This window comes from Theropithecus gelada, chromosome 17 (genome assembly GCF_003255815.1).
Source record: "Theropithecus gelada isolate Dixy chromosome 17, Tgel_1.0, whole genome shotgun sequence".
NCBI classification, from domain to species: domain Eukaryota; kingdom Metazoa; phylum Chordata; class Mammalia; order Primates; family Cercopithecidae; genus Theropithecus; species Theropithecus gelada.
The window spans coordinates 1,961,794-2,033,882 of NC_037685.1; the positions used below are offsets into that span (position 1 = coordinate 1,961,794).

The 72,089-nt window shown below is 36.7% G+C and overlaps 1 pseudogene across 1 annotated transcript; it reads right to left on the reverse strand.

Annotated features, from left to right (window-relative positions):
- Window positions 1-20,151: 20,151 nt before the first annotated feature.
- Window positions 20,152-20,808, reverse strand: LOC112610931 (annotated as a pseudogene). The gene has a single exon (XR_003116508.1). The product of XR_003116508.1 is annotated as a 39S ribosomal protein L27, mitochondrial pseudogene (transcript).
- Window positions 20,809-72,089: the final 51,281 nt, after the last annotated feature.

Below are 72,089 nucleotides of genomic sequence, written 5' to 3' on the forward strand. Positions count from 1 at the left end.
GGAAGTGTGGCTGGGGCTGCGTGTTTCACAGAGCTGGCAGGAACCAGGAACAGGCAGAAGCCTTGCCCCATTCTGAGTTGGTAGGATGGGAGCCTCACACTACCTGGGTACACCTGAACTCTCGGGGGCCTGGGAAGGTCCCCCTACCCCTGCAGGCTCAGAAATACCTGCTCCCATGCCTGGACTCTCCCCATTCCCAGCACCAGTCAGCAGGCTTAAAAGTGTCTGTTGCTTCTGCTGGCCTTTCCCTGCTACCAGCACCTGCTCCAATCTTGGGACAAAGTTGAGGCCAAGCCTGGGCACTGTCACAACCTGGCCAGGGGTGCACACCCTCAAGGCAGTCCTGATACAGCAGTCCCCTGCGGTGTTGGCCCCTTTTTGACATTGGGTGCTGATGAGCATGGGAGGGAGGCTGACAGGGGTGCTGAGGGCAGCTCAGCACTGGCCTGCAAGAGCCCCTTGGCAAGTGCCCCTTGGCATGAACAGCCTTCATGCTATGAATGGTGGTAGGATGCAGACAGGCTCCTGCAGGGAAAGGTGAGGGTTACTGGTGATGTCCCACCTTCAAACCGAGGTAGGCCTGAAGCCTGGGGTCCAGGCTGCCAGCCCCATGGACTGGAGTGGGGATTTATGGTGCTATTTTTGGGGCCTGCCCATGGCCATCCATATACCAATCAGCATGCACTTCCTCCCTTCTGAAGCCCATAAAATCCTCAGACTCAGCCAGACTCCAGACAACCAGATGACCAGCTGCAGAGAGGAACTACTCACTCCAGGGTCTCCTCTCTGCTGAGAGCTAACACTCACTGGCATACCCTGGCTGCAGAAAGGAGCTACACACCCACTGCAGATCTTCTCTGAGCTGTTCTGTCACTCAATAAAACTCCTCTTGGCCTTGGTCACCCTCCATTTGTCTGTGTTCCTCCTTCCTGAGCATGGGACAAGAAATTGGAACCCACTGAATGGCAGAGCTGAAAGAGCTGTAACACAAACAGAGCTGAAGCACACCCTTTGCTTGCCACAATGTAGGTAACAAGGAGAGAAGAGTTGTAGCCCTTCAAGGAGCCTAGACCTAGGAGCTCCCTGAGCCAGGGCTGTGACATCCTCTTTGGAGCTCTGCAGTTCCTGGCATCTTCCAGCTTCCAAGCATCACCACATTCCCCAGTGCCATCTGTGGAAGCTGCTTGCAGGACACCTGGTCCAGCCACAGCCTCGCAGGGAGCCAGTGCCGGGTGCTGGTGACTGGAGCTGCCCGACCCACCACACCCAGTGTGTTTGGCTGTGCATAGTGGCCAGACCCCATGCTCACTTGCTCACATATCCCTCACCACTCTGCTCACCCTTGGCAGGCATGGGATCCAGACTGGTAGCTCAAGCTGAGCACAGCCTGCCAGGCCAAGTGGGCCCAGCAGGCCTGGGCAAAACTCAGGCAAAGGCAACACTGGAGACAGGTTTCTGGCTGGTGAAGTGACACCCCAAGGATCCTGTAACACCTCTACAGTATTATGTTATCTCTGAGATGTCCATTGTTACTAAACATATTAGACCCTAAAATAATCCATTTTTATTTGTTATATCATGAAGAAAATTATTGGGACTTTCATTGCTGTGGTGTTGGTGGTTGTTTCTATTATCCAAATTTACTTTATTTTGTATCTTAAATAAAAAAAGAAACAAAATTAAATGGAAACAGAGAATTCTCACTGAAAAGCCACATTACTTTTTTGTTGTTTTTGTTTTGTTTTGAGACAGAGTTTCACTCTGTTGACCAGACTAGAGTGTAGAGGCAAGATGATTACTCACTGCAGCTTTGAACTCCTGGGTTCAAGAGATCTTCCCACTCCAGTCTCTTGAGTAGATTGGACTACAGGAAACTGCCACCATGCCTGGCTAATTAAGTTAGTTAGTTATTTAGTTAGTATTTGTAGAGACAGGATGTCACCATCTTGCCCAGGCTGATCTTAAACTCCTGGGCTCAGGCTCAAGAGATCTTCCTAACTTAACCTTCCAAAGTGGTGGGATAAAATTTTAAAATGCTAACGATTAAGAGACTTTATATTGTTAAAATTTGGAATAAAAGGGTAACAACAGACTGCCAGCAATTAATAAAATAATTGCCAACAATGCGGTTACTAGAGAATAGCTTACATTTTTATTCAGAATGCTAGATTATTCTAAAGATATCAAAGTTAACTTTATTGTGTAGCACTGAGACTGTCAACCTTGTTTAGAAAGATTTCATTTTATGAAAATATTTTATGCTAACTTGTCTTATAAAGGACATGTTTTAGATCAATCTGGTATTATAAAAACTGAATGTGAAAATAAACACTGCATTAATTAGTTTCTACTATGAATTATGTTGCTCAATTTTAACATACAAAACTAAATTTTTTATCTCAGGTTCTTATTTTGCTTACATATTGCTATACACTGTCACCTTCAAAAATAATTCTTTTTAGGAAATATTGAGCATCTCTAGATTTCATGTTAATGTGTCTACAGTTCTAACATTGAAACAATGGTTTCTACTTCTGTGTCATTGAGTATAGATAAATTGTGTGCATTAGAATCACCAAAAATGAGCTTTTTTTCTTGTTTGTTTTTGTTTCTAATAAAATACTGACAATGCTATGAATAGCATATAACATTTTGTGTTAAATTATGTGTTACAAGGGACAATGGAGATAGCAATTCTCAAGGCTAGTAGCTGGAAGAACTTTGCAGAAGAGGAAGGATTTGAAAATAGATTAAAGGATGAGAGAAGAGTAATAAGTAAACATTTATTGATCACTGAATATGAGGCAGATACATGGTTCTCCTAATTTCTTTGGATGCTCATAACAAAACAGTGGAGTTGATTGTTACCATGTTTTATTTTATGTGTTAAAACTGAGGCACAATAAAATGAATTAACTTTGTTAGGGGGACCCCGTTAGTAGAGAAGTTAGCCAGTGTTCAAACCGATGCTGTTTGTATCTAACACTCATATTTTAACCCTAATAGATCTAAAAATTTATAAACTTTTGGGGAAATAAGAGAGACAAGAAGTAATTCCAGACAGAAATGACACAATTAACAAACTATCACGCATTAACGATGTATGGTTGGTAAACATATTAACTATCATGAATTTGCTCTGAAAATCACTGGAGGGAAGCACAAATCTCAGTTTTTGAGGGAACCACCTTCCATCCTCTCAGCCTCACCCTTTATGTTAGCCACTGAAGGCAATATAAACTCAAAGATACACAATGTCAGACTAACTGTTGTAACAGAACAAAGTGGAAGTGTTGTGAGAATTTTCTAGAAGACATTAACAAATTTGTGAAGTGAGGAAAGGAAAGGAAAGACTGTAGAAAAGAAGAAAAAAATTTAAAACATGGGAAAAAGGAATAAAGATGAGGAGGATAAAATACAGTGTTGGAGAAAACGGTTAAGAACGTTAGAGAGAAAAATAAGATGAGAGAAGTGAAAAGAAGGAGAAAGACAATGGGGAATGAAAAATGCTTATAGGATTTATTTCTGTGGAATTTCTTTTGTAGGTATTGTAGGTGCGATTTAAGTCATAAATGTGCTAGCTCCATTTGTGAGGTTGCAGTTACAATCTTGCAGATTTAGGGAGAAGAGTTTTATAATGTAAAATTTTGAGGGATAAACTAATCTAAACTTTCTTCTTTAAAAAACTTTCACTTTTTTTTGAAAAATTTTTTTTTTTTTTTTTTTTTTTTTTTTTTTTTTTTTAGTATTGTTACTTCTTTTTTTTTTTTTTTTGAGACAGAGTCTCACTCTGCCACTCAGGCTGGACTGCAGTGGTGCAATCTCAGCTCACTGCCACCTCTGCCTCCCAAATTCAAGTGATTCTCCTGCCTCAGCCTCCTGAGTCTGCCTCCCAAATTCAAGTGATTCTCCTGCCTCAGCCTCCTGAGTAGCTGGGATTACAGGCATGTACTACTACAACCAACTAATTTTTGTATTTTTAGTAGAGACTGAGTTTCACCATGTTGGCCAGGCTGGTCTCGAACTCCTGACCTCAGGTGATCCACATGCCTTTTTAATGTAATCTCCATGTCTGTGCTGAGAATGTCTCTAAAAAGATATAGAATAAAAGGGATGTATTGCACGATCTGATCAGCAGCCTACAATGCAATGGGGCTCTCTCTTTGTTCCCAGGCAGATCAGCAGGTCGAGAAATAATAGACACACACAAAATAGTGAAAGCTGGGTCCAGGGGGGTCACCGCCTTCTTGTCCCACAGTGCCAACAAGGCACTGGATATACCACCATTTATTATTAAATTTAGTGAGGGCGAGGGTAGGTTAGTGAGGGATTTAGGATCATTTGATTATGAGGTGAGATGGTCACATGGGGATGAAGTAATTCTTTAACATAACATCTGTATACAAAAGTACAGCATACAGAGGTAAAAATTTACAATATAGTGTGTGCATCAGTGATTTCTAACAGAGCCTTAAAACAGAAACACAGTTTTTCCATAACCTATGATTAGCAAGATATTAATCAGCAGTAAGAGTTGCAGCAAAAGCTGGTTACAAACAATCAATAGAAACAGGACGTGAAGCTAGACAACTGGTTAGACCAGAAATTCTCAGAAGGGAGTATGTCTTAACCCTAAAGAGGCCTAGAAGAGCCGTGGCAAGATGAGGGCATTTATAGCCCTATCTTATCCATATGGACAGGTGTCCCCCTTCCATCCATTTATAGGCTCTCCACAAGGGACGCATTCCATTCCCAGAGCTATGAACATCTGCTTTTCTAGGACAGGAATCTTGGTGATGTGAAACCTCCCTGACTGCACGTCCATTCATAAGCTCTCTGCAGGGGGGAAGCACATCACGTGCTGTTGGCTCATTCTGGCAGTCCAACCTGGCATTGTCTTTACACAATCCTGCATGCAATTTTGCATTTGCAATAATCAGGAGCATTTCATCTTTTATTCCGTAGCAATAGTTTCAGGGGGTCTCCCTACAGGGATGAATAAGGAACAGTTGCTTCTGGAAGAGAGAGCTGGGAGACTAAGGAACGATGATGAAAGGAAAAGTGACTTTTCACAAAATAATTTACAAAACTTCTTTCATTATTTACCATTTGAAAATCATAAATAGGTAAATTTGTGGAATAGTATTTAGTTATCATTATTTTGGATAGAAATAGATAATAGCTGTCATGTTTTAGTAGCACTTGTTTTTTGAATGAACTTGTCTACTTTCTTAGCTTCTGGGTCTTTTAAACCATATTCCTGTTGCTAGGTTTAAGTGACTTGATATGTCACTGACAACAAATAATTTGATCTACTCTCCATGTCAGAACAGCAAGGAACATCTTAGAATTCAAGGTTAAATGGAAGCAGATTATATGATAGAGTGTCATTGTCATCTTCCCCATGCCCTTTCTGCAAGCAGTTCTTTAGATCATTAAAAAGAGTACAAAATTTTATGAACAATTTCAAGGAGTGATTCCACAGCCATCTGGGTTTCACAGCCTTGAATCGATTTACTGCTAATTATTGCTAACATATATTTATAAATTCTGAAACTCTTGGATCCTATTTTGCTCCTTCTACATAGAAGCTCATTAATCATCCCTATGAAAATTACCCATCCATATGTGACATTATTTATTTTTAAAAATACTTATTTGGTTTTGCCAAGAACCCTGAAAAATTACCCATGCCAAATCACTCTCTACTCACGCAACTAAAATGTTTCTTTGGCTGACTGTCCTTTAGTCCCAGACTCCACATTTTGTGGAATCTTCTCACATGCCATAAAGCAGAGAAAGATTCCTACGTAATCCCAGCAGGAAGTGAGGCAGGTTCTTTCCAGAGCCATTTCCCATGTCAAAGCACCTTCCCAATAAAGACTGAACTAGTGTTTCAGTTTTAGAATAAACATTTATTTTACAATGCTTAGTACTCCAGTCCCTGTTTTAATAAATGGAGCAGATAGAATATATCTGTATGATATGAGCATCTACAAATCTGCTGCTCAGGTAATGATGCTGAACATGAATTTAAATGACATTCCACATTCAATAGCAGCACTAAAGAATATAAATAATGAATTTTAAAATTTGTTATAATTTTCTAATTTGTTTTCATTGTTATAAAGTTAAAATAGTTAAAAAATACTGAGTTCATATTCGTTATCATTATATGCTTATGAAAACTTCATATAAATATAAACTCTTTGGGAATGAATCAAATATTTTAGCAGCTTTCTAGAATCCTTACATATACTGAGTTATCCTAAACCTTGTTAGTAAGACTTAAGGTCAGGCTCATTCATGTACAAAGAGTCAAATTTTCAATCAAACAATTTCAATTCTGTCAGTGATCTTTGATTGAAAAATAGTCTGAAAATCCTATCATAAAATTAGACTCTGACAAAAAGCTAATTAACAAGTAACATGTTTAATTGAATATAGAGAGAATATTTTAGTAGTCTAACCAGCGTTCTTGTAATTCTCTTCCTCCTATTTCTTAACAAATTATTATGAAATTATCAAATTTGAATGCTTTTAACCTAAATTCTTTATGTGATAGCTATAGTATATTATATTACATATAGTAAAGTCTTCCCCAAAACATTTACTAATATACTTTCCATGATGTGTCAATAGATCTTTTTAGGCTAGTGTACTCTTTTGCACTACATATTTAGGCAGCAACTTGAAGCAACATATCACATTAAATAGTAAAACCTCAAGGTATATACACTGATGCAAAGCATAATAAATAATCCTGACCACTTTCCTTAGTTCTACAGGTTCTTCTCCTGTATAAAAGACTGCTGGCATTTATACAGATCAGTCAAATACAAATTAAGTTCATGTTTAGCAGTCAAATTCATTTTTAAAAATCATGCAAAAAGTTAAAGAAATAGAGTTCAAGGGTGACAGATATACATGGCTATACATAGTTGAGCATATTATGTTTCTATATTAGAAGTAAGACCAAGTGGATATTACAACCCTCTGGTTTAAATGTATTAACTGAATAGTTTGTATTCTATTTTATTAATTTTTCATATGAAATTATAGCCAATAAAATTTTATTAATATAAGCAATTTACATTTGTGTTTGTGTGTGCGTGTGTACACAGAGACTTCCTTTATACCTATTATTTTCATAATAAAAAAATAGTAATTTTTAAACAAAATACTCAGAACTACTTTGAATTGGTTATCTTTATTCAAGTTACAGAAAGTGCTAGAAATGTATTATAGTATGGTTTCCCAAATTCCTATAGAGTAGAAACACTAGAACACAGAAGATGTTATTGTGGGCTTTTCCAGTGTAACAAAGTATTTGTAAATTAGGTAATTTCTAACATATAATTTTCAACTACCATTTAACATTTAAAACTAAACCAATAAAGGTACAGAAAAAAACTTTTTATACTTTCCTTGGTAAAACTTGATGTTTGATGTTTTGTGAATATATGCAAATATTTAAACTATAAATATCAATAATAATTTTTATTTTAGTCAAAAAGCAGCCAAAAAGGAAGCACATGTTATCCCTCTGAATAATATAAACACTTACATATATGTATAAGAAGTAACATCTATGTAAGAATTAGGATCTGACAAATTAGATGTATTTATTTATTAATTTTGAGACAGAGTCTCTCTCTGTTGCCCAGGCTAGAGTGCAATGGAACAATCTTGGCTCACTGCAATCTCTGCCTCCCGGGTTCAAGTGCTTCTCAAGGCTCAGCTTCCCGAGTAGCTGGGATTACAGACATACACCACCACACACGGCTAATTTTTGCATTTTTAGCAGAGATAGGGTTTCACCATCATGGCCCGGCTGGTCTCAAACTCCTAGGCTCATGTGATCCACCCACCTCAGCATCCTAAAGTGCTAGGATTACAGGCATGAGCCACCGTGCCTGGCCTAACTATGTGTATTTAAATGGCAGAAAAGCTTATTGAAAGGTTATTAAATTTCAATTTATTATTTATATTTCATGTTTTTCATAACATTCATTAACTAGGTATAGTACATTAATTTCCTGAAGTTAAAGCAATAGAATTTTATAAAGCATAAGCTGCATTAAGGTAACATGAATATTTAATCATTATAATTTTATAATAGTAAACCATATTCTAATTGAAATTGCTCCTGTGTAGTGAGACTGGCTAAATTCAAAGTTCTTTTCTTTCCTGTGCATCTCAAAACAGATTGGCATAATCAGTGTGGTAAGCAGTAGAGCACCCTAATGAGTGTAGTCCTATCAAAATGACTCTACTTATTTGAAATTACTAGAATCAGCAGCTACTCTCTAGAGGAAACAAATAGAAACCACAGAGAACTCAACTGCTATTATTTGTGCATACTAGAATCAAATAAATAGGTAATATAATCATTTATTTTATGTAACTACAGGTGTTTGATCATATGTTATGATCTTTGAAGAGATTCTAGTTTATTAGAAATCTAAGTAAAAGATCTCTATGCTTCTGCCAAAAATTTTGGTTTAGCATCTGCCATAGTAATTTCCAAATTTGGAACAGGTAGTGTAACCTTGAAATTATTGGAGCTACTTTACTTTTAGCCATTTCATTAGGAAATATGAGAGGTGAACACAGTGTGCTACCTTCACCATCATTTAATGCACCATTGTATATTTTGACTACTCTCCTGATTGCTATAAATAAGTATTTATATACTGTATTGTATACAATTTATAAAACCTAATCCTAACTCTACATTTACACTTTTGATAGCATGTGACTTTATAATATGTAAAATCATTTTAGTGGAAGAGAAACTATTTGGTGATGTGTAGATAAAAGGAATGTGAACATAAATGTTTTAATTTTTAATCGCTTATTTTTGCTTATGCAGCTATAATATATTCTTAAAGCAAATAATTGAGTCTTCATGGTATACACATATGTATTTTTTATTTTTTTATTGTGGTGAAATGCACATATTATAAAATTTACTATCTTGTTTCATTTTTAAATGTACAGTTCAGGGATATTAAATACATGAGGGTTGTCTAAAATCACAATAATTTGCAGAATTTACAATCAGAATAGAGCAACTAGGATTTGAGCTTATGTGCTTGCATTTAAATAGAGTGAAATCTATATATCTATATTGAAAGAACAGCATTTAGTTGTGGCAAAGATCTCATTATGACTTTGTTATATATTACAAAAATAGGTGGAAATGTATAAAATAATCAGTTTAAAATTAAATATATATAATATTTGGAAATTTCAATCCATTTGAGAATAAAGTGATCTAACTTATCCTTATAGTAACATATTCAAAAGTGTTGTGATGATTAAACAAGTTTACTAAAATCATAGAGAGCAAATTTGTCCTTCAAATATAAACCTTTTAAAAAATAATGTGGAAGATATTCACAAGACAAGAGAGGCAAATTGGGGTAGAATAAAACAACTGGGGAGGAACAAGGGGAAAATCCCAAACTGAGTCAGTCTTTTTCTGCTTTAGGAGAAGGCAAGAGAAGAAAGCTCATTTTTATCATTTGAGCAGTATTTGGTGGAAAGGCAGACATAAATCATTATTCATTCCTTTGTCATTCAGGGCAAAAGTTAAAAATCTAAATATTTATTTTACCTTTAAAATAAATATCTAAATTGATCTATTTTAGATATTTTAAATGTCTATCTTTATTTAATAGGAATTCCTCAGGATTATTCAGTAGGAATTCTACCAGATTATCCAGTAGAAATCTGGTAGGTTTTCCTCAAAGTTCAAATTCTTATTTTCGGGACAGAGTCAGCTACAGTATTTACAGAAATTAGGAAAGCCTTATATATAAAACCTATACACTTTCTACTGAGTTTTGATCACAACTACATTCTATCAATCTGAATATTTAAGGACCATAACTATTATAGTCAGTATTCAAATCCCAATACCAATAAATGTGAAAAATATTTTATTCATAGTATTGTTAAATATGTATTGCTAAATATTGCTTGAACTATATAATTATACTGGTTAATATAAATGTTTCATTTTAAAGAAAAATTTGATTATATCTTTTTCTCACTTAAAATTTTCCCACCTTGAGAAACTGTTCACGCACTTAAAACTTAACAAACCTTACTAAGACCTTTATGCTTTTACCCTATCCAGGGTTGCATTAGCATTTTCAGGAAGTTTTATGATTTTGCTTGTTTCCGGTTTTTAAACAACCTCCACCTGGTACTTTCCCTTGAGTTATTTCTCTGGATAACTCCTGTGTGTTTTTTAGGTTGTAGATTATCCTCTATATCATTCTTAAAACTTTATTTTACCCTTTAAGTTAGGGTGAAGTACCACTTAAAATTGCTCCCATGACAACCTATAAAAATGCCCATGGTAACATCACAATTTCCTAAGTCATACCAGCTTTGCTAAACCAGAGAAACTTTTAATTAATGTGAGAGCCTTATTGTGTAACACAGCTAATAATTTTTCTATTATTTATTTATTACTCTTTTCAGAAGGTCATAAGTTGGCGTAGCTCTTCAAGTACTACCACAGCCAATATTCCAATTCCTAGATTGTGCTTAGGTAGGTAAATAATATACCTACGAATTCTTTCACTTTATATTGATATATATCTTGCATGCATAATTTAACATTCTCCAAACCCTTTGTTTCCTTTACAACATACATAACATTCCATATTGCTGTATACATAAATGTATGTCAGTCATCTTCTCTATTGGAGGAAATGACATCTCCTTATTTATCATTGCACACCTTCTTCATCAGAGTGCTTCTGAAAGTGACTGATCCAATGCCTTGCACTGGCACTCAGTGAATATTTGCTGAACTGAATCAAATTGAATTGATATGAGTCAGTCGTCAGGTTTCATAATATCACTCTTCCATGCAGTGAAAGTTCGGTTACAGAGTCATAGATTCTTCAAGCTTGTCCTCAAAATGGTATGATGACAAGGAAGATGATATGTTTGTCATGATAATGATATTTTTATGAAAATGCATATTTTTATCTTAGTCTAGTTGCTTTATTATACAGCAGTTTTCTACCAAGAGAATACATAGAGCTTTTAATCTCAGCCTATTTTTTACAGCCTCTACCTTCTGCAGCTTGACAACTTTCACATTATGTAGTCCTTTGTCATAAAACCAAATCTCTAGTTGCCATTACTGTTACTACACAGCTCATAGAAGCATAGTGATAGATCTTCAGAAGGGTCAACTACAGAGCAAGGAGTTCATCAGAAGCTCTGAAACCAAGTTTTCCATCTAAAAGAATGTGCTTCCAAGAAAGGAATGGTCTGTCACAGTTGGTAAACATTATTCTACATACAGAATTTATACTTTACAAATGCTAATCCCAAGGGCAAATATATATTTTTCTATAATTTGACATTGCATCTTTAAGGCTGCCAATGCTATAACAATTTAATATTTTGTATTTATTTGCTATACAAAAAAAGTTTCTTTCAATTTCAATTTCAGTAAATGTGTAAAGAGTATAATACAAGGATTTTGTTTGTTCAAAAAACTCCTGGTACCCCAGCTAATGGTAAATCCAATGTTGTCAAGAGTTTTCTTCAATATTTGTTGGTCAGTGAATTTTATTATTCCTTTTTTATCCTGTTTTGTAAACAAAGATAAGAAAATATTAATTTGAATTAGACATAGTCCTCCTTTTGAAAACAAATGTTTTCTTACTGAGTTCTATTTGGTAGTTTAATGGCTTGTTTCATTTTTTTCTTTGTGATGCAATTGAATTACATTAATATTCTTTATATGTTATTTGCTTCAGTAGCAAATACTTCAGTTACCATTCTGTATGCATATAGCCCTTCAGAAGAATTCCATTACTTAAAAAAAATACAGGCTGGGCAACATGGTAAAACCCCATATCTATCAAAAATACAAAAATTAGCTGGGAAGGGGTCGTGTGCCTATAGGCTCAGCTGATTGGGAAGCTGAAGCGAGAGGACCACTTGAGCCCAGGAGGCTGAGGCTGCAGTGAGCTGTAGTCACACTACGGCACTCCAGCCTGGGCAATGGAGTGAGATCCTCTCTCCCGAAAACAATAAAAATAACAACAGAAATCACACACAAAAAGCTAAAACACCATTTAATTTTGGCATGTATTTGTTTTTTTCTTTTTTTATTGCTTTACCAAATGTACATTATATTTTTTGAAAGGTTGTTTTTGATTATGGATTCTGATTATTAACTGGCTGTATACAGGTGAGCTTGTCATATAGCTGTTATTCTACGACAATTAAGTAGTGTTTATAAGATTAATAAACATTAAGCTGTATTAACATAATTTAGGACAACTATTTTTGAAATTTTATTTTTTTAAATTAATTTGAAAGCTTACAAATAATTTATAAATTATAAATAAACTGAAAAGTGGGCCCAAACTAGTAAACAATAGAATTCAAAACCAGAAATGATTATAGAATTGAATTACTGATGTTTAATATTTGTCTCCTTAAAAGAGTTCCGATATTTATTTATAAAGTATAGAAATTGAAGAAAGTAGTACTGATGTAATAAATGGAATGCCAGATCTGATCCCACTTTTTAATGACTTTTTCTCAAAGATAATATTTGCTGTTAGAGCTTTGTAGCAATATTTGAATGATCAGAAGAAATCTAGCAGATTCACTTGGGTGACCTGTGTTGATTCTTTTACCAGTTGCCAATAGTATGATAATGATGATAATGTCTAAAACTGTGGGTACTTAAAGAAGGTGAATATACTTTCACTATAGGGAAGAGTCTCTGTGAAAGTCTGCCAGACTGGCTTCTGAGAACTAGGTGATTCTATCATAATGTTTACAGCAGGTATTATATAGGAGTTAAATGAGCATAATCTTCAAAAAATTTGATTCCTTCTTTAAATGGTAGTCTGGCAGTGATGAGAGATAAAAAGATAAATTATTTCCAAAGTGATATTAACCTTCAAAAACGGGTTATGTCCTATATGATGTGGCTTTACATCATATTACAGAAATATAATTACAGAAATGTTCCTTAAATAACTCAATCGTAGTACCTAAATTTACCTGAAGTAGATCAGGGGGTAAAATAGGAACATGTAAATATGGAAGGAAAATAATACATATTTTTGGATTAAAGACATAGTATCTGTTTCAGCACAGCTTTCTTTGAATAGAGAAAATCTATGATTAATTCCACAGCTGTGGTAATTTATAGCCATATGTACAGAAAGTTGTCCCTTAGCTCTTCCTAGTTTTGGCTTGTGTCCTACTGCAAAGATTGAAAAGGAATATAATTTCTAATTATGTCTAAATATGACTTATAATTAATAATGATAATTTGGCCATATGTGTTTAATTTCTTTCCCTTTCAAAGCACCATTGAAGTAAAAATGAAGTTAAGGCGTCAGTATACATGGAAAAACTGGACGATAAAACAGGATTTGCCACAAAAGGGTTTAATACTTTAATGCAAAAATCTGATTTGTGGCTATGGAAACTTTCTGATAACAAGCAAAATTCTACATGATGAACAGTGAACCTAATCACTCACTATACTATTTTTTATACTAAGAATGGCAGCAGCCAAGAGATTTGCCTCCAAAGACAGTTGGAATCACAGGGGAAAAATACATTAAGTGTGTCTGGTGGTCACTCTCACCATCTACTAAAAGCCGACAGGTGTTTCCTCTGAAAGCAAACTTTCAATCAAAGTTTTCATGTCTTACTTTTCCATATAAAGTGAATTAAGTGGGAGCTAAATATCACAGTATTTTAAGGAATTATCTCACAAGAAAGTGTCAAAAAAAACAAAACCATTCCATAACAAAATAAACTTGGAGAAAACAAAGCCATTGTGCGTGCAGAAAGTAACTAAAAACAAACCAATGAACAAATATATATTTATGTCATAAGAAATAAAGGCGAACAAAAACAATATAAAATGTAAAAAAAAAGTCTATTAGTTAGAGAATGGAAACACTCTCCTGAGAAACTAACTACATATGATTGTCAAATAAACTGCTATAAATCTTAAAGGATAATTTTAAGGAATCTTCCCAGAGCTGCTGATAAGTCTACTGGCTCTGGCAGAAGAAAATGGTAAAACTACTCTGAAGAGATAGTTCTATGTATAAATACAATGTGAACACAGAGGGGATTCATCACTAGCATTCATTAAAAATGAATCTTAAAAAAAACACAAACTATCCGAATGAGACTATTCAGATTAATAAGATTCTGTTAATCAGATAAATGAGTTTTTTTTATGACAGTGAAAAACAACACAAATTTAAGAAAGGTAGTCAAAAGTAACTTTTAGAAATAAAAATATTTTTATTAAAAAGAAAACCTAGTGGAGAATTAAACAGACTCCATGCAGCAGAGAAAATAATTAATGAAGAAGAACATATAGCAGAGGGAATTGCTTCGTATATTCAGGCGGTACAGAGATTTTACACATGCACACACACTCACACACATACATTTTAAACTTGCTAAGAAATTTTGAAGATGGAACTAAGAAGTTCAGTAATTCTTTGTGTGTAGCTTTAAAATAAAGAAACCAGGCAATAAAAAGAAATAACGTTCAAGAATAATCTAGCGTTCAAGAGCTCTTGAAGGAAAAAAAAAAGTATAAGTATTTAACCAATTCAGGAGATGGAATATCAGATTAATTTGGGAGATTCAGGAATCACAGATAATCCAGAGGGAAACAAATAGTAATGAAGTAATTTAAGAACATTTGAAAGGATTCATATAAAGTAATATCTAAATTTAAAGGGCTTATTTAATGCTGTTTGTATAAGAAAAGGGGGAAGAACCACTGAATGGTACTATTACAGTATTTTAGAATACTAGAAATGCTAACATCTTCCAGGAAGACGGAATAAAAGGTACCTAGGTTAAAATGAGAAATGAAATAATATGTGGATCGTAAAAAGCAGCATTTGAAATCTAAAACAAACAAAAAAAAGAGGCCTATGTGCAGTGGCCTCAAAATTCTGAGATAATTTGAATTTTTAACTTAGCCAACTTATTAATTAGATAAATTTTTAGATAATTAAAGATTCAGATTTATGATTTTCTCTTCTTAGAAAGAAATGAGGAACACTCTTCACCAAATAAATAGGAAGCAAAAATGAAGGAAGACATAGGATTCGGGAAATGGGACAAGCAGGTAAGAGAAATCTCAGAATAATGGATATGAAAGAATCTGGTGAAAAGCAGTAAATATTAAAGAAGGAAAATAAAGAATAATTAAGAATGTTACAAAAATATATCAAAATGACAATGAGGAAATTGTCAGTCTCATGATAAATATAGGAAATTTATCATTTAGCCCTCTGCTGTACAGTATTTATACAGTCATATTAATATAAACACATACTAATGATTCAATTAAAATTAGAATCTAATCACTCAAGGAATTGGAGGAGAAATACATGGCAAAGTTGAAATAAAGATAATCCTCATTTCTTACAACATGGCACCAATAAATAAAATCTAAAACGGCTAAATTAAAAATAAATCAATAGGAGTATTTTACTTAGAAATATGGAGGTGAAGTCTACTAAAGAACAGTAAAAAATTAGAAAGTTTTGGTTTTGGGAGCAAGATTAAGATGAGGTGACTTGCTATGATTCTATCATTCATTACAAAATTGTTAGTAATATTTTAATAATTAAACTGTGTTTATTCATCATATTGATGAGATTGTAGACTTTTTGGATACAAAATTTAATGAATCAAGCTGCCAATTTTTGTTGTTCCTGCAATTGCTCTTGAGGACTTAGTCATAAATCCTTTCCCAAAGCTGATGTCCAGAATGATGTTTCCTAGTTTTTTTTCTTGGATTCTGTATTAGTTCATTTTCATGCTTCCATATCTGAGATTGGGAAGAAAAAGAGATTTAACTGAACTTACAGTTCCACATGGTGGGGGAAGCCTCAGAATCATGACAGGAGGCTAAGGGTACTTCTTACATGGTAGCGGAGAGAGAAAATGAGGAAGATGCAAAAGTGGAAGCCCCTGATGAAACCATCAGATCTTTTGGGACTTATTAACTACCACGATAATGGTATGGGGAAAATTGCCCCCATTATTCAAATTGTCTCCCACTGGGTCCCTTCCACAACATATGGGAATTACGGTTACAATTCAAGATGAGATTTGAGTGGGGACACATAGCCAAACCATGTCATTCTGCCTCTGTCTCCTCCAAATCTCATGTCTTCACAGATCAAAATCAATCATGCTGTCCTAACAGTCCCCCAAAGCCTTAACATAATTCAGTGTTAACCCAAAAGTCCACAGTCCAACGTCTTATCTGAGACAAGGCAAGTCCCTTCTCCTTACGAGCCTGTAAAATCAGAAGCAAGCTCGTTATTTCCTAGATACAATGGGCAGACAGGTATTGGGTAAATAGAGCTGTTCTAAATGGGAGAAATCTGTAGGGCCCATGCAGGCCTGAAATCCAGAGGATTTAAAAACTCCAAAATGATCTACTTTGACTCTAGGTATCACACCCAGGTCACGCTGATCCCATGGTCTTGGGCAGCTCTGCCCTGTGCCTTTGCAGGGTACAGTCTCCCTCCCAGATGCTTTCACAGGCTGGAATTGAGTGTCTGCAGCTTTTCCAGTGCCATGGTGCAAGATGTTGGTGGATTTACCATTCTGGGGACTGGAGGACGGTGGCCCTCTTATTGCAGCTCCACTAGGTGGTGCCCCAATAGGGACTCTCTGGGGGGCTCTGACCCCACGTTTCCCTTCCACACTGCCCTAGCAGAGGTTCTCCATGAGCGCCCCACCCATGAAGTAAACTTCTGTCTGGGCATCCAGGCATTTCTATACAACTTCTGAAATCTAGATGAAGGTTTCCAAACCCCAATTCTTGACTTCTGTGCACTTGCAGGCTCAACACCACATGGTAACTCCCAAGGCTTGGGGCTTGCACCCGCTGAAGCCATGGCCAGAGATCTGTATTGGCCCCTTTCAGCCACAGCTGGAGCAGGTGCAACACAGGACACAAAGTCCCTAGGCTACACACAGAGTGGAGACCCTGGCCCAGCACAGGAAACCGTTTTCTCTTAAGCCTCCAGACCTGTGATGGGATGGGCTGCTATGAAGACCTCTGACATGCCCTGGAGACATTTTCCCCAGGGTCTTGGGGATTAACTTTAGGTTCCTCCTTACTTGTGCAAATTTCTGCAGCAGGCTTGAATTTCTCCTCAGAAAATGGACTTTTATTTTCTATCACACTGTCATGCTGCAAATTTGCCAAACTTTTATGCTATGCTTCCCTTATAAAAGTAAATGTCTTTAGCAGACCCAAAATCACCTCTTGAATATTTTGCTGGTTAGAAATTTCTTCTGCCAGATACCCTAAATCATCTCTCTCAATTTCAAAGTTCCACAACTCTCTAGAGCAGGGGTAAAATGCCTTCAGTCTCTTTGCTAAAACATAACAAGAGTCACCTTTGCTACAGTTCCCAGCAAATTCCTCATCTCCATCTGAGACCAACTCAGCCTCAACCTTATTGTCCATATTTCTATCAGACTTTTGGTCAAAGCCATTCAACAAGTCTCTACGAAGTTTCAAACTTTCACACATTTTCCTGTCTTCTTCTGAGCCCAAGAAACTGTTCCAATCTCTGCCTGTTATCCACTTCCAAAGTCACTTCCACATTTTTGGGTACCCTTTCAGCAACGCCCCACTATACTGGTACTAATTTACTGTATTAGTCTGCTTTCACACTACGGATGAAGACATACCCAAGACTGGGAAGAAAAGAGGTTTAATTGGACTTACAGTTCCACATGGCGGGAGAGGCTTCAGAATCATAGTGGGAGGTAAAAAGTACCTCTTACATGGCAGTGGCAAGAGAAAATGAGGAAGATTCAAAAGCAGAAACCCTGATAAAATCATCAGATCTTCTGTGACTTATTCACTACCATGAGAACCATGGTAGTGGGTTCCTCATGGGGGAAACCACCCCCATGATTCAAATTCTCTCCCACTGGGTCCCTCCCACAACACATGGAAATTATTGGAGTCCAATTCAAGATGAGATCTGGGTGGGGACACAGAACCAAACCATATCAGATTATTATAGTTTGAGACCTTCAATTTAACTCTTTAATTCATCTTGAGTTAATTTTGAATCTGGTGAAAGGTAAGGGCCTTATTTCATTTTCTCTGCATATGGATACCCAGCTGTCTCAGCACCATTTATGGAATAGAAAATCATTTCCCCATTGCTTATTTGTTGACTTTGCTAAAAACCACATGGCTGTAGGTGTGTGATTTTATTTGAGTTCTCTATTCTGTTCTATTGCTCTATAAGTCTATATCTGTACCAGTACCATGCTGTTTTGGTTAGTGTAGCTTTATAGTTTAGTTTGATGTTGGGTAGTGTGATGCCTCAGCTTTGTTCTTTTTGCTTAGGATTGCTTTGGCTATTCAAGCTCTTTTGTGGTTCCATATGAACTCTAGGATATATATATAAAATATACTATATATAATATACATTATATAATAATTATATATAATATATTATATAATATTATATAATAATTATATATAATATATTATATAATATTATATATAATATATATATTACATATATATTTTTATTCCTAGTTCTGTGAAAAATGAGGTCAGTAGTTTGACAGAAACGATGTTGAATCTGTAAATTGCCTTTGACAGTTGGGCCATTTTAATGAGCTTGATTCTTTGAATTCATAACCACTAGATTGTTTTCCCAATTATTTACATCATCTGATTTCTTTCAGTGTTTTCTAATGTTTCTTGTAGAGATCTTTTATCTCCTTGTTAGATCTATTTCTCAATATTTTATTTTTTTAATGGCTATTTTAAATGAGAATAAGTTCTCGATAGGGCTCTCAGCCTGAATGTTATTGGTATATAAAAACGCTATTGATTTTTGTACATGGATATTGTACCTTGAAATTTTACTGAAGTTATTTATCAGCTCCAGGAGCCTTTTGGCAGAGTCTTTAAGGTTTCCATACCTGTTCTAGGTATAGAATCATATCATCCAGGAAGAAAAATATTTTGACTTATTTTCTTATTTGGATACCTTTTATGGCTGATTGCTATGGCTAGCACTTGCGATACTGTGTTGAACAGGAATGGTGAAAATGGACATTCTTGTTTTGTTCCAGTTCACAAGGGGAATGTTTATGGTTTTTGCCCATTCAGTAGCGGGTTGGCTGTGAGTTTGTTATAGATGGCTCTCATTATTTTAAGGGATGTTACTTTGATGCTTTTTTTTTTTTTTTTTTTTTTTTGAGGGTTTTTATCAGGAAAGAATATTGGATTTTACTCAAAAAATTTTCTATATCTATTGAGATGATCAATGTGTTTTTGTTTTAATTCTTTTTATGTGGTGAATCACATTTCTTAATTTGCATTGTTGAACCAGTCTTGCATCCTAAAAATGAAGCCTACTTTATCATGGTGAATTAACATTTGATTTGCTGTTGTATTCAGTTCGATAGTATTTTGCTGACAATTTTTTTGCATCTGTGTTCATCAGGAATATTAGCCAGTAGTTTACATTTTTCTTTGTGTCTTTACCATGTTTTGGTATTAGGGTGATGCTGGCTTCACAGAATGAGTTAAGTAAGAGTACTTCCTCCTGGATTTTTGGAATAGTTTCAGTAGAATTGGTACCAGCTCTTTTTTGTACATCTGTTAGAATTTGGGCTGGGCACAGTGGTGCACACCTGTAATCCCAGCTCCTTAGGAGGCTGAGGCAGGAGAATCACTTGAATCCAGGAGGTGGAGGTTGCAGTGAGCCAAGATTGTGCCCCTGGATTCCAGCCTGGGCAACAGAGTGAGAGTCCATTTCAAAAAAAAACAATATATATATATATATATATATATATATAGGCTGTGAATTCAACTGGTCCCTGGCTTTCTTTAGTTGGTAAGTACATAATATAATGTTCCATGATTGTGTGATTAATGTTTTCCTTTGGAGGAAAAATAACTGATTTTCTTTGGATTATATCCAAAAAAATTATTTTAAATGCTAAGTACATTTTTTCCAAGCTGCATTATAATATCTTTGGGTTTATGCAATGACAAATAAAACAATGTCTTTTTACTCTTTTTTTTTTTTTCCCATGATTCTGGCTCACTTTATTTTTGGCCCCAGGTCAGGTCTCCCAAAGGGTTTCCCAGCAGTCACTTCAGAGTCTCCTGCAGAGTCACCATCAAGCAGACCTCTTCCTTGGGAGGCCATGTCGTCGCCCCAACCCTTGACTTCTGGTATCACCATCTCCTGTCACCTGGGCTCCAGTCTCTGTCTGATGGCCTCAAACAGGACATCAAAGCATAGCTACCAGTTTGAAGGTGCCCTCCAGCTTGGCAGGAACCACGTGGACAAAATTCTTGAAGAGCACAGCACCCTTGGGCAGCCTGGTGATCAGATCTACAGCCTCTGTGTTTCTGAGATGAGGCACGTACACCTCCTTAGTGTAGCGGACTATCCCCTCTTCCAGGGCATACAGACATTTATTCTTCCCAAGACCCACATGGGCACCTGGGTGCCAGCGGAAATGGTTCTGTGTTCCAATGATGTTCCCAGCATGAACATAGTGACCTTCCATTTTCTTAATGCCTAGGCGTCTGCCTGATGACTTTCCACCAAGGCTTTTGGAGCTACCACCTGTCTTCTTGGATGCATATCTGACAGCAAGAGCTGTAGCAGGAGTGGAGCTCAGCAAGGATGTAACGGCTGTCTGAGTCCTCAGCGCCAGCACCACAGACGCCATGTTTGTGTTCACCTGTCTTTTTACTTTTAACTGATTTCAAATAGTCAAAAGTATCTTTTAAATTTTTAGAAAAAAATGTTCAAAGTTTGTAGCAGGTCTATCATGCACTGGTCACCAACTTGTGTGAGTTTAGTGAAACAGAAAATACTCATACACAAATTACATGAAGTGGATTTATTATTCATGGATAGACAGCAAGGGGAAGGGGAAAAACACCCTAGAATCCAGTGAGAACTGGTCCCCCAAGACTCAAGAAAGCCTCTCAGGAGAGAGGAAATCTTGACTGCACATGCTCCACTTTGCACCACAGCTTAAGAACCCTGAAAGGCAGTCCACACCAAGTTATATACATCATGTGACGGAAGTCATGTCACATGCTGGGCAAAGCTTTGATGGGCATTCTGCTTCCAGGGGAAAGAGGAACAAAGCACAGGCTTTCCTGAACTTTTTCCTCCTAACTCAAGATATTACATTCCCTAAGAGGGTCAAGAACAGTCCTGCACTATTTCTGATAGTTCTTCCTTATCTCAAGATATTGCATTCCCAGGGTACTCTATAGTTATTCCTGGGGGGGGGGGGGGGGAAACGCAAGAAAAAGAGGGAACTGCACCAGTCTAAGGCCACCTGGAAAACTGTCTTGTAATAGTATATTTTGGGGTTTAGGTATACAATTAATTCCTTTTTTTTCTCTTGTTATTAAGATTATTTTAAGGTTTATCTAGTAATGTTAAAGCTAAGATTTAATATTAGCTTTAAGATTAGATTAGATTTGAGGCTAACATTGTGTAATTTCTGTTGTCAAAGGCATACACACTATTTTTCAGGTTTCTAACAAAAATGTATTATCATTTTCAAATCATGTTGAAAAAATATAATGTTTACTACAAGAGCCTTGGAAGAATTCTTTTTTTTAAATAAACTCAATTCTTTTGTCACATGAATAGTCATGTACAAAGCCTATACCATAACAAGCTTTAACATATTCATCCTAGTTAAGGAAACTATGGAAAATTCTGCTCACAGTCCTTTCTGTTAGGGTTAGGAGTGAGACAGCATTATCAGACATTTACTTATGGGAACATAATGACTCTTGAGGCTTAGTAAGATAATGGAGAAAACTACACTTAAGTTTCAAGATCACTGTACTACAGACTAGCTACATGATTTTCTGCAAGCTATTCACAATTTGTGTCCCTACATTCTGTACATGAAATGATGGATAAACTGTACATGAAACTTGGTAAGTAATGCCTGAATATGATTTTCTTATTTTTATAAAGAATATAAATAGAGAGCTCTCTTTCTCATTACTTAATATTATAGGAAAAAAAATTCTACAAATTTTATATAATACCTGCTGTGTACTAAGCAATGAATGTGCTGAGATTTCACATTTGTTAAAAGTTAAATTCCAAGTCTATCCTAAATTTGCTAAAAAACCCTGAATGTGATGTTTTTGTTTGAGAAAGTTGCATTCCCAAACAACAATGCACACATTTATGAGGTTTTCAATAAAGTTTTTTTTATCTGCGTTAGACAAACTAAAGACAAAAAAAAAATAACAAAACAATGTGCATGCACATAAACATACAACTAAATATGTGCAGTTTTAAGAACTGTAATTTATTTTATAATTTATATGTTCTTATAATACAGATTATTATAATGGCTTAGACTACTCAGTTATGCTGATATTGAATGGTTTGTTGTTACCCTTATTTTGAATATTCTCACATAGGAAAATAATAAGTTGGTAATAAATATATTTTAGTCGTCTTCTACCTTTTCTTCCTTGATTCATTCATTATTACATTTATTTTTTTAGAACCCATCACAGTTCCACATGACTGGATAAAGCAGTGAACAACAACAAAACAGTTTTCATGAAGCTAACATTCTAATATGATACTAAGTTCAAGTAATGCTAGTTCCTGTAATGGATAAATCCAAAATGGGTTAAACAAAATAAAAGTTTATTTCTTGTTTATGTCACTATGCAATGAACTTAACACCTAGATAGCCGATGAAGAAAGAGAACATGAAAAACCACAGCAGTCTCTTATCTGCTTCAGGTTGAAAGGGAAAAATCACTTTTTCTTACATCCATCAATGAGAATAAGTTTCAGAGCACCACTTAGGACTACCGGGAAATGTCACTTCAAACTTCACAACTGTTTGCACGGAAAATTATACCCTGTAGGGAGAAATACAGACTCATATCATCAGCTAACTGTTACTACAACCGTCCCCCAAGGCAAGGAAGAAATACCTCTTTCACTTTCCCTCTCACAGAACATTGTGTCCTCTCCCCAAAGATGACAACTCAAATCTTCTCTAATAACCGTATCCAATTTAAAGTCCAGGTCATGAAGAGTCATCTCCACAAGATCTGGATGTGGTTCTCACAAGGTAGCACACTGTAAGCTAAAACACAGAAATGTCTGCTCCTCCAACTCTGAATCTACAGAAGTAGAGCCGGGAAAATTAGCCGTGGTTAAAACTAACGCAAGCAGGAGCAACATGACACTTGAAGAAAGAACTGGCGCCATGCAACACTTAGTACTTCATAACAACGATGCAGTCTTAGTTGCGTGGCATTGCGAAGATGATAGCTCTCCTATTTAGGCTAGACACTATTTTTTATTTTTGGTAGAAACTCTCTCATCCCCTTTACCTTGATATTCTTTGTTTTGCTATGCAGATAAGAGACAATTCTCCTTTGTGCTTTATCCTCCTTGGCAACATCTGAAGTCAAAGTAGGAACGTGTGCCTTTAGAAGGTGATGTAATCGTTTGCAGTCAGCTTTTAGTCTTTGCGAGTTTAATACTAGAGAGCTGTTTTATTCATGCTCAAAAGTCAAAGGATTTTTATTTTATTTATTTTATTTTATTTTTATTTATTTTTCTTTTTTTGAGACGGAGTCTCGCTCTGTCGCCCGGGTTGGAGTGCAGTGGTGGGATCTCAGCTCACTGCAAGCTCCGCCTCCCGGGTTTACGCCATTCTCCTGCCTCAGCCTTCCGAGTAGCTGGGACTACAGGCGCCCGCCACCTCGCCTGGCTAGTTTTTTGTTTGTTTGTTTGTTTGTTTTCTTTTGTTTTTTTTTTTAGTAGAGACGGGGTTTCACCGTGTTAGCCTGGATGGTCTGGATCTCCTGACCTCGTGATCCACCCGTCTTCACCTCCCAAAGTGCTGGGATTACAGGCTTGAGCCACTGCGCCCGGCCAAAGGTTTATTTTTTACTAGGAAAAAACAAGAGATAACTAGCATTCCACTTTCCAACATATTTCCTTAGAGGTATAGCTTCAGAGAGTACATACTAAGCCTTGAATATTGTGTCAGAAATTGTTGCAGGACTCTTCCTTAGTTCAGCTAAAAACGGGGTTCGTTGTTTCCTGGCCAAAATTCAGGCTCGCAGACGATTTAAAGGGTGAGTGAAACAGGGTTTTATTGGGTGGAAAAGGGAAAAATGGGGGAAACAGGCACTCTCGCATGCCACAGTCCCTCTACTAGGGTGCTTCCCACTCGGTAGTTTGAATCCCAGGCTCCACACAGGAAGAGGAGGAGCTGCAAAGGGCTTGAACTTCCGGAGGCTGCAGCCCAGTGGGCAGGCTGGTTGGAGTTTCTCTAGGGACCCCCTCCCACGTGGCTGTCTTAAAATGAGTTTATTTTATTTTCTATGCTGCCTACTAAGCCAATGACCTAGCTAACCTCTACTTAAAAAAACACGTTTCATTATTATTTTAGGTAATTCTATGTGTAGTAAAATACAAACTCTGAAATCTCGGCAACTTATAATTCACCTTTATTTTGTTCTTATGTCACCATCTACCAGAAATTATCCTCATCAAGTGTCTTTCCTCCTATTTTAAAATACATAATTCCTTCATATTGTGAATCAGCGAGGCCTCCGAGTCCTCTTCATTAAATGATAGGTAGGAAAAATGCCTCTTGGGAGAGTACACATGATTGTTAACTCTGAAGAAACACAACACTTACTGTAAAATTTCCTTTGCTACTGGTAATTCTGTGGCTCCACTAAGACAGAATATGAAATTAGGAATGTAATCACATGCTCACATCCTCTTTCCACGAACGTCTTATTTAATTAAAATGAAGTTGGTCTCTTTGATGTTGCTTGATGCATGAGGAAAGACTCAAAAATTAAAAATAAAACTGGTAACACAATGTATCAAGTCATAGTATGTCCTATGAAGCAAAATAAAGCTGGTCAAATGGATAGTAAGTGATAATGAGGTGCAAGGACTGTTATTTTATTTATAGGGTATAGAAACCTGAAGGAATTCAGGAAAAAAGTGATCCATTTGGGTACTTGGGGAAATGACTTCCAGACAGAGATAACGGCTGTTTCAAAACCTTTAGGCAAGGCATACTTAGAATTGTGCAGGACAAATAAGGACAATGTGTCAATGAAATATGAAAAAAAAGTGATGTCAGAGAAATATCTAAGCCTAGATCATGTAGCATCTTGTAAGTCATGTTAATAATCTTGGAATTTGCTATGAGTTAGGTGGGAAGTTATCAGAGATGCCTTTTATGCAAACAAGTAAGATGATCTTTTGAAGAAAGTTACAAAAATTATATTTCAAGAACTTATATTTCTTTCATGCAAGTTTCCCCAATGTTAGCATCTTATATAATCATAGCATACTTATCAAAACTAGAAAATTAACATTCATACAATATTAAATAATTCACAGACCTCATTCAAATTTTAACAGTTGTCCCAATACTGTCCTTTTTCTGTCCCAGGATCTGTCCAGGATTGTCCATTACAGTTAGTTTTCATGACTCCTTAGCCTCCTTCAATTTTGAACAGTCCTTCACTTTTACTTGTCTTATATGACCTTGAAACTCTTGAAAAGTAGTTGTTGATTATTTTGTAGAATATCCCTTGGTATGAATCTGTGTGATGTTTCCTCAAATTAGACTGACTTTGTGCAATTTTGGCAGGAATAAGAGAAGCGATGTTTTGCTCTTCCCAGGATATTATATCAGTAAGTAAATAATGTTGACATGTCTCCTTCCTAGAAATATTAACTTAGAACATTTTGTTGAGATGGTATCTGTCAGAATTCTCTACTGTAAACTTGTATTTTTTCATTTGTAATTTATCACTGCCTTATTGAATTTTTGTCACTATGAAAATATCCTGTTTATTGTAATATTTTTGCCCACCCGATTTAACATTCCTTAATTATTCTTGGCTGCAATAATTCTTAATGTGGTATTTATCAAGTAGTGATTTTCTACGTCTACCATTCCTTTTATATTCATTGTTTTCAATTCTACTCTAAAGAATAACTCATTTGTTTGCATTTATTCATTTTCCTGATTATTTATAGCTTTGTGTAGTCATGGATATTTATTTTATATTTTATGTGTTTTACTCCATTAGCAACACTGCTTATTTTATTGCTCAAAATAACTTTGACTTGGTCATTGGGAGTTCTTTCGTAGTGACTCTTGTGATCTTTTGATGCACTCCTATCTTTTACTTTTTTTTTTTTTTTTTTTTTTGTGAGCCATTCATTACTTTCTGGCACTATAAGATATTACAGGCTCACCTTACACTCTCCTGGCTGCAGTCCTAGAGTTAAGAATTTTTCCAAGAAGCTTTTTTCATTTTGTTGGAGAATGGTATTTAGAAACCAGTGTATAGATGCTAGATGTTTTCACTGCCAGATGTTTTTATTTATTTACTTTTGTAGTTGGAGTGGGAGTCTATGTTGCCAGCCTAATCTCAAAGTCCTGGGCTCAAGTGATCTTCCACCTCTGCCTCCCACATAGCTGGCAGTACAGGCAGGGGCCACCTCACCAGGCTCAGCATGTTATTTTTTGTAAGACCTCTCAGAGTTAGAAAATAGACACACACACACACACACACATACACACACACACACATACACACACACACACACTTTTTTCAATTTCCATATTTATTTTAGGAAAGAAGGACTGGTGTAACTGATGTGCTGTGTATGGAAATAAGAGTGAAATAAGAGCCGGGCACGGTGGCTCACACCTGTAATACCAGCACTTTGGGTGGCCGAGGCGGGTGGATCATGAGGTCAGGAGATCAAGACCATCCTGGCTAACACGGTGAAACCCCATCTCTACTAAAAATACAAAAAGAAGGCTGGACACGGTGGCTCACGCCTGTAATTCCAGCACTTTGGGAGGCCGAGGTGGGCAGATCACGAGGTCAGGAGATCAAGACCATCCTGTGAATGGTGAAACCCCGTCTCTACTAAAAATATAAAAAATTAGCTGGACATGGTGGGAGCACCTGTAGTTCCAGCTACTCGGGAGGCTGAGGCAGGAGAATGGCGTGAACCTGGGAGGCGGAGCTTGCAGTAAGCCGAGATCAGGCCACTGCACTCCAGCCTGGATGACCAAGCAAGACTCGGTCTAAAAAAAAAAAAAAAAAAAAAAAGTGAAATAAAATGAGGTTAAATATATCCAGGGGCTACGTAATTTATAGTTTTATAGTCCCGGACAAGTCTGGATTTTATTGTAAGAATATTGAGAAGCCATTGAAGGAGCTTAGTAAGCACAACATATGATGTGATTCATGATAACAAAAGATAATTCTAATGTGAAAAGAGGATTAGAGTCAGAATATGTAGAGACGTGAGATTTTAAATATCTAAAGGGCAAAAACAAAACAAATAAGGAGAAAAATAGTCAGGGAAGGGTGGGAGGGCTGAAACACATAGTTACCTCTTTTTTAAAAAAAAATATTTTACATTAATATTATGTCCAAAACTCATAATCTTTTCTTACCATGGTAAGAAGGAAAATAGAAAATACTTTAGGGTAAAGATGATTGAACCTCCAGAAATAAATGTCTAGGGCTGTTTTTCTCATTTTGAGTAAAAGCTTCATGTATTGGAAAAACAGTTCAAACGTCTCATCCTAAGTAGAAATGACTTTGTGGTGTAAAGCCTAGCTCAGGAGTGATAGGGAGCTTTTAATCAAATTACACACAAAAAACAGCTGGGACAAATCTTATGCATCATGACTGTGCATGTCCCAGCTGAGCTCTCTACTTGAGCTCTAGAAGATGAAAAAGAGAACACAAGTCAACAATGCACAGACCTCTAAACACTTCTTGGGCTGTGGATAGATAGTCCCATAACTAGACCTCAAAAAGTACAATTTATTCACATCGTACTTGGGTTCAATGAAATGAGTTTACTAAATATATATGACACAATCTACATAGTTATTTTTCAAAAAGAAAAACAATAAAGAAAGTAATTTTTTAAGTTCTAATAAAAAAAGAATTCATTAAAGGAGAAAAATCATCCAGGGAATATAATTTTTCACAACAAATGCAGTTTTCTAAATGAAAAAAAGAAAAAGAGATTATTAAAGGAAAAAAAATCAGACACAAAATTTTAAGTGACTTAAGGAGATACAGCATGATATTTCTAAACTTGATAAACATGAAGAAAAATTTTTAAAGAAATATAAGAAGAAGGAAATGTTTACACTGCATATTTAATTTTTAATTATTGTTTTCATTTTTTATTTTGAGATTATAACTTAGAAAATTTAGATCATGTAAAGTATAAGCAAAGTGGTAGATTCATAGGACTATTCACGCACTATTCTAGGAAAACACTCAAAGAAAATCCTTACACAGGCCAAGTATAGGTATAATAATCTTTGCAGTGATTTTAGTAGCAGAGATTTGAAGGCAGACTGTAGTCTATTAGTATAGGAATGGATTGATACGTGGCAGTCTGGCAAATTGTGGAATCCTATATCACCAAAAAAAAAAAAAAAAAAAAAAAAAAATTGACACTTGTCTCCAACTTGAATAAGATTTTTAAAATTTAAAAAGACATATAGTATAAAAACATTCAAATTAAATAATTAAAAACTAAACATATACAACAACAAATGTGTATATCTACATTTAAGAAATCCATACTGATCTACGGTCATGTTTTAAACGTTTCAGGGTGGATGCTAGGTGTGGAGGAGCACATAATGGGAAGTAGGAATGAAAGATAGAGATTAAGCCATTTTAAAATAATTATTTTTCTTTCAACAGGTCATAAGGCAATTGTGCTGTGACCTGATGAGCTGACTACCTTAGTACTGTACAGCAGACACTCAAAAGAAAAAAAAGGACATTTATATAAGATGCAATTCCTTTATGCTTGATGAAATAAGTGCTCCAAGGCTACTGCTGTTTAAGTGCCTATTTACCCTTTGTATTTTCAACAAACATCGATGATTTCACAAGCCCTGGCCCTGACCCCCATCACACGTACACACACATGCGCACAGACACATACACACACTCCCCAATAACTACGTGTAAAGTGTTTTGGCATTTTTTTTTCTCTCATAACATTGTTAACATCCAGAATCAAAAGTTTAGTTGCTGATGTAGGTATAAATTTGCATCTTAATACAGTTTTGTTTTTTGTGAGATCTATATCATTTGTGAGATAGATTGAAATGGAGTCATAGAATACTTTGTTAATTATATTTGTGATTAATTTTGTGACATAGTAGATTGTTTATTTAAAAAATTAGTCTCTAGAAGCTACTTCCATCTCTTGGTTATTTTTAACTTGATTATTCCCTAGTTGTTATTTTTTTTTCCTCTTGATAAATAATCTTGAAATTTCATGTGTGTTCTTCCAGACAGATTTCCATCTCAGGGTTTTTGTATTTACTGTTCTGTCTGCTTAGCACTATTTTCTCAGATAGTCACATGGCTCACTGACACCTCTCCTTCAAGTGCTTGCTCACATGAATGTTCTCATCAATGCCTTCCCTGACCATCTTATGCAAAGTTAACCTGCCTCAGAGCTGTATTCCCCTTATTTATATTTGTTCATTTGCATCTGTTTATTTGTTCATGTATATTTTTCTGTCATATTTTAGTGCAAGCAAGCTCCTTGAAGGCAAAGATTTTTATGACTTTTTTCCCTTAAATCTCTAAATCCTAGTAGAATAGCTGATAAATATGAGGTACCTAAAAAGTGCTGAGGGAATGAATAAAAGCAGTTTTGTAAAATAATAATAATAATAATGAACACTATCTTGTTTAGAAACATACACACAAGATAAAAGTTCTTAGGTTATTTATTCATTTGCAAGGATTGGCTCATTTATATTTCTGCCTCTTGGGAATTGTCTTACCTTTTATAATATAAAGCAACGGGAAAATAATTTTACAACTACTTTTGCTGGAATACATTGATAATAGATGAAATAACTATACTAAATTCTCTTCCAAAAAATACTTCTCTTGAGATATTTGACAGCACTGACCTTCGACAATCAGTAGCATACTGCTTCAAATAAATGATGATTATGTTTGACTTATTAAAATGTTTTAGAATCTCTGTTATACTATTTCACTATGAATTTTCTATATCTTAGAGAAAACAAAGAAGTTTAAGCTTCAGAAACTATGATTACATAATACCCTTCAAATCGGAGGTCAGTTACGTAAGCTTCCCTAAAGTTTAGCACCACGAATTAACTCCAGCTTACTTTACATAGCAATCCAAAACCCCTTCACATGGAAGAGATAAAAATATGGCTCTTTTAAAGGCCAAGAAATGACATTATAGAAATGCTTTGGGAGTAATAAAAATAACTTGCGAAATAATTCTGAGAAAGTTATAGCCCCTGAAAGTGTGTCATACAAAGTCCTTACTCACTTATGGGGTTTGATAAGCTTAGAGAGTTGAAGATTCATATGCAACCTATCATCCTCAATGTACCTAAGAATTCTCCCAATTATAAAGTAAATACAGAGTTTAAGTAGTCTGAATGACTTTTTAAAATATTTGTTACTTACTCTGGATTCTTCCAGCCTAATATAAAGGATATTTTTACAATAAATAATTGGTATAATTTTACAAAATATATGTCACCTGGATTTTGAAAAAGAGACTAATTGATGAAATAGACTATTATAATTGTGAATACATCAGCCATAAAGAAAATAATGATAATTTACTACCATTATACACTCCAAAGTTCTTATAATTGGCATTTTAAATGGTAATGGTGGCATTTCTTCAAATATTCAGCAAAACAAAAACTATTTTGATTTTGAAAAGCAGTAGATCATGTTATTCTATAAATTATGTTGGAAAACTTGTAATTGCATGCTTTCAAACTAATAAGAGACTGGAATGCATAATATTAGAAAGGTTTTTGTTACTTTTTATGGTATAGCAATTTGACTCTTAGTTAAAAAAATAAAAATAAAAAAACTTATGATGGTTGTGCTTTCATAATGGAAAATGAACTACATTGGATCATTCTCATTTATGTGTCTGCCCCCTCCAAGTATTCATAATGTAGTAACCTTACCCAGAGTTTAAAAAAAATCTCAAAAGTTCCTAAAGTTCCTAATGAGAAGTGACAACGTGCTAGCAGCCATCGCTCTCGGTGCCTCCTTGGCCTCAGCGTCCACTCTGGTGGCACTTGAGGAGCCCTTTAGCCTGCCACTGCACTGTGGGAGCCCCTTTCTGGGCTGGTGGAGGCCAGAGCTGGCTCCCTTTGCTTGCTGGGAGATATGGAGGGAGAGGCTCAGGCGGGAACCAGGGCTGCAGTGCTGCACTCACAGGCCAGCAGGAGTTTAGGGTGGGCGCTGGCTCAGCAGGCCCCGCACTGGGAGCAGCCAGCCGGTGCGACCCAGGGCAGTGAGGGGCTTAGCACCCGGGCCAGCAGCTGCGGAGGGTGTGCCTGGTCCCCCAGCACTGTAGGCCGCCCCTGCCACTGGAATTCTGGCAAGCCCTCAGCCGTCTCCCCGCGGGCCAGGGCTGGGGACCTGCAGCCTGCCATGCCTGTGCCCCCACCCCTCCATGGGCTCCCACGCTGCCCAAGGCTCCCTGACGGGTACCAACCCTACTCCACTGCCCGGTCCCATGGACCGCACAAGGGCTGAGGAGTGTGGGCATTCAGCAAGGGACTGGAAGGCAGCTCCACCCACGGCCCTGCGGTGGGATCCACTAGGTGAAGCCAGCTGGGCTCCTGAGTTGGGTAGGGACTTGGAGAACTTTTATGTCTAGCTGGAGGATTGCATATGCACCAATCAACACCCTGTGTCTAGCTCAAGGTTTGTAAATGCACCAATCAGTGCTCCCTGTCTAGCTAATCTCATGAGACTTGAAGAACTTTTGTGTCTAGCTAAAGGATTGTAAATGCATCAATCAGCACTCTGTGTCTAGCTCAGGGATTGTAAACACACCAATCAGCACCCTGTCAAAACGGACCAGTCAGCTCTCTGTAAAATGGACCAATCAGCAGGATGTGGGTGGGGTCAGATAAGGGAATAAAAGCAGACTTCCCAGAGCCAGCAGCAGTAACCCACTGATGTCCCCTTCCACATTTTGGGAGCTTTGTTCTTTTGCTCTTTACAATAAATCTTGCTGCTGCTCACTCTCTGGGTCCACACTAACTTTATGAGCTACAACACTCACCACGAAGGTCTGCAGCTTCACTCCTGAAGTCAGTGAGACCATGAACCCACCAGAAAGAACAAACAATTCCAGACGCACCACCTTTAAGAGCTGTAGCGCTCACCGTGAAGGTCTGCAGCATCACTCCTGAAGTCAGTGAGACCAGAAATCCACCAGAAGGAAGAAAATGTGGACACATCTGAACATCTGAAGGAACAAACTCCGGACACACCATCTTTAAGAACTATAACACTCACCGTGAGAGACTGCAGCTTCACTTTTGAAGCCAGTGAGACGAAGTCAGTGAGACCAAGAACCCAACAATTCTGGACACATTTTGGCGACCGCGAAGGGACTATCACCTATCGCCAAGCGGTGAGACTATCGCCTACCTCCCAGTGGTGAGTACCATCAGACCCCTTTATCTTGCGCTTCTGTGCTATTTTTCCTTAGAATTCGGGGGCTAAATACTGGGCACCTGTCAGCCAGTTAAAAGCGACTAGTATGGCCACTGGGCTAAAGACACAGGTGTCAGGCTTTCTGGGAAAGGGCTCTCTAACAAACCCTGACTCTTTGGAGTTGCAAGCTTTGGTTTGCCTGGCACCAGCTTCCACCCAAGCTTTGGTTTGCCTGGGACCAGCTTCCACTTTTCCTGTACTTCTGGGCTGAGCCGAGGGTCGACAGAGAGGAAAGCCATTGAGCTCCAGGGTCCCAACAAGAAGTTCGTTGACCCTGTGGCCATGAGTAGAACTCTCAAAATCATGTCGCCCAAGGGAGACTCACCCATCTATTCTATCTACCCTGACCCTTGTCCCCTGGGTCCTAATGCCTGCCAGACAAACTTCCTCTCGCCTCTCTTCTCCGAGGCTAGCCCTGCTTCTAAAAACCACTCCCTGTCTCTGGTGTTTATCTAGTGTCTCCTATAAAAATGATTTCTAGTATAAACTCCAGGACTCTGTTACTTTCTTTAGGCACCTGGGCTCACCAATCAGAAAGACATAATTTTGGCCCAAAGCCCCATCGTAGGGATTATCTGGAATTTTAGGGTCCCTCCTCAGACTGGCAGGTCTAACAAAATCTATTCCTGAAGGATATGGGTAGGCTCAGAAATTGAATCCTTCGTATTCATATAAATGTGGACAAAAGGTGTCACTCTTCCAACCCTGGAAACCACTTCCCTCCCTCAGGGTGTGGCCCTCCACTTCATTTTTGGGGCATAACATCTTTATAGGACAGGGCTAAATTCCCAATACTAATAGAGGAATGCTTAGGACTCTAACAGGTTTTCGAGAATGTGTCGGTAAGGGCCACTAAATCCGATTTTTCTTGGCCCCCTTTGTGGTCTAGGAGGACAGGCAAGGGTGCAGGTTTTTGAGAACGCATCTCTAAAGGGACACTAAATCTAACCTTCCTTGGTCCTCCTTGTGGTCTGGGAGGAAAACTAGTGTTTCTGCTGCTGCATCAGTGAGCGCAACTATTCTGATCAGCAGTGTCCAGGGACCGTTGCAGGTTCTTGGGCAGGGGTTGTTTCTGCTGCTGCATCGGTGAGTGCAACTATTCCGATCAGCAGGGTCCAGGGACCTTTGCAGGTTCTTGGGCAGGGGCAGAAACAAAACAAACCAAAACTGCGGGCGGTTTTGTCTTTCAGATGGGAAACACTCAGGCATCAGCAGGCTCACCCTTGAAATGCATCCTAAGCCATTGGGACCAATTTGACCCACAAACTCTGAAAAAGAGGCAGCTCATTTTTTTTTGCACTATGGGCTGGCCCCAAAATTCTCTCTCTGATGGGGAAAATGGCCACCTGAGGGAAGTACAAATTACAATACTATCCTGCAGCTTGACCTTTTCCATAAGAGGGAAGGCAAATGGAGTGAAATACCTTATGTCTGAGCTGTATTTTCAATGAAGGAGAATACAGAATTATGCAAAGCTTGCAACTTACATCCCACAGGCGGACCTCTCACCTTACCTCCATATCCTAGCCTCCCTATAGCTCCCCTTCCTATTAATGATAATCCTCTAATCTCCCCTGCCCAGAAGGAAATAAGCAAAGAAATCTCCAAAGGACCACAAAAACCCCTAGGCTATCGGTTGTATCCCCTTCAAGCTGTAGGGGGAGGAGAATTTGGCCCAACCCGGGTACTTGTCCCTTTCTCCCTCTCTGATTTAAAGCAGATCAAGACAGGCCTGGGGAAGTTTTCAGATGATCCTGGTGGGCACCTAGAAGTCCTACAGGGTTTAGGGCAAACCTTTGACCTTGCTTGGAGAGATATCATGCTACTGTTAGATCAAATCCTGGCCTTTAATGAAAAGAATGTGGCTTTAGCTGCAGCCTGAGAGTTTGGAGATACCCGGTATCTTAGTCAAGTAAATGATAGAATGACAGCCGAAGAAAGGGATAAATTCCCTACCGGTCAGCAAGCCATCCTCAGTATGGATCCCCACTGGGACCTTGACTCAGATCATGGGGACTGGAGTCATAAACATCTGTTGACCTGTGTTCTAGAAGGACTAAGGAGCATTAGGAAAAACCCAATGAATAATTCAATGATGTCCACTGTAACCCAGGGAAAGGAAGAAATCCTTCTGCCTTCCTTGAGTGGCTACAGGAGGCCTTAAGAAAATATACTCCCCTGTCACCCGAATGACTCGAGGGTCAATTGATTCTAAAAGATAAGTTTATTACCCAATCAGCCACAGATATCAGGAGAAAGCTCCAAAAGAAAGTCCTGGGCCCTGAACAAAATCTGGAGGCATTATTAAACCTGGCAACCTCGGTGTTTTATAATAAGGAACAAGAGGAACAGGCCCAAAAGGAAAAGTGAGATAAGAGAAAGGCCGCAGCCTTAGTCGTGGCCCTCAGACAAACAAACCTTGGTGGTTCAGAGAGGACAGAAAATGGAGCAGGCCAATTACCTGGTAGGGCTCGTTATCAGTGTGGTTTACAAGGGCACTTTAAAAAAGATTGTCCAACAAGAAACAAGCCACCCCCTCATCTATGTCCACTATGCCGAGGGAATCACTAGAAGGTGCACTGCCCCATAGGACAAAGGTTCTCTGGGTCAGTAGCCCCCAACCAGATGACCCAACAACAGGACTGAGGGTGCCTGGAGCAAGTGCCAGCTCATGTCTTCACCCTCACTGAGCCCTGGGTGCATTTAACCATTGAGGGCCAGGAAATGGTCTTCATCCTGAACACTGGCATAGCCTTCTCAGTGCTAATCTCCTGTCTTGGACGACTGTCCTCAAAGTCAGTTACCATCTGAAGAATCCTGGGACAGCCTGTAACCAGGTATTTCTCCCATCTCCTCAGTCGTAATTGGGAGACTTTGCTCTTTTCACATGACTTTATTGTTATGCCTGAAAGTCCCATATCCTTATTAGGGAGGGACATATTCGCCAAAGCTGAAGCTATTATCTACATGAATATGGGGAACAAGTTACCCATTTGTTGTCCCCTACTTGAAGAGGTAATCAACCCTGAAGTCTGTCCTTCCAACCCTGGAAGGACAATTTGGAAGGACAAAAAATGCCCACCTAGTCCAAATCAGACTAAAAGATCACACCACTTTTCCTTATCAAAGGCAATATCCCTTAAGACCTGAAGCTCAAAAAGGATTACAGGATATTGTTAAACATTTAAAAGCTCAAGGCTTAGTAAGGAAATGCAGCAGTCCCTGCAACATCCCAATTCTAGGAGTACAAAAACCGAATGGTCAGTGGAGACTAGTGCAAGATCTTAGACTCATCAATGAGGCAGTAATTTCTCTATATCCAGTTGTACCAAACTCCTATACCCTGCTCTCTCAAATACCAGAGGAAGCAGAATGGTTCACAGTTCTGTACCTCAGTAATGCCTTCTTCTGTATTCCCCTGTACTCTGACTGCCAGTTTGTCTTTGCCTTTGAGGATCCCACAGAGCACATGTCCCAACTTACATGGAAGGTCTTGCTCCAAGGGTTTAGGGATAGCCCTCATTGGTTTGGTCAGGCACTGGCCCAAGATCTAGGCCAATTCTCAAGTCCAGGCACTCTGGTCCTTCAGCATGTGGATGATTTACTTTTGGCTACCAATTTGGAAGCCTCGTGCCAGCAGGCTACTCTAGGTTTCTTGAACTTTCTAGCTATTCAAGGGTACAAGGTGTCTAGGTCTAAGGCCCAGCTTTGCCTACAGCAGGTCAAATATCTAGGCCTAATCTTAGCCAGGGGGACCAGGGTCCTCAGCAAGAAACAAATGCAGCCTATACTGGCTTATCCTCACCCTAAGACTTTAAAACAGTTGTGGGGGTTCCTTGGAATCACTGGTTTTTGCTGACTATGGGTCCCCAGATACAGCGAGAAAGCCAGGCCCCTCTATACTCTAATCAAGGAAACCCAGAAGGCAAATACTCATCTAGTTGAATGGGAACCAGGGGCAGAAACAGCCTTGAAAACCTTAAAGCAGGCCCTAGTACAAGCTCCAGCTTTAAGCCTTCCCACAGGATAAAACTTCTCTTTATACATCACAGAGAGAGCAGGGATAGCTCTAGGAGTCCTTACTCAGACTTGTGGGACAACCCCACAACCAGTGGCATACCTAAGTAAGGAAATTGATGTAGTAGCAAAAGGCTGGCCTCACTGTTTACAGGTAGTTGTGGTGGTGGACGTCTTAGTGTCAGAGGCTATTAAAATAATACAAGGAAATGATCTCACTGTCTGGACTACTCATGATGTAAATGGCATGCTAGGTACCAAAGGAAGTTTATGGCTGTCAGATAAGCGCCTACTTAGATACCAGGCGCTACTCCTTAAGGGACCGGTGCTTCAAATACATATGTGTGTGGCCCTCAACCCTGCCACTTTTTTCCCAGAGGATGGGAAACCCCTATTAAATACCACAAGGAAAAAACCCAAGGAGGTGGCAGTCTTACACTGCTGAAGCCATCAAAAGGGGAAGGAGAGGGAAGAACAGCAGCATAAGCAGGTGGCAGAGGCAGCAGAAAGGAAAGAAAGAGACAGGAAGTCAGAGAGAGAGAGAGGAAGACACAGACTGAGAAGCAGACAGAGAGGAAGAGACAGAGAGACAGAAAATCAAAGAGGGAGTCAGAAAGAGACAAGTCAAAGAGAAAGAGAGAGATGGACGCAGTAAAGAAAAAACAGTGTACCCTATTCCTTTGAAAGCCAAGGTAAATTCCTAAATGTCTACCCAGCCAAGGTATATTCTTCTTATGTGGAACGTCAATCTATGTCTGCCTCCTCACTAACTGGGCAGGCACGTGCACCTTAGTCTTTCTAAGTCCCAACATTAACGTTGCCCCAGGAAATCATACCCATCAGTGCCCTTCAAAGCTCAAGTCCATCAGCGCAGAGTCATACAACTAATACCCCTACTTATAGGGTTAGGAATGGCTGCTGCTACAGGAACCAGAATAGCCAGTTTATCAACTTTATTATCCTACTACCACATACTTTCAAAAGATTTCTTAGACACTTTGCAAGAAATAACAAAATCTATCCTTACTCTACAATCCCAAATACACTCTTTAGCAGCAGTGACTCTCCAAAACTGCCGAGGCCTAGACCTCCTCACTGCTGAGAAAGGAGGACTCTGCACCTTCTTAGGGGAAGAGTGTTGTTTTTACACTAACCAGTCAGGGTAGTAAGAGATGCCACCCAGAGTTTACAGGAAAAAGCTTCTGAAATCAAGCAACACCTTTCAAATTCGTATACCAACCTCTGGAGTTGGGAAATATGGCTTCTCCCCTCCAGGTCCTGTGGCAGCCATCTTGCTGTTACTCGTCTTTGGACTCTGAATTTTTAATCTTCTTGTCAGATTTGTTTCCTCTAGAATTGAGGCCACCAAGCTACAGATGGTCTTACAAATGGAACCCCAAATGACCGCAACTAACAATTTCTACCGAAGACCCCAGGACTGACCTGCTGGCACTTTCACTGGCCTAGAGAGCTCCCCTCTGGAGGACCAGACAACTGCAGGGCCATGTCATCGTTCCTATTCAGCAGGAAGTAGCTAGAGCCATTATCAGCCAAATTCCCAACAGCAGTTGGGGTGTCCTGTTTAAAGGGGGGAATGAGAGGTGACAAGGTGCCTCACTCTTGGCACCTCCTCGGCATCGGTGTCCACTCTGGTGGTGCTTGAAGAGCCCTTCAGTCCACCACTACACTGTGGGAGCCCCTTTCTGGACTGGCCGAGGCTCCCTCTGCTTGCAGGGTGGTGTGGAGGGAGAGGCGCAGGCGGGAACCCGGGCTGTGCGTGGTGCTCCTAGGCCAGTGTGAGTTCTGGGTGGGCATGGACTCGGTGGGCCCTGCACTCGGAGCAGCCAGCCGGCGCCATTGGCCCTGGGCAGTGAGGGGCTTGGCACCCAGGCCAGCAGCTGCAGAGGGAGTGCCTGGTCCCCCAGCCCTGTCGGCCTGTCCATGCCACACTCGAATTCTCGCTGGGCCTCAGCCACCAGCTCACTGGGCAGGGCTTGGGGCCTGCAGCCTGCCATGCTCGAGTGCCCACCCCCGGGTGGGCTCCTGCATGGCCCAAGCCTCCTCGCCAGGTGCCATCCCCTGCCGTGTGGCACCTGGTCCCATCGAACGCCCAAGGGCTGAGGAGTGCAGGCACATGGCATGGGACTGGAGGGCAGCTCTGCCCGTGACCCTGCTGGGATCCACTAGGCTAAGCCAGCTGGGCTCCCAAGTCGGGTGGGGACTTGGAGAACTTTTATGTCTAGCTGGAGGATTGTATACGCACCAATCAGCACCCTGTGTCTAGCTCAAGGTTTGTAAACACACCAATCAGTGCTCTGTGTCTAGCTAATCTAGTGAGGACTTGGAAAACTTTTGTGTCTAGCTAAAGGATTGTAAACGCACCAATCAGCACTCTGTGCATAGCTCAGGAATTGTAAACACACCAATCAGCACCCTGTGAAACTGGACCAATCAGCTCTCTGTAAAATGGACCAATCGGCTCTCTGTAAAATGGACCAATCAGCAGGATATGGGTGGAGTCAGATAAGGGAATAAAAGCAGACTGCCAGAGCCAGCAGTGGCAACTCTCTGGGGTCCCCGTCCACACTGTGGAAGCTTTGTTCTTTTGCTCCTTACAATAAATTTTACTGCTGGTCACTCTTTGGTTCCATGTCAAATTTATGAGTTATAACACTCCCTGTGAAGGTCTGCAGGTTCATTCCTGAAGCCAGCGAGACCACCAACCCACTGGGAAGAATGAACAAACTCCAGACTTGCCACCTTTAAGAGCTGTAACACTCACCAAGAAAGTCTGCAGCTTCACTCTTGATGTCAGCGAGACCACGAACCCAACAGAAGGAAGAAACTGCGGACACATCTGAACATCTGAAGGAACAAACTCTGGACACACAATCTTTAAGAACGGTAACACTCACTGTGAGGGTCCGCGGCTTCATTCTTGAAGTCAGTCAGAGCAAGAACCCATCAATTCCGGACGCATAAGATTGTCTTTATTTTTAAATAATCATTAATATAATGTTTGATTTTCTTTGGAGAAAAATATAGTCTTTCAAAATGCTTATCACCTTCTTATGATTGAACACTGCCTATTGAAAACTGTTTTTGATTTTCCAAGTATCTCATTAAAAATAATTTATATATTTTATGTCGAAATCTTTTTACATATAATTAGGCATAAAATATTCATACTCAAAAGGTAACACTTAAAACTCACAACAAGCAAGAGTGTCAGAGGTCGTCATTCTTATCTTTCTCTACTTCTTAGTAAATACTTTCTAACCTCTTCACCCCAAGGAGGAGATTTAGAGCACGGTGCAATTCAAATTTGAACTTACGAATTTAAAATGGCTATTTAGTCTGGTAGCAACTGTTAATCAAGGACACAATTTTTATATGCCAGTGATGTCAAAGCAGACTCGCTAATATTACAGAAGCCATGCTCGAACAACAGCTGGGAGACAAGCAGTAATTGAACATACTTAAAAATCCACCCCATGTACTGAACAGATTTCAGTGTCTGCTGTGTTTAAGGTCCACTGAATTGTGAAATGGCGGTTTCATTCACACAGATGTTAATATCTCCAGGCTCTTCTCTAGCTTTGTAGCTTCTCATTTACATATCTGCAGTAAGTTTGGTATTCATGAAGTGAGATACCGCTACTTGTCACTACTCTTTGTTATAATAAAGGATGTTCAAGACAAAATACGAGCTACTTGCATTTTGCTTAATTACAGCTCATTAAGGCTTAAGAAAAAAATAATAAAGGAACATAGCAATAGGTGTTCAGTCACCAGTGCTTCATTAGCCCTTTTACTGTTTAAATGCCTGAAGCTGATGAATATAAATTACTCATATAAATGTAGTTTAAAAAGTTTTTTCTCTTTTTTCATCTATGTAAACAGTATCAAATAATGAAATTGATCATTTGATATTGTGAGATTCTTGAGAGTGAAATTTTATTTTTTACATGCTTAGCAGATTTTTTTAATGTAAATATTTATGCTGAGCAATTCCCAAGCTGTTTAAAAATCATTTGATCAAATAAAATGGAAGATGCATGGATTCTAAATCAGAGGTTAAAGAGACATAGCATAGCTAATTATGTCTCACATTCCAAGATAATGTTGCTTGTTCTGATGAGGTTGAACATACTAATGCCTAAATGCCAATACTTACCACACAGCTGGTATCTTTCGATTAAATCTATTGTCTTGATGCACACAGTCAGTTATTTGCTACAATGACTCTACTTCAGGAAACTAAATACCTCTTGGCAATAAGCTGCTCAATTTTGGAATTCATCAGGATGCACTTTATTGTTTTCCGTTCACAGGACTAACAAATAGTGTTACTTTTGATTTTAGTTTTGTAGAAATATACTCTTTAAGTAAGTTTTATAGCTCACCTGGGACCCTGATTGGTCTTTCCGTTTCCTTGAGAACATTTTGCCAAAATGTTTTATATACTTTATTAAAATAATAATTCTTGCAAAAGTGATTTAGAAGTCCCTCATTTTGATATTGTCATTTAGCGTACATTTCCAGATTTGTAAATCATGCTCAGTGAGAATGGTCTTTTATTAGGATTTGAAGAGAACATAGTAATATTTTCCCTTACACTGAGAAGTGCATAGAAAATAGAAAATTATAATATTGAAAACATTTTTTCTAGATATATCCAATTTTAATTGATCATCTGTGACTGACTCTGTGTGTGTGTATTCAGTATCATATTTGAGAACAGAACAACTACACTTTATTTCCTTCATAAAATTACCAACTTAAGAAATACTTTTATTCTATTTAATCTTTGCTATTTGTTCAAGTGGGATTTTGATGCAGGATTTTTCTTCTCAGTCACTTTGCAAGCCAGGATCCCCTGACCAGTGACGTCTTGTCCCAGCTTCACTAGGCCATGCTGGCATGCCCCAGCTTGCCTGTGTTATAACTTGTACCCACATTCAGCAGTTCGCAAGCTCTTGTACCATGCTCAAGAAGAATGAGGATACACAGGATATTGAAGGGCGAAGAGGGTGGAGAAGAGTTTTATTGAGTGATGAAAATGGCTTTCATCAGAGAGGGTACATGGTGGGGATGGTTCCCCTATGAGAAGGTGGAAAAATTCCCCCCGGTGGCTAGGTCTGGGACCTTTTATGGACTCAGAATGGGGAGTATGTGCTGAATGGTTTGTGAGTATGCCAAAACGGTTAAAGAAAATATACCACTCAAAGATGGGCAGGAAGTATAGAAAAACAAATTAGGAAAGGGTAGGTATAAGTAAAATAGGTGAAGGGTAGGGACAAATCAGAGGAATGCATGTCAAACAGGAAGACAAGTTCTCAATCCTGTAGGAGGATTTAACTAGTAGGTTGGCTTTCAAGCTCCAAACTGTCTTTGGCTTAGAGGTGGGGTTTCACTGTGGACCCACCTACCTGCCTAGAATTTCTCTGTCTCCTGCCTCTATCAACTTCAAATGCATATAATTGAAATATATGCATGTATTTAAAATGCATAAACTTAATGTATATAAATTATTGTATATTATACAAATGTATACAAATATATATACTTAAAAGATATGAACAAAGGCTTAAATGCACATATTTTCAAAGACGTGGCAAAATTTTCCATCTATTGGAATAATGCCGAATTAATTTATATTTAGTATTTATGCCACTTAACTACCAGTTTGTCATAGTAGGTTTCCAGCATTGGTTTACATAAAGGAGAGCATTGGAATAAAATGTATTTTTCACACAATTCAGTAGATTATTTTACGGCTGACTTACTGCAAGCTCTGCCTCCCGGGTTCATGCCATTCTCCTGCCTCAGCCTCCCCAGTAGCTGGGACTACTGTCACTCGCCACCACGCCTGGCTAATCTTTTGTATTTTTAGTAGGGATGCGGTTTCACTGTGTTAGCCAGGATGGTCTCGATCTCCTGACCTCGTGATCCGCCCGCTTCGGCCTCCCAAAGTGCTGGGATTACAGGCATGAGCCACTGTGCCTGGCCTGCTGACTTTCTAATTTTCAAGAAAATTTAAAATTATATTGCTGTTGAATAATAAGTATACATAGTACACCATGATTGTCGTGAAAATTATTCATATTTATAGTATAGCTCTCTGTATATAACAGAAACTAAATCTGAAATCGTTTAGGAAGAAAAAAAAAAGCCAGATATTTAGCAACTAAGATAAGGGTAGTAATGAGGGGGCCTCAGATTATATAATTTTTAGAAAATTCAATGTGGCCTAATTCTAGTAATTAGACCTACATTTTGTGACCAAACCCTTCTTTGAAAACCTGTTTTGGTAACTAGGCCTCTAATTTATCTGAGTTTAAATTGTGTTTTATCCAATACCGTGACTCAATATTACTTTTAATAATTGCAAAGGAGCTTAGCTAAACGGCAACATCTGAGAAAACAATTTCCAAAGTTTGCACTCATTTCAGACACCACCATCAATTTCAAGGATCCTCAGAAGCATCATCATTTCACAATAGCTAGCTACAAATTTGGGAGCCTTTATGACTACCCTCAGGTTCAATAATTCACTAGAAACGTTCACAAATCCCAGGAAAGTGTTATGTCTAATGATTACAATTTTATTATAGAAAAAGTATACAAATTAGAATCAGTCTAAGGAAAAGATATGCATACGGTGAATTCTGGGAGGTTTCTATTTTTTGCTTTTTTAAGAGATGAGGTGTTGCTAATGTCACTGGAAAGGGGTCCTGATCCAGACCCCAAGAGAAGCTTCTTAGACTCATGCAAGAAAGAATTCAAGGCAAATCCATAAAGTGAAAGAAAGTTTATTAAGAAAGTAAAGGAATAAAAGAATTGCTACTCCATAGGCAGAACAGCCCTTGATTGCCCATTTTTGTGGTTATTTCTTGATTATGTACTAGACAAGCTGTGAATTATTCGTGAGTTTCGTGGGAAAGGCATGGACAATTCCAGGAACTGAGGTTTCTCCTCTTTTTAGACCTTATAGGGTAACATTTGGACATTGCCATGGCATTTGTAAACTGTTACGGTGCTAGGAGGAGTGTCTTCTAGCAGGCTAGTGCATTATAATTAGCATATAATGAGCAGTGAGGACGGCCAGAGTTCACTCTCCTCGCCATCTTGGTTTTGGTGGATTTTGGCTGGCTTCTTTACTGCAACCTGTTTTATCAGCAAGATCTTTATTACCTGTATCTTGTGCCAACCTCCTATTTCATCCTGTGACTTAGAATGCCTAACTTACTGAGAAAGCAGCCAAGCAGGTTTCAGCCTTATTTTACCCAGCCCCTATTCAAGATGGAGTTGCTCTTGTTCAAATGCCTCTGTCACTATGTTGTCCAGGATGGTCTCAAACTCTTGACCTCAAATAATCCTCCTGCTTCAGCTCTGCGAAAGTGCTGGGATTACATGCATAATTCACCACAGCCAGATAGTCTGGGAGGTTTCTAAATGTGAAATTTCCATCATCTTCAGGGGTGCTTTATTCTTGCAAGCATCAGTTCGTGGCAATAATAACAAAGTATAGTCACCGTGAGAATCTCACTAGAGCTTCAGCTTGAGAGTGCCTATTAAGGCTTCATGAGATAGACATGATTGACTCATTGCTTACATGATTGAACTTAATTTTCCACCCCACTCTTCAGTATGGAGGTCTCATGAGGTCCATGGCCAAATCTTCTACCCCAAGCCTGGTTTTGATGTGACCAACCCCTACCACTGAGTCATCTCGCTAGCATAAACTATTGAGGGGAACATCATGAATAATAAAGACACTGCCATCACTTAAGAAATGCAAAAGGTTTAGAACCTATCTCTCAGGAGCTGAGACAATGGCCAGACCTCTCTTTGGAAGTTAAATTCCTTAATACAAAATGAACCAATCAAGAACCCAAATCAGAACCTGATCTCCAGGTGTTAGCTCCTGATATTTGCTGCTGCAGTGAACAGCAATACTAGACTTATGCAAGTCTGTCTACCCAGATCACAGACCCTTGTCCATGCCCAGCTTTTGTGTGATTGTGTTCCATTTTACACTCAGCAAAAAACAGAGGATCAACCTCATCTTTTGACAATTTAAATGAAAAAGAGGGCTAACTGGCTAGGTATATAGATAATACCTTCGATTTCCGCTAAAAAACAAATAGAGAAACAAAAATTGACTTAAAATCCACCTAACTGACATTTATAATGGTAAATTTTTGAATTTTTTTATATATATCCAAAACGCTACATTTTCTATCTTTGTTATTATCTCATATTGGGAACATTATCCCAATAATTTAGAATTTAAAAATTCATCTTCAGTTGAGTGACCATAATTTGACAAACTGACTCATGACTTTCGGCCAGTAGACTCCTTTTTGTTATGGTAAGAGCATTATAGACCCCTGACCCATTTTCCACCATTTGAAAGTGAATTGTTTTTAAATATATATAGTCTTTCCCTATGAACAATGTCTGTACTCACCAAAGGACTCAGAAATAAACGTTTACAATCACATTGATTACTATTGTTTATAAGGCAGTTGAGTTAAAAATGAAATATATACCTTATTAAATAAGCCAGGTAAAAAAAAAAAAATTGTGTCTACACCAGAGTAAGCAGTTACCCTGACATTCGCACAGTTTTGACTGTTTGTTGTCTTTGCGTGCATAGATTCTAGTTCCAAAAAGTCTTACACAGAGTAATTATATTCACAGTAGATCCTTACATTTATTTATTTATTTATTTATTTATTTATTTATTTATTTATTTATATTTTTGAGATGCAGTTTCACTCTTGTTGCCTAGGCTGGAGTGTAGTGGCGTGATCTCAGCTCACTGCAACCTCTGCCTCCTGGTTTCAAGCAATTCTCCTGCCTCAGCCTCCTGAATAGCTGGGATTACAGGTGTGCACCACCATGCCTGGCTATTTTTATTTTTATTTTTTTTTTGTTGCATTTTTAGTAGAGACAGGGTTTCACCACGTTGGCCAGGCTGGTCGCAAACTCCTGACCTCAGGTGATCCGCCTGCTTCTGCCTCTGAAAGTGCTGAGATTACATGTGTGAGCCACTGCACCCAGCCCTTATTTATATTTAAAATAAAAGTTTTAAACGTTTTTTAGGTAGTGGGTGATGCGTGTGATTTATTTTGAGAACGTTGATTATATAATTACTATCCATATAAGAATAAAATGTAAATAAATGTACATACTATGAAGCTCTGCATTCAAAGACTATGAGCAATGACTTTTTCTTAAATATTCTATCTGTAAAGACTTTTTATTATAAAATGTATGTATTACATATATACATGAATAGTCAATAAATTTGAAAGATGAAATATTAAACTTTTTAAAAAATGGTTACTCTCATTTTAAAAAAAATTATTTCAGGTTCAGGGCTACATATGCAGGTTTGATATATAGGTAAACTGTGTGTCATGGAGTGTTTGTTTGTCTGTCTGTCTGTCTGATACGGAGTCTCGCTCTGTTGCCCAGGCTGGAGTGCAATGGCAGAATCTTGGCTAACGGCAACCTCTGCCTCCTGGGTTCAACCAGTTCTCCAGCTTCAGCCTCCTGAGTAGCTGAAATTACAGGCACCCACCATCATACCTGGCTAATTGTTGTATTTTTGTAGAGAGAAGGTTTCACCATGTTGGCCTGAACTCCTGACCTCAGGTGATCCGCCTGCCTCGGCCTCCAAAAGTGCTGGGAGGTGTCATGGGATTTTGGTGTACAGATAATTTCATCAGTCAGGTGATATAGCACCTAATAGGTCTTTTTATCCTCATCTCCCTCCTCCCACTCTTCACTCTCAAGAAGGCTGCCATGTCTGTTTTTCCCCTCCTTTGTGTCTATATGTTTTCATTATTTATAAATGAAAACATGCATATTTGTTTTTCCATTCCTGGGTTAATTTTTATAAGATAATGGTCTTCAGCTCCACACATGTTGCTGCAAAGGACATGAATTTGTTCCTTTTTGTGGCTGCATAGTATTCCATGGTGTATTTGCACCACATTTTCTTTATTCAGTCTATCATTGATGGGTATTTAGGTTGATCCCATGTCTTTGCTATTGTGAATAGTGCTGCAGCGAACAAATGCATGCATATGTCTTTATGACAGAAAAAAAATATTCCTTTGGATATATATCAATAATGGGATTGTCAGATCAAATGGTAATTCTGTTTTAAGTTGTTTGAGAAATCACCACACTGCCTTCCACAATGGCTTAACTCATTTGCAATCCCACCAGCAGTGTATAAGTGTTCTCTTTTCTCCACAGCCTTGTTAGCATCTGTTATTTTTTGACTTTTTAATAATAGCCATTCTGACTTTTGTGTGATAATGTCTCGTTGTTTGGTTTTTCATTTCTATGATTACTGATGTTAAGCATTTATTTTCATATGTTTGTTGGCTGCATGTATGTCTTCTTTTGAAAAACATCTGTTCATGTCCTTTGCCCACTTTTTAATACGGTTGCTTGTTATTTTGCTTGTAAATTTGTTTAAGTTTCTTATAGATTCTGGATATTAGAACTTCGTCAGATGCATACTTTGCAAAAATTTTCTCCCATTCTATAGGTTGTCTATTTACTCTAGTGATAGTTTATTTTGCTGTGCAGAAGTTCTTTAGTTTAATTAAATCCAATTTGTCATTTTTTAAAATTTTAATTGCTTTTGGCATCTTTGTTATGAAATCTTTGCCAACTCGTTTTTCCAGAACGTTATTTCTTAGGTTATCTTCCTAAGATATTTTTTGGTTTTAAACTTAAGCCTTTAATCCATCTTGGTTGACTTTGTGTATGTTGTAAGGAAGGAGTCCAGTTTCAATCTTCTGCGTATGTCTAGCCAGTTATTCCAGGACCATTTATTGAATAGGGAGTCCTTTCCCCGTTGCTTGTTTTCATCAGCTTTGTTGAAGGTCAGGTGGTTGTAGGTGTGTGGCATTATTTCTTGGCTCTCAATTCTGTTCCATTGGTCTATGTGTCATGGTATCATGATGTCAGGTATCATGATGCCTCCAGCTTTGTTCTTTTTGCTCAGGATTGCTTTGGCTATTCAAGCTCTTTTTTGATTCCATATGAATTTTAAAATAGTTTTTCTTAAATCTGTGAAGAATGTTATTGGTAATTTGATTGAAATACCATTAAATCTGTAAATTGCTCTGGGTATAATGGCCATTTAAATTATATTGATTCTTTCTATCCATGAGCATCAAATATTTTTCCATTTACTTGTATCATATCTGATTTCTCTGAGCAGTGGCTTATAATATTTTCAATCTTTGGTTAGCTATGTTCCTAGACATTTTCTTTTTGTGGCAATTATGAATAGGATTGAGTTCCTGATTTGTCTCTTGGTTTGGATGTTGTAGGTATATAGAAATGCTACTGATTTTTATGTTTATTTTGTACCCTGAAAATTTGCTGAAGTTGTTTATGAGATCAAAGAGCATTTGAACAGAGGCTATGGGGGTTTTCTAGAAGTTATACCAACCACATCTCAGACCACAGCACTACAAAAATAAAAATCAATACTAAGAAAATTCTTCAAAAACATTCAATTGCATGGAAATTCAACAATCTGATCCTGAATGAGTTTTGGGTAGATAATTAAATTAAGTCAAAAATCAAGGAATTCTTTGAAGCTAAATGTAACAAAGATACAACATATCACAATATCCAGGACACCCCTAAGACAATGTTAAGATGGTCGTTTGTAGCACTAAATGCCCACATCAAAAAGTTATAAAGATCTCAAATTAACAACCTAGCATCACAACTAGAACAGCTAGAGAAGCAAAAACAAACCAAACCCAAAGTCAGAAGAAGACAACAAGTAACTATAATCAGAGCTGAACTGAAGAAAATTGAGACACAAAAATCACTCAAAAGATCAGTGAATCCGGGAGTTTGTCCTTTGAAAAAATTAATAAGATAGACTGCTAGCTAGACTAATAAAGAAAAAAAGAGAGAGAAGATCCAAATAAACATAATTAGAAATGACAAAGGGTATATTAGCAGTGACCCCACAGAAATACAAAAACATTATCAAAGATTATCAAAGACTCCTATGCACACTTATATGCACACAAACTAGAAAATCTGGAAGAAATGCCAAAATCCTGGATACAAATAAACTGAACCAGAAAGAAATTGGATACCTGAACTTGAGTCAATAATGAGTTCCAAAATTGAATCAGTAATAAAAAGCCTATCAACCAAAAAAAGCCCAGAACTAAATTAATTCCCAGCCAAATTCTACCAAATGCATAAAATAGAGTAGATACCAGTCCTACTGAAACTATTCCAAAAACCTGAGGAGGAGGGACTTCTTCCTCAATTCATTCTATGAGGCCAGCATCATCCAGATACCAAAACACAGCAGGCAGACAACAAATAAAGAAAACTTCAGGTCAATATCCTTGATAAACATAGATGTAACAATCCTCAAGAAATAACTAGCAAACTGAATCCAGCAGCACATCAAAAAGCTAATCCACCATGACCAAGTAGGTCTTATCCCTGGGATGCAAGGTTGGTTCAGCTTACACAAATCAGCAAATGTGATTCATCACATAAACAGAAGTAATTCCAAAACCATGTGATTATCTCAATAGATGCAGAAAAGATTTCAATAAAATTCAACATCCCTTCATGTTAAAAACCCTTAATTAATGAGGCATTGAAGAAACATACTCCAAAATAATAAGAGTCATCTATGGCAAACCCACAGCCAACTTCATGCTGAACAGACAAAAGCCGGAAGCATTCCTCTTGGGAACTGGCACAAGACAAGGATGCCCTCCCTCACCATATCTATTCAACATAATATTGGAAGTCCTGATCAGATCAATCAAGTAAAAGAAATAAAAGGCACCTAAATAGGAAGATAGGAAGTCAAACTATTCATGTTTGCAGATGACATGATTCTATATCTAGAAAAGTTTTAATTTGAGACAGAGGATTATGAAATATGAAGCATCTATAGCCTGCATAGAGTTTGAAAATAACAGAAAAAGATGCAACCTTCTGATCAAATTCAGATGGGAAAGCAAATAGGGATAGTTCAAATTAAATTTGCCTGTGAATAATAGAATAGTCCTCATGGAAACAGCAAGACGAAGTTTGCAAACATAGTCACCAATTGTTACTAGTCCATTTGCATTTTAATAAATATTTTATGGTGTTAACATTTTTACATATTTGGTCAATCTCCCAAGATGTTAATAAAAGAGAAAACAATACCATTCATTACAAAAATAAGGTGAATGTATGTAAAAAGTCAATGTTCTATTATGAAAGTGAAAATAAGATTTTTTTAAAATAAATGAAAATGTTACAATTAGATTGAACTGTCAAAATTGCATAATGGCTAATTTTAGATTCATTTAATTTTAAATTACTTGTAGTTGGAAAATAAGACAACATAGAATGATAAGTATTATATTATCAAATGCAGCTATTTTTAAAAATCTTAAATATTTGACCAAAACTCTTCCCAACATTTTATATTTTCATATTTTGTTATTTATTTATTTACTTGAGACAGTTTCGCTTGTTGCCCAGGCTGGATTGCAGTGGGATGATCTTGGCTCACTGCAACCTGTGCCTCCTCGGTTCAAGTGATTCTCCTGCCTCAGCCTCCCTAGTAGCTGGGATCACAGGTATCCACCACCATGTCCAGCTAATTTTTGTTTTTTTAGTAGATACAGGGTTTCATCATGTTGTCTAGGCTGGTCTCAAACTCCTGCCCTCAGGTAATCTGCCCGCCTTGGCCTCCCAAATTTCTGAGATTACAGGTGAGAGTCACCGTGCCCATCCATATCTTGTTATTTTTATAAGAATATATTTATCTAATTATATAACTTTGTATATTTTATCATACAAGTCTTCAGAAAGATATACATTGACATTCTAATTAATAATTTTTGCTCAGTATTGCCCATCTATTCCCTTGGCCTCCTCCATCATTCCTGAAGAGGTAGATGAGGAAGAAAGAATGTAGAAGTGGTCACCTCTTCTGGGACACAGATTGAATTTCACTTGCTTCCCATGCTCTTCTAAATAATCTATAGAGATTTACTTTTCTAAATCCTCACAGTTCATTAAACAAACACTGTTGCCCTCAAAATTACTTCTGCTCAAAAACAAATTTTTTTCTACTCTTATGAACCACATGCTCCCCTTGTCCTATAACACTGGAATTTCTTGAATTTTTCTTTAATAATAAAGCAATGCTATTTTTGAGCAATATGGAAGAATAGAAGGTAATCTGCCAGAAGTTTCTCATGAAAACAAAAGTTCTGCAATCATCCACAGACAAAACTGTCTGTGGGAGCCTTGAACTTCAGGTAGGAGGTTGTGAAACCCCAGTGAAGCCCAAGACCTAGAAAGATCATTTTGAGACTGCAAAACCACATCCCATGTGGCAGGTTCACTGATCGTGTTCTTAGTTTCAGACCCAGAAAGTGTTCCTTTCCCTGACAGGTGAGGCTACAGATATTTTTAGCCTTTATCCTACTTCCAAAACCATCTATCCAGAGGTCTAGGAGAAATCACTCACGCTAGCATTTTAGAGTACAGGCCTGTCTGTACTCTGATATCAGTCTCAGCTATGGACCTCAAAGTTATTTAGCAACTTAGCTCCAACCTCCTTCTGCTGTAGTTCCAGCTTAGTGCTCCTTGCACAAGGACCCAGAGGGAGACTCACCAATTTGTGCCACCACTAACAGCCTTACCAGCCTCTGTCTCACTGCAGATCCTGAAGGGGCCCTGTCTCAGCCATAGCCCCTCTTTTCCACTGCTCCAGAGTTGTCCTACTTTACAGAAAACTCCTGGGACACACTCCCCAACATGCTTTCTGAACTTTATCCCACAGAAGTTTTTGAAAGGGGACTGAATCTCAGTTCTAGCCCTTCTAAGCTTTCATCTGTGAGCAATCCTGCTTGCAGAGAGAACTCGTAACATTCTTACCCAATGGTGTCACCAGGTCAAGCTTGTCAACATCATTTCCACAGCAGATACTGAATTAGCCATGAAGCTCAGTTATAGTCCCTCTCAGCTGTGGTCTGGGGGCAATTATTGCCCTACCAGGTCTCCATGGGAAGATGTGCTCATCTAAGTCCTTGTAGTAGCCTTGATAATCTCTTTCCTACAGCTAATCCTTAAACATCCCTGTATCCTGATCCTAGCCCCTCTTGTCTATGGACACAGAGCAGTTTTGCTTGCCTGGGGACTTGGAAGGAGGCACATTCAACAGTACCCCTACAGGCTGATGCACTGACCCTGGTTCCACTGAGGATCTTGAAGAGCCCTGTAGATTGTCTCCAGGCCTTCTTAACTGTCGTCTGAGAACCAGCCTGTTCACCCAGAACCCCACCTGAAAATACATATATTTGTGAACTGGATACAGGTCTGAAGATCTTGTTCTTGACTGGGGACCTAAAACAACCAGAGTCTTAGATCCAGCACATTGCACCATGGACTAAAGCAGACCAGCCAACCTAGCAGTCCATCTAGTGATCCCATGGGAGCCCTCCCAGAGACCCAGAAGAAGCCACACATGTCAGTATACCTGATAACAAATTGGCTGATCTGAGAACCCTAAAGTGTACCCTTATCCCAGTACCAGCCCAATAGAATGAAATCCTGGAGACAGTCCAGGGCACTCAGGGACAAAATCAGACTTACAAGCCCTGGAAATAGGCCACTAACTATGGTATCCACTGTAGACTCAGCATCAACCATGTGAACTGACCCCAGTCTCATTCAACTACAATCCTAGAGGCAACCGTATCAGCCTGGAGAGCTAACTTTTCAAAATCAATCTTAAGAACTGAGAGTAAAGTTGACTTCTTCAAATGCACAGTCATCAACACAAGGCCACATGTATACCAAAAAATTGGGCAAACATGACACAACCAAGGGAACTAATAAAGTTCCAATAACCACCCCCAAAGGAAGTAGAGATATGTAAATTATCTGAAAAATAATCCAAAATAATAACTATTTTAAAGAAATTCAGTGAGATGCAAGGAAATACAGACAGACAACTAAATGAAATTTAAAAAAAATACATGAACAAAAAGAGAAGTTTGGTAAATAAATAGAAAGCATAAAATAAAGCAAACAGAAATCCTGGGGCTGAAGAATACAATGACAGAAATAAAAAAAATCAACAGAGAGCTTCAATTGAAGAGCAGGCATACAAAAGAAAGAGCTAGCAAACTCAAAGATAGGTCATTTTAAAGTAACCAATTAGGAGAATAAAAAGAAAAAGAAAATATTTAAAAGAGTAAAGAAAACATAAAGAAACTATGGAATACTACTAGACATACAAATACAAGAATTGTGGGAGTACTAGAAGGAGAAGAGACAAAAGAACAAATAGCTTTTTTTTTTTTTTTTTTCCTTAAATGATGTCTAAAAATTTCCTAAATCTTTGGGGGAATATGAACATACAGACTCAGGAAGTTCAAAGGATCCCAAACATGATTAATTCAAAAAAGAATCCTCCTAGACACATTGTGATCAAATTGACAAAATTCAGAGACAAAGAGAGAATCTTAAAAGCAGCAAGAGAGAAAAAACTTGTTATATATAAAGGATCTCTCAGAAAACTATCAGTGGACTTCCTAACAGAAACCTTGCAAGCCAGGAAAGAGTGAAGTTACATACCCAAAGTTCTAAAACAAATAGTTGCCAACCAAATAGACTGTGCACAGCAAATATGTCCTTTGGAAATGAAAGACAAAAACACTCCAGAACAACAACAAAATGTGAAGGGAATTCATCACCACCAGGCTTGTCTTACAAGAAATGCTGAAGGAAGTTCCTCAAACTGAAAGAGAACAACACTAATGATTAACACAAAAACATCTGAAAAGATAAAACTCACAGGTAAAAGTAAGCACACAGTCAATTGAGACTACTCTAATAATGTGATGGTGGTGTTTAAAGCACTGCTATCTTTAATATGGAGGTTAAAAGACAAAACTATTAAAATAGTAATAGTGACCAGGTGCAGTGGCTCATGCCTATAATCCCAGCACTTTGGGAGGCCAGGGCAGGTGGATCATCTGAGGTCAGGAATTCAAGACCAACCTGGTCAACATGGTGAAACACCGTCTCTACTGAAAATACAAAAATTAGTTGGGCATGGTGATATATGCCTGTAATTCCAGCTACTCGGGAGACTGAGGCAGGATAATTGCTTGAACCTGGGAGGCGGAGGTTGCAGTGAGAGAAGATCGTGCCATTGCACTCGAACCTGGACGACAGAGCAAGACTCTGTCTCAAAATAATAATAATAATAATGATAGGTACAATAATTTGTTAAAGGATATGGTATGTAAAGACATGTAAATGGTAACATCAAAAATGCAAAATGTGGGGAGAAGAAGTGAAGTACAACTGTCAGAATTTATTTTTATGTTTTCTGCTCTATGTATTTTAGTTTAGAAAAACCTTACCCAATTATATGAAATAATATAAATTAAATATTAATTTTAGTCTTGAATTGGTTATATTAATTTAAATAACTTTGTAATTTATTTGCTTTTTAAATTAGCTAATTTATTAAAATCAACACTTTATATTATAATAGAGTTCATAAATATGAGGCTTTCTGTTCCATGTATCTATATGTGTTTTGGTATTGATGACATTCTATTTCAGTTACTGTTGTTCTATTGTATAATTTTACACAGAAAAGGACATATATCATCAACTACTCTTTTTTCACAATTATTTTTCTGGATATTCTGTGAAACTGCTTTTCCAGATGAACTTTATCAAAAACATATGATGTTTCTCTACCAAATTGTATTTGTCCACAAATGAGAATTAAATTTAATGTGTATATTCATACAGTAAAGACCATCATGTTTCCATTAGGTTTTTTTCAGGGTACTATAAAATGTTTATAATTTTAAAAATGTTCTTTATTTTTAATTTATAAAGTTTTGTTTCTAATCACTTTAGTCTTGCACAGTTATTTTTACATTTATACCTATGCATTTTCTTCTCTAATATATTGTATCTAGTTATTTTTGGAGTAAACAAAGATAAATTATTGTGTGCATTTTTTTCTTTTTCTGGCCTTTTTAGTTGACATTTCCATACATACAGTTTTATATTGTACTCTGGTGGTAAGTTGATTTTTCCCAAAAATATTTTTAAGCCTTTCCAGATAGCTCACATGTTTTTCTTGTGGATATTACAGTATTTTGGAAACTCTCAAGCACTTTAATATTTGGGATAGTATCAGGATATATTATCATGATTATGTCTTTTAAGATATACAGTCCAGAAAGCAGAATGATAGGTTTGTTGAGTAACAAATACTAAAATTTTATACATTTCTGACTTAGTTTTGATGCCTATATATGAATGTACTACCTTAAAATACATTTCTGTTTGAAATTGTTCACTAGTTTTCCATAGGATACATGACAAAAACTAAGCTCTTCATTATGTGTGGTAGACTGTCTCACTATTAGCCTATTCCAATTTGCTTCCTGCAGTGCCTCTCCCTAAAAATACTTCCCTTGTCCATTAATTACAGAGTTAATTCTGTGACTGGCCCAATAAAATATGAGAAGAAATGATATATGATACTTTAGAATAAAAGCTTTAGAAGTCAATTTCTGTCAATTTCCTTCTTCAAGAACCACCAGCAATGCCCCAGATAAAGGCTATTTCATTACCTGGGACCTGAAATTAAGGGACAGAGCTACATCTGACACACTAGAGATATATGTAACATGAGTGAAAATTTAGTATTGTGTAAGCTACAAAATCCTAATATTGTTTGTTTTTGCAGCATAAACTCGCTGATCCTGAGATATCTAATTTTGGTCATGATATGTTACTTAACTACCTCTCCAACCACTACAATATATCATCACTAATTCTCTCCACATTGTCAGTCAATACTATGTAACTCAAACCATACAAAATAATACAGCCAGTGAAATCATTTTGAAAGGGTGAGTTTGATTGTTTTGTACCTCTAATTAAAATAAGTCCAAAATGTTCAGTCAATCTTAGGTTACAGTATCTCTCACGGTGTATTCTTCACTAATCTTTTACTACTTTCCCCCAGGTTCTTCTGTTCCAAGAACAATGGTCTTCTTACTTCCTTGATGGCTCACAACATGCTCCTTTCTACTGCAGGAACATTATATAACTCCCCACCTCTATTTGACATACCTCTACTCTACTTTCAGAACTCAGCTGAACTCTCACTTCTCAAGAGAGCTCTCAAACTTCCTGAACAGAGTAAGAGTTTTGTGTCTTCTGAAGTCACAAACCTTGATAATAAAATTAATGGAATGATATGACTATGTACTCAGTAAAATTAATGGAATGATATGACTATGTACTCAAATTGAAAATATCAATTACCATCTTTATCTATGTTATTAGTAACACATTTTTGTTTGCATGGGCTCAAAAAATATTGGGTTCCAATTATATATCACATAATATGCAGAAGATTTTGCATCTATGGACTCCAATCCTTAAAAAAGGATTGAAGATATGAGGTCAATGGATTTCAGGAACGTTTTTCACTGAATGTCAGTTAGCAATCAGAGCTAGAATTCAGATTTTTCTATGTCAAAATCATTTTTCTAGTATATATGTTTGAAGGAATCAAACAGAGCTCATTTTATAGATAAGATTATTGTAATTTTCTCATTAAAAATCAAAGAAAAATAATAAAATTTAATTATTCTTATTCTATTGCTTACTGAATTACTTAGATCTTAAAATTAAATATCTTCATATTTTTTCCCTTTTTCTTCTTTTTTTTTTGTTTTGAATCTTTGAATCTTTGAATTGATGATATTTTATGCCAATCCTGGTAGTAATTAACATGTGATGCATGTCTTATAATTTAGAATAAATCATTAGACTAGATAGTCCGAATGTTTCTAAGTGAGATGGTTTCTAACTAGATCTACTACTCTGCCCTTACTTTCATTCTTCTGAAGATTTCTTGCAATCCAAAACTTTCAACAATCTGTAGATGTATCATAATATTTCAAATTGTATATAATGCAATTAAAATGAACTAGAAGCCTAAAAGAGATGTCCCTGTATCATCTTTGCATAGAGTTTAGTCTTGACATTTTAATAATTATTTTACATAATGAAAAAATAAGACCAGCTCATTTGTTTAAACAATTCAGTTGAAGATGTAGCAGGTCAACTAATATAAGGCAGTCTTTCACACTGATTTCACTAGCTAACTGCCATTTTACAGTTATTTTTAACAATTTAAATGATAACTTTTTAATGACAATACTTAGTATACTTTTCCTTCAGGGATCAGACATGAGCATAGATAGTTTTTGCAGATATGTGGGGAAACACAAATAGGCCCAAAGACATACTGGACATTAAATAAAAAGACTGTGAAAATAGTTATGTTCTTATACTCAAGCCTGTAGGCTCTATTAAAGCAGACATTTTTGTCTGTTTTTATTTATTTCCTTTTTATTTTTTAAAATTACAAATTGACAAATTATAGTTGTATGTATTTATGGGGTACAAAGTGATAGTATGATATGTGAATTCAATGTAAAATAATTAAATCAAGTTAACTAACATGTCTATCACTTCAAATAGTTATTTATGTGGTAAGAGTATTTGAAATTCACTCTCTTGGTAATGTTGAAATGTAAAATACATTGTTTTTACTATATTCACCGTGTTGTGCAAATCTTTCTTTGTGTCCCTTGACAATTATCTTTTTATTCTTCCTCCACAATCCATCCTCCCACACTTGCAGCCTTCGGTAACAACCATTCTACTCTGTGCTTCTTTGAATTTGATTGTTTTGGATTCCACATATGTGTGAGAACATAGATCATTTGTCTTCCTATGTTTGCCTTATTACACTTAGTGGAATGTTTTCCGATTCCATCGATATTGTCACAAATGACAAAATTTATTTCTTTTTTAGGATGTATAGTAGTATTCTCTTGTGTATATATGCCATATTTTCTTTATGCATACATTTGTTGATGGACACTGGGGTTGTTTTCATAACCTGGCTATTTGGACTATTACTGCAATGAACATGGGAGTGCAGATATTTCTTGGACATACTGATTTCAAAGGTTCAGGAACATAGTCAGAATTAGGATTGCTGGATCATATGGTAATTATATGTAAAGTAAAACTAAAATAGTTTTCTTTTTTTTTTTTTTTTTTGTTGTTTTTTTTTTTGAGACGGAGTCTCGCTCTGTCGCCCAGGCTGGAGTGCAGTGGCCGGATCTCAGCTCACGGCAAGCTCCGCCTCCCGGGTTTACGCCATTCTCCCGCCTCAGCCTCCCGAGTAGCTGGGACTACAGGCGCCCGCCACCTCGCCCGGCTAGTTTTTCGTATTTTCAGTAGAGACGGGGTTTCACCGTGTTAGCCAGGATGGTCTCGATCTCCTGACCTCGTGATCCGCCCGTCTCGGCCTCCCAAAGTGCTGAGATTACAGGCTTGAGCCACCGCGCCCGGCCTAAAATAGTTTTCAAAAATGGCTGTACTAATTTACATTTCCCCCAACAGGGTACATAGATTACCTTGTTTTCAAATGTCATCAATGAATACCCAGGGCCTAGCATCATACTTTGCATATGGTAGTGACTCAGTAAATATTTATTTAATAACAAAGACAATAAATAATTTGTAAAATCTAGTATCTTGACTTGTCCCATAAACTGAAATTTTACAGAGAATCCATTATATTTTATGTGATATCCAGTTGATATATGAATAAAAATATCATAAATATGAATATATTATATATATGCATATTCCTACATATGTACATGAATGCACATATACATATGAATAGCACCTAAACTATATACAGAGGATTTTTATATGTTGAAGGATTTATTTATAAACAATTCTAATTTTTAATAATCTATATTAAAATGTTCTCTGTTTCTTAGAATGATTTGTTTCAATATAAGCACTTTTTATTGCTTAGAAAAATATTCATAAATAGTTTTTTGTTATTATTTTCCCTTAAAATTTGTCTTTCTAGTAATTCCTGAAGAATTGGCATGATAAATTAGGTATCAATATGAAGACAAAAAGACACCTGAAATATATTTTTATTATGATTTCTATGATTATTATACATTTTGAAAAATAATGACTTTAAAAAGTTATTTACTTCTATTATGTTGGGTCATTTTTGGGTATGATTCTTCCTGCTCAGGAATATCAACAACAATACACCATACATATTTCATACTTATTATAAACAGTCTATTTCTATTATAATGTACTTTATCCTGTATAGTAATACAGGGGAAGGGAGATCAGAATGAATGAAACCCATAAATGAATGTCAAAACTTTTTTTTTCTTCTCCTTTATCTCCTAACATGTTCTCAATTAAAATATGAAGCAATTATCAAACATAGATTTAAAATGATAGGAAGTATGCTAAATTATTTCGTTTTAGGTAATAAAGGCAAATATTAGCTTTGAATTACTGATTAAGTGGAAATGATTATTTTATCTTAATTGAGTTTTAAGAAAAGTGAGAACATTTATTGCTGCCTTGAATATGGATACACATACATGCACATGCGTGTGCACACACACACTTTCAGTAAAATATTTTCTTCTTTCACCTAAAATCTTGATTGCATTAACTTATTTAAAATTTTTAAATTGCAATAGCTCTGCTTTTGGCCATTATATACAGATGACTTGGATTTCTGCTGTAGGAGTAAAGATAAAAGAAACTCAAACACATCTGAGATATGGCTATATAGAATTTATTATATAGTAACAATGCAAAAATGGTATGTGTGTAATAATTAAGACTATTGAACATTATACAGATATGCACAATCATGATTTCTTGCATTTATTTTCTAAGCAAAGCATTTTCTCAATTTCTATAAATCACTGTGAAGTAGTTTACCTTCTAAAGGGTAACAGAGACCATCACATACTGAAGTGGCAGTACAAAACTTATAAAAATATATGATGCAGAAAAAATTTAGCTTATGCTAATATTTAAATATCACAGAAACTCTTTCTGGAAATTAGAGGTTTAAATTGTTATTTTTTTATTTATTTTTATTTCATCATAATAGCCTTACTTTCTGTTTGTAAGTAACTAAGACATTTTATGTTATTACTTTGATAGCAGCATAGTGAGTTCCAATGTAAAGCTTCATTTGTCTATCATCCTGTATTCCAATGCACCACTTCCCTGTAATCACTTCACTATATTGGTGTCAGTTTCTCCATCTCTGTGTATAAACAGATGGAAACCACCATGGGAAATATGCCTCCAACTTTAAACAAAGCTGTTTTTTTATATTAAAAAGTTACAATATATTCCGCTTGCATTTGGAAGCCCATAGTATTGTAGAAATATTTTGATAAAAGAAAATGATATCTCAAAATCATTTTAAACATTTTTAATGATGCAGCAAAGACAATATCACCAAGTAACCAAAATTTTCACAGCACTATCTTCTTTTCCCGTTTGCTACATATTTAGCTAGATAAAAATCTGGAAAGCCTCCCTGAAGGAAATGCACTCCTAATTCCATAAGTCATAATTTCTAATTCATTTATTCCTCCAAAATCATGTATTGGGACCATACCATATTTTGTTCTGTAGTACATTCTGGTTCATGAAAAGTAAATTTAATAACACAGCCATAGAGCAGCGTGATTGAGTTTCCCCCAAAAGCAGACGCTGAGACAGGAATGTAAAATTATATAGGCTATTTTGCAGTTGCATGAAATATAGCTAGGGTGGCAGGGAATTGGGAAGTGATACTGGTAAAGGAGGTGGGTAAAAAATAAATTATTATTAAGCCAGTTCCCGTTGTGGGAAAGTGGAGCTAAATCCCCTATGGAAATTCTAGGAAATGCTGCAAAACACCCTTGCAGTGTGAGGGACCAGGGTATTTAGGTTGAAGCTACTTGGGTGGATTGGGAACTACAGAGCTGAGAGGGTGAAGGGTGAAGGAAGAGCTTGGGTAGAGGGTGGGAGTTGTAATTCACAGGCACATTTGCCTTTCTGGCCTCTAGACAAAGCAGCCATCTACTGTTCTAAAAAGAATGTAGAGAGACAGATGCAGACACTAGTCATTCAAAGTGAGCTGCAGGGATACTACTAGGGCATAGTCATCTTCTTCTACAGATTGAATAGTGTCTTTAATATATGTGTTTATATTCGAAGTGCTATCCTGGGTAATGAAAAAGAATCTAAAGAATGGAGAACATTAATCTGAGAGTTAAGGCTTTAAACTCTGATTCCACATTGATGACTATAATGGGCTTTGGTGTTCTTATTTGTATGTAATCTCTGTTTCTGAGATACTATTAATCTTGATCCACAGACATATTTAATAATGGAATACAGAGAGGATTTATGTGCCTTAAAGCCTGTACTACGAAAACTTGAGTTCCCTTTACACCTTTGCCAAGTCATTTTTTGATCATCCAAGTGGTGTTTCACAACTTTGCATACTCTACTTTCCTTTTCAGCTTCATTCCACTAGCACGATGTCTTGTATTATACAAGTTTGCAAATCTACTACCAGTGAACACTGAAAAAATGATAATGCTGCTGACTCCCTTGCTATTGCACTTGAACAGCCTTTGCAAAGTCATTGAAGGCTTACATTAATAATACAACCATGGTTTAAATAATAAGAATCAGATTTTCAAAGTCCCAATATTTCCTTTTAACTCTTCTTGCAGGCCTCTTGCCTCACTATATGAGTGCATGGAAGCTAGGTTAGAAGGTAAACTATGTGAGACACAATGTTTTATTAAACACATCTTAACCATTCTTTCTTTTCTTGAAAGATGTGTGCTGGTTTCTTGAAGAATAAAGTCTGACTTATCTTAAAGCCTCTGACTCAGGTTTCCTGATCTGTCAAAATAGTCATTCAGTAACACTCAAACATTCTGCAGTCCCAGTATCAACAAAGTTCAATCAGCTTGCCCTGACTGTGCTGTGACACTGACATTCTATGACTCTCTAGATGTTTCTGACCCTGTTGTACTATGCCAGGAGATGTGTGCTGGCCTGTGTGCAATAGACTGTGGTCTTGTGTTTTAGCTAGGAAGAGTAGATATGGGATATTGAAGGAACTATTACTCCCTAGGCTAAAGATGTTTCCGTGATACATTTCCCATATATATTTACATATGTGCATGTACATACACATATACATTTATCAGGCTAAATAAACATGAGCAACAATAAAGTAAATTAATCTTCGTTAGTCTCTGGTATAAAGGTATTATGTTTCTTAAACATCAAAACCAAAATGATGCCTGCATCAGTTTAATATTTAATAATCGTTCAGAAAGAAAAAGTGGAGAATATCCTTTTATAAGTTTCCTGACAGCAATTTATCATTATTGAAACAGAATCTCTTTTGTTCATGAATTTTGAACATGTATAAATAGTGTGTGTCCTTATGTTCTCCTTCAACTAAGATGGCATTATTGACCTCCCACATTTCATATCCATCATAAGATGAAAGCCCATTAGCTAAGTTCACATCAGAATTTGTCCTCATCAATGAAAGTTTGTCACAAATGATTCCTTGTTGTTCCTTGTAAGAGTGTGAAGGAGTCATGTGGAGAAATTTGTTGAATATACTGAAAGTAATAGCATGTTGTTGTGATAAAATCATTAGCATTGCCACTACTTCAGGAACGTTTTCATGTCACTTCTAAAGTAGAACACGCAGATACAAAATATCCACAGTTATCTCATACTCAGAAATGTATTCCCTTTTGTGCACAGGAGAGCATCACAAGTGAATTTTTGTTTCTGACAAAGAAGATTAATTATTCACTGTTAATTTATTTTCCCCGTATTTCCTCTTATTTATTGACCATATTTACCCTAAATAAGAGATCACAGGTTCAATTGTACTGAACCAGCAAGAGTTGCTTCCAAAAAAGAAAGTTTATATTCTCTGTTGAGTATTGAAGTTTATTTTAATATCAGAAAAACAGGCAAAAGGGTAGTTGACAAATGGAAGCTGGAGTTTTGGAGGGTAAGATCCCAGTACCATTTAATTTAATTCTGTATAGAACCAAGCACAATGCCAAGTATAATGCTTTCTGATAGATTTTGATTAGCTGTGCTTGGCTAGCTTCTCTTTACATTACTTTAGTTCACACTCATTTTAAAGACTAGATGGAATTTCTCCATAGCAGTGGTACATCAATTTGGGGTAAGAAGTAATCAGGCTCAGCTACTATTTTCCTTGCTTACTCACATACAAAATAACTTGCTTTCCCCTGCTGTTTCACCAGAATTATTGAAATATTTTCTCCCTATTGCCAACTGGATCAGTCTCTGTGACTTCCTTCTATTTTGATCCTAAATATCATTTCAAAAATAAATGCGTTATTCCTTAGAATACAAAGTAAGACTGGAAGTCACCTTGGATTCACCAGTGTTTCTCTTCTCTTTATTGTAAAACTTACCTAAACAAATCTTTTATGAGAGTCTTTTTCCTAATGACCTTAAGGAAAGAATATTCTATAACCTTTTAACGTTCTCTCCTCTATTTAACATGCTGCAATATTGATGTGTTTAACCTGTTTCTGGAGATTAGGCTTATCTCATCCTATTTTATTTTAACTCAGTGAAGATAGGAAAATATGTCTATGACTTTTTTTAAAACCAATCTTGTGTGTTTCATTAATGTTTATATAACTTCTAGATAGGTAAAATTTAGCTTACACATTTTTTTCTTTTCTTATTTAATTATTGTTCTACCTCTCAGAAAGCAACTAAAATAGCTACTTTTGAGTATCAAGAAAACAGAAACATTATATTCAACTTAATAAAGCTAAGTAAAAATTATATGTCTGAAGTTAAGATCAAAAGGAAATTTAAATAATATCAACCATTAGTTGGAAGATTAACAGCAAAGTTTTCTATATTTGATATACACACGTTTTCTTATTTTCTCAAGGTAAAAGACACATGGGGAGAAATAATTTGTCTCAAAAAAGTAATTCATCTTCATCTTAATACATAAGGCAATTTTTACTTCAATTTCTACTTCACAGTTAGCACTTATATAGAAGTCCACAATGAGAATCTGCCTTAGTGAAGGAGTTCCTTGGCTCTTCCCAATTTGTTCGTTTGTTTCTCTTCAATTCTCAGTTCTCTAACTGCTCATATGGTCACTTACCCTCACAGTTGTCATAGATATTTATTTTCAAATGGACCCATTATCTCTCCTTGTCTCTGCAATGCATATTTGTCTTTATTTGCTTTGCATTATTCCCCAGGAAGTGTCATTTTTAAATCCATGTATGATATACAGTAACTAAGCATTTCCAAACTCATACTTGGTTTTAAGGTGTACCAACAAATGTTATAATACACTAAGAACAAGGCGATGTCTTACTGTCATACCAAAGTTTTGAGATGGATGCCACAGACATAGACACAGTACAGAATGTGGTAATTATGTGGAAAATAATTATGATCAACTTATATATAACCAGGCAATGAATATTATGTATACATATGACATATTAAAAAGCACTTATTGTTGCTGTTGTTTCTGTAGTGGTTAATTTTATACCTTAAGCTGTCATGGACTTTCCTTGGTGGCAAAATTGAGGGTGTTGTGGTCATATGGAGTTACCAATTAGTGCATCACTGCATCCATCTATTTTAATTAATTGGGCTCTGCAAAAGGTTTAGTTTGCAAAACAGAACTCTGCTACTAAAGAAAAGAAGCAAAAAGAAGTAATGATCATAATCATTATATAGTATAATTTGCAGGGAAGTAAAATTATCATTTATACATTTTAACAAGTTTCAAACAAAAAATTCTAAATGAATCAGAAAGGTGTGTTAGTCACATCAAGTTTCCTGTAACAAAAGTCTAGGTAAAAAGATAATATGAGGGTTAGTAAAGGCAGTAGCAATACAGAAAGCAATGGAAATTAAAGTGGTATATGGGAAGAAGAGCTGACAATACTCCACAACACATTTTTAAATTCCAGGCAAAGGAAATTGGATACATAATGGTGCTATTGTGATACTGGTATCAGAAAGAGAAGCAGGTATTTCTGGGGGTGAATGTTGGAAGAGCATTATGGTAGTTATTTTTGAAATATTTTGTTTGTTCTGCCCACAGGTGGGGAAGTTTGGTTGATTTTAGATATAGAATTTTGGAGTTAAAGGGAGGATCTAGTCTAGAAATTCAGATTTGGTACTCTGAGCATAGTAAATATCTAATAATATATTCACATTGGTTGATGATGAAACATCCAAGGCCTTCTTTTGACTAACTTTTATTTTATTACACATACACATACACATATACACACACATGTACACACACACACAGGGTTAACATTATTAAGGCCATCAAGGACTTTTAAGTATCTTGTGTTAGAGAGCTCAAATAAATATATATATGTATATATATGTATATATATTCATACATATATGTATATATATGCATGTGTGTGCATGGGGTGTGTGTGTGTGTGTGTGTGTGTGTATATATATATATATTTTTTTTTTTTGAGACAGGTTCTTGTTCTGTCACCTAGACTGGAGTGCAGTGGCACAATCAGCTCACTGCAAACTCTAGCTCCTGGGTTAAAGCAATTCTCCTGTCTCACCCTGCTGAGTAGCTGAGATTACAGGCATCTACCACCATACCCAACTAATTTTAGTAGAGACAGAGTTTCACCATGTTGGCCAGGCTGGTTTCGAACTCCTGACCTCAGGTGATCCGCCCACCTTGGCCTCCCGAAGTGCTGGGATTACAGTTGTGAGCCACTGCACCTAGTCTTTCCTTGTGATTTAGTCTGCATCCAGCAAACTATTTTTTTTTTTTTTTTTTGGAGATAGAATGAACTTTTGTTCTCTATATCCACTTCTTCAAGAATAAGAAAAGTGTATATTTTCTCCCATGTGACTCAGAAGCTTTCCATTGATGACACACTAAATCCTCTGAATTGTATTATTATAAATTATTCAATAAAACTTTTGTATTTTCTCATTTAAACTCAGTTTAATTTTCTGTTTTCATGTTATTCTTGCTTATGTAGCTAAAACCACTTAGGTTTTTGTTGAACTCTGCTAAGAAACATGGTGTTTGCTTACTAGTGCAGTATATTTGAATATATGTGTTTTCTCCAAATGGAACTTGAGTGTAAAACCTCTTACAATTTTCAGGTTGTGAAGTAAAACCAAAATAATTTGATTGGGGTTATTTGGGAATGTATAAGAAGGGCAACCTGTAAGTTGTATAATGCAATATTAGTTACACAAGCTTAGGAGTCATGGTAGTCAAAGTACAAACACCAACTAAATGCCATTGTGACTTTATCTCTTAACCTTAAAACCTCATTTAACTCATATATGTAATTGTATAGGGTAATATGCATCATTTACTTATAAATATCTCTCAGCTACTGAATCAATTCTATAAAATATTTCTTCTTAAAAAAATATTCAACGGCTTAATCTATCATAAAAAGTTTAAAAAAAAAAAAAGCTTCATGCCAGTTTTACCAAACATCTCCTCTCAAACGATGTAATGAAATGATAATATGAGGCTGCTATATTGATTTAATAAGAAAGCTATGAAATCTATTCATCTCTGTAATTAATACTATTTCATTTTTTGGCACAAATAACCTGCTTATAAAATACATTAGGTTAACTTGTTTTCCAGTCAGAAACATAGAGTCCCTGTGTTTCATAAATGTGCTTTACCTTCTATCTTGCTGGTTCTGTATTCAAAGCCTAGGTCCTCTTCCCTTCTCTTAATCCTCCTGAACACAGGGACCTGTATATAATCTGTATACTTGTGTACAACTATATGTAAAATATATAACCACCAACATATCTACAAGCAAATAAGATATTGACCTTATCTTTTTGTTTATTCTGTGTAATGTTGACCTTGTCTCTTTATTCTAACACTGACACAAAAACATTAGTCTGTTATTTAATTGCACTCTATGAATGATGATTAAATTAAATTTTGAAATGTGCTCTTACAGGACAAGGCCCTATACTTATAGTTGAACATGGGGCATTGCATAATCTTTTTTGTTATTGATATTGCTTTTGTTGGTTTTATTGTTTTTAACACTTTTTATTTTCTGGTGTACCTTACTCCCATCTTTATTAATCTTGCTTCACCCTTAATCTTTCTTTCTGTATGCATTACTTTCCATTATGGTGATAGCTTTCTCTCTCTACTCTGAGGTAAGTTTTACTTTTCTCAATTGGCTTCTGTACCTGGTAAGTTACTAAAGATCTTCACTCCTTCCCTGTACCAATGAGGCAATGGAATGAATGGCTAAATTGGCAGGAGAATTTGCTCCTTATTGTCAAAAAGGATACTGATAAATCAGAACTGTAAGAAGTAATAATGAATGCAGGCACCATTTCTTGAGTGCATGCAAGTAAGTGCCTGAGGTAACACCACAAAAATTGCCCAAAGTTTGAACACAAGTGTGTGTTTGACCACAGTGACCACAGTGACGGTGGTTTAATAGAAAAATAAAATGTTGTGTCTGTGTTTGTAAATAAAACTGCTTGAAACAAAATGAAATGGCTAACTATTCTGCTTTATTAACATATTAAGAAAAACACAAGCACATTCCATCTTCAAGTGACTTTTCATGCACTAAGAAAGGAACTTACATACACTGTGAAACACGAGGTACACTAAATCTCGTTGATTGTGTCAAAGATCCCTCTTTTTGTTTCCTATAATATTTACTATAAAAATCTGCTTCTTAAATTTGAGACACTGAAGATCCCTATAAAATTCAAATTCATTATCTCATAAAAAGAAGATGGAATTAATAAGCATTAACATTTTGGACTGAGTATATTAAATAACATAATCCATTAGCTCTGTGTCTTGATGTGAGTAAAACTGCATTTGTACAATTTTACATTTTTAGAAACAAAAGGAATAGAAGAAAAAGGAAAATGCTATTGTATTGGGATATTCTTGAAATATATAACAGACCAAATATTGAGGAAGACCAAGAACATAAGATAATGAAAATAATATTTGTTTAATCATTGAATGTTGTTTCTTATGGTGTACTTTAAAAGTAGCATATACTAATTTAGTTCTTACAACTTCCTTGGGTAATAAATATATGATTGTTCCAATTGTACAAATAATAAAATATAATACAATTAATCTCAGAAATATAAAAGTAAGATTTACTTTTCATAGTACGAGAAGAAATTTGGGATATCAAGTACAAGGAGTGGCATAATTTGACTTGCTTTACATCAGGGTCACTTGGCTACTAGTTTAAGAAGAGAGTGATAAGAGCATGCACTGAAGCTGGGAATCATTAGGAGACTATTGTAATAATTCAGACAAAAGATGAGGGTGGCTGGAATTAGGATAACAGTAGTTGTGGTGAAAAGTCATCAGATTCTGGATGTATTTTGAAGATACACTCAAGCAGATAAGTTGTTAGAATGACTGTGAGCTCTAGCAGAAAGAGAGGTGTCCAGTATATCATTGAGGTTTTTGATTAAAGCAACTAGAATGTTGAACTTGCCAATGACTAAGAGAGAAGATTGCAGAAAGGAAAGTTGTGATAGGGAGGGTAGAATGGGAGCTGAATTTTGAACGTGTTATTTTTGAGACTTCTATTAGATAATCAATTGAGTATTTTAAAGAGACAATTGTATACACAATATGAAGTCTTTCAGGGCAGAATTTAATGCTGGTTATATCAAGTTACAAGAATTTAGATATCATTTAAAGCCACGAGAATAGAAGGAATTGTTACAAAACAATTTTAGGCAGAAAGCCCTTAATAAATGAAGGAAATCCAAATTGATGACAAAAAATAAATGTTTATTAAGGAAAAGGAAATACAAGAAAAGCTTATGTCTTCAAAGTCATGTAAAGGCCTAATTTCAGCAGGAGGGAGTGAAGTAAGTAAGTGAAGACAGAGAATTGACAACTGGATGTGAAAACGTGAAGATCACCGGAAACCTGACAAGCAGATTTGGCAAAGTAATGGGATTAGGAGCTTGATTTAACTGTATTCAAAAGATAATAGGAATGGAAGGAAATAAATTAGATAGACCAAATGTACAAAACTCTTTCAAAGAGTAATTCTGTAAAAACTAAAATACATGATTTAGTAGTTAACCAGGGAAATAGTCAAAGAGGCTTCTTAAAAACAGAACAGAAATAACAGAAAGTTTGCATGTTGCTTGAAAATATGTATGTCCATCAAGGACATACATCTCACAACACCTTGGATGGCTATTTGTTAGAATAAATCACAGAGCTTAAAAGCCTTTCCAGAGCTCAGTTAATACACTGTTCGTATAGTACCTCCCAAGTCAATGACATATTTTTGAAATTATACACCCTTCACCATCACAAGGACCTAAATAGTGGCACCAGTAATAACTGTGGTAGAAAAAAAAGGGAACCGGCTGGTACACATATGGACACAAGAAAATTTTCATACCATTTCGATATTGTTAAAATTTAATGTGTAAACAAATTCAATTTGGCAGAATTTATTTGAGCAAAGAATGACTCCCTAACTGAGCGACACTCAGAGCCAGAGGAGGTTCATAAAGCCTTGCCTGGCAGTATGGGCAGGGAGGTTTTATAGGCCTTATTGGGTGAACATAGAAGCAAAGTAGATAAGTCATTTGCTACACTTAGGCATCCATCTCAGTTGGGCATGGTGTGATGCCTTCTTTGGGCATGACAAAATGAACCATCTGCCTTATTTGGGCATAATGTAATGGACTGGCTGCCTATGATTGGCTAAACTTGGCTCTTTGTTATATTCCTAATTAGCTTTTTGGCATGTGTATGTACTAAGTTAGGTTGCAGTTTGTTATGCAGGAACTCAAAAAGCACAGAGATAGCCTCAGGCTAATGGCCTTCTACTAACTTAACAACACATAGAGAAACAGTGCGAATGTCTGAACTCAGCATCATTGTATTAGATGGATTATTTAGGTTGTTCTAAAAGTGATACATTCAGTCTAACTCAGGCAGTACAGAAATATTTTAAAAATATGTATAGGCGTAATTAACATAAACTCTCATGGAAATAACAGAGCATAAAGCTTGGCCCATAGAGACAGTGATATATCCTTCAAACTAGAAGTTTTAATGTTTACATTTTACATCTTTTCTTTATTATATAAATTTATCAATCTGTTATTATTGCTATTTATCTTCTTTTCAGTTTGTCTTTCACTGCATCTGCCAGTGCTATTCTGTATAGATTTTGTGACTTGTGGTTTTTGCTTATTTGTGTTTCTATCTCCTCATGACGTGGGACCATTTACAGCCCATTATTGTTTTTCTTGCTTCATACCTTTCATATATCCACAGTTTTATTGTCTGTTTTGACTAGTAATTGTTTGATGCTTTCATATTTTCTGGTTGCTATTCCAAAGGAGATAATCTTGTATTCAACATTTTCCCACTTTCTTTTTTTTTCATGACAGACCACCTTAGATATTGCTGGCCAGCTCATGAATTGTGGCTAGTGGTCCAGCTAATCTTCCTAGTCTATTCAGCTATGGCCACAGAAGATGTGCTGAACTTGTGGAGCCTTATTGTTTCTCTGAGGTAGGAAACTTGGTGTGGGGCAGCCTCTTTGCTAAGGTTACATCGGTACGGTGGCTTCCATGATTTACCTATGTGTAATATGCAAGGTCTTAAATAGATTTGTAAGTAGTGTGATTATATGTTATCATTCATTTATTACTGATCATATTTTAACCCAGTCTCTTGCTATAGGTAGCAGATGGATTTCCAATCTTATTTGTTTATCACTTACTATTGCTGACACATAAAGGGCCTTTTTGAATATCTTTAAAGAACTCATGAGAGCTCTTTATGAGATAATGTTGTCTCTTCATGAGATAATATTATAAAACTTAGATGTTAGGTGCTGGATAGCAGGAAAATTTTATTAAATGAGGTGTTCAATTTCTTTAGGCTATATTTACGAGAGTACTGTTTCTGTTCTTACAGTCTACCTATCTCCTTTCTATAAACTACTTGCATTGATGAAAGTAGATATTTGAGTATAGCAGTTAATAACCATAATATCATAGCTTGGAAAGTAAAATGGACAACTTAAGAAAGATGACACAGATTACAAAAGCTAATCCTAGTTTGAATCAATAGAAATTTAAATCATTTCTTGAATCTTTATTTACATATAATAAAATAGTATAAATGGGAAGTCACAAGGACTCTGGCACAGAAATTGGAATAAATTGATCTTATATTTCATAAGAACATGAGAAAGAAAATTATGGGATATTATTAATAATGATTTGACTCCATTTTATTCCAAATGAACTGTGAAATTGAAAAATAAAAATTTTCATTACATAGGATGTATTAGTTATCTCTTGCAGCCCCAAACATACCTCCTAAACAACAAACTTTTAGTATCCCATAGTTCCTTTCGCTCAGGAATTCATTAACAGCTCAGTTAAGTTGACTTCTTATCTGGCTCTTTCACTGGTTCAAGGATTCTCATGAGGGTTTACAGATATTCATTAGAAGTGAGTCACCAATTCCAGGTCACACTCACAGGAAAGGGAATGATGCTCCTATTTTTAGTTTCCAAAAAAAATGTGTAGACATATTTCAAACTACCATAAAGAATAAAAATAAATTTACCGAAGAATTGTCTTCTGAGTAGAATATGAAACTCTTGGTGACCGTAAAGGTAATGACTTTTTTATGAACAAAATGGTTTACGTTATTTTTCATGTATCTGTCACACTACTTTTTGGTCTGTGACTTTGCTTCCAAGGCCACAACTTAACGCAGCAGGGATTAGTGCCTGCTTAAAAGCTGCTAGCGATAGGCCAGACAATGACTGTCGATTAGCTACATGACATATTGAACATATACAACCAAACTAATCCACTCCTTTCCTTTGGGTTTATGTTTATGAGACTATATTGGTTTTCTCTTGCTATTGCAAAATATCACTTCAAATTTAGTAGCTGACACAACACAGATTTGTTACCTCCCAGTTCTGTGGTTCAGAAGTCTTCATGGGTTTGGCTGTTTCTTTTCCTTAAGGTTTAAAGGGCGGACTTTAATCACTCATGTGATTAATTGAGCCTGACACAATTTTCCGGGACAATTTTCGTATTTTAAGATCTGTAATCTAATTACACCCTGATAGAGTTTGGATGTTGTCTTCACTCAAATCTAATATTGAAATGTAATCCCCAGTGTTGGAGGTGGGGCCTGGTGGGAGGTGATTGGATCATGGGTGCGGATTTCTCACCAGTGGTTTAGTCC